This window comes from Pipistrellus hanaki, assembly GCF_964339955.1.
Source record: "Pipistrellus hanaki genome assembly, chromosome: 16".
NCBI lineage: Eukaryota > Metazoa > Chordata > Mammalia > Chiroptera > Vespertilionidae > Pipistrellus > Pipistrellus hanaki.
This window is the reverse complement of record NC_140518.1, coordinates 47,894,470-47,963,177: the sequence shown is the minus strand read 5'-3', so window position 1 is coordinate 47,963,177 and position 68,708 is coordinate 47,894,470. Positions and strand designations below refer to the sequence as shown.

At 56.6% G+C, this 68,708-nt stretch overlaps 1 protein-coding gene across 10 annotated transcripts; it reads right to left on the bottom strand.

The window, feature by feature from the left end:
* Positions 1–25,495: 25,495 nt before the first annotated feature.
* Positions 25,496–61,716, bottom strand: KCNJ12 (potassium inwardly rectifying channel subfamily J member 12). 10 transcript variants are annotated; one of them, XM_084861553.1, is made up of 4 exons: positions 61,296–61,435; positions 33,685–33,804; positions 29,115–29,189; positions 25,496–28,400 (listed from the first exon to the last, which is right to left on the bottom strand). In XM_084861553.1, exon 4 carries the CDS (start codon positions 28,339–28,341, stop codon positions 27,058–27,060), a length of 1,284 nt encoding a protein of 427 aa, XP_084717679.1. In that variant the 5' UTR covers positions 28,342–28,400; positions 29,115–29,189; positions 33,685–33,804; positions 61,296–61,435; the 3' UTR covers positions 25,496–27,057. The 10 variants fall into 10 exon arrangements, with proteins under 10 accessions (XP_084717679.1, XP_084717677.1, XP_084717675.1 ...); XM_084861551.1 differs by lacking the exons at positions 29,115–29,189; positions 61,296–61,435 and adding an exon at positions 61,619–61,716; XM_084861549.1 differs by lacking the exon at positions 29,115–29,189.
* Between the last annotated feature and the right edge of the window lie 6,992 nt (positions 61,717–68,708).

The window sequence follows — 68,708 nt, the reverse complement described above, 5'->3', positions numbered from 1 at the left end:
ACTATCTCTCTCCTAAGTTCTTTGGATGATCAGTCTTGCTCGGGGGCAGAAAATAGTGGAAGGAAGTGAAGACTATTGCCATCAGAATCAACAGGATTGCAGACTGGTTCTAAAACACACATCCAAGACTGATTACAGGGTACTCCTCCCTCTAACTTTGAGGTCCTGCCAGTTGAAGAACCATTGAGGTGAACACCCTAAATGGGCCAAGGGAATTCAGTAAACTGTTAGATGATTTTTTTGGGTCAATGACTTCAGCCAGAGGACACAGCTATGGAGGTTTCAAGAATGTCTGTACACAAATATATCACAAGCCACAGCCCTTTGATCATTTCTGGATAATGTTCAGAAGAGGCCTTCCCTAAAGCACTATACTCATATGGCTCTTCCCCAGTTGTGCTCTCACTAAAGAAATTCCCACAACCAGTCTACACGAAGGGCATTTCTCCAGTATGAATTCTCACTAAGGTTACAGATTTGTCTAAAAGATTTCCCACTTTTGTTACACTCATAATTCACTTCTCTAGAGCAGACACTCTGATTTTAAACACTTTCTGTTTGTGCCTGGCACCATTTTCACATTTCCCACTCTGGTGCAAACAATTTCAACCAATAAATTCCTGGGAAATCTCACTGCCATTGTGTGGATCCTCATTGTTAAAAGTTGCCTGGCACTGAACATGATATGAGGTGCCTCGGAAAACTTTTCCCACCTCCCTATCAGTTGAAGACACTCAAGATAAATATGAGATAATCTTGTACTCAAATGAAGCCCTGTCCACATCTTTCCCCCCAGGGTTCCTCTTTACTAGCATCCCACTATTGCTGGTGAGGATTTACACTCAAAGAGATGTCTCTCACACATGCATCACTGAAGAAGTCTTTCTGCAAAATGAATAACTTAGTCAGATGGAGAATATCTTTTAACACTGAGAAACATAAATTCACAGAAGGGACTGCTGTATTGGTGGAGGTGTCTTAGAAGCCCTGACCTGTGACTCTTCTTCTATAGATACACTCTAATCAACAGATTCCACCATATCTTCAATTTTATTATAACAATATAATAACAAAGAATAGAAAGGAAATGAATGTTGACTGTGGTGTGAAGGAAGTTCTAGTACAAAAGTGTATTCCACATATCCATTGGTTCCACTCAGTTGTCCAAAAATAAGAGATCTGCAGGAAATAGTAATAAGAGGTTGCTCTCAAATCTGGGCATCTTAAGATAACAAACTGGAAAAGACATCACCAGAAAGATGACCCAGACATGGCAAGTACCACATGGAAGAAAATCAGGGTGTAAATCTCATTCTTCTGCTAACTGTGTCCAGCAGTGTTTTTCTGTTGGTAAAACCAGCAAGCTGTTCAGAAGGTTGGTTATGTCTTATTCTTTGTAAAAATAATAAAAGAGTCTCTGGTATTTGAGGACTATTTACATGTGTATGTGCACCTCATAACAATGTTGTAGAATATTGCAGAGAGAGCAGTGCAGAGGGACAGGTGATAAAAAGGCTCCAAAGGAGAAGGTAGCCAACAGGCAGGTTAAATGACAAATCAGCAAAGAATCAAGTATGGGAAAAAAGATGTACAAATGAGCTGTGGCCAGGGGATCCTGCAGCTAAACACTGTTGGTCACATGCAGACTCAACACAGCACTTATGTCATAACTTCCCCCTTTGCCACTAAGAAGTGCCAAGCCTTAACTGAGATCATCTTGCATGTTCGTCATGTGGGGGGGGGGCGGGGGGGACAACCAGTATTAGCCGAAACCGGTTTGGCTCCGTGGATAGAGCGTCAGCCTGCGGACTGAAAGGTCCCAGGTTCGATTCTGGTGGCATGTACCTTGGTTGCGGGCACATCCCCAGTAGGGGGTGTGCAAGAGGCAGCTGATTGATGTTTCTCTCTCATGGATTCTAGCTTTCTATCTTTCTCTCTCTCTTCCTCCCTATAAAAACTCAATAAAAATATATATTTTTTAAAAATGAATAAAAACAACCAGGATTATCTTTGTATCATGTATTGTACAAGTATATAAAACCTGAATCTCTAGAATATTAATGAAGAACAACGGAGGTGAGCAACAAGCACTGGCTCAGATCAACATGGCTTGCAATGGTATTCAATGAAAGAATATTACAAATAATAATTGAAGGAGGATCTTACAAGAACAGCCTATGGTTTATATAAGTAAAGACCATTAGCTGGCACAGAAAGTCACAAGAAAACTTCAGGTAGAGGAATGGGGCAGAAGTGGAAGGCATGGATGAGAACATAATAAACCTCCTAGGAAATGGAAGAGCAAGGTACCTATGGCAACCTAGCTTGTCCAATAGGACTGACAAGGCCTGGGGTATCCCAACCCAGCTCCTCAGAGGACTGTTAGAAGCTTCTCCCACTTATAGCTCCCTTTTTTGTAATTTACCCCAGGAGTCCCAGGGAAGCCTGACAGTGGAGGGCAAGGAAATTAATTTCCTCCCCGATACTGAAGCCACCATCTCTGTACTCCTCCCAAGCACTGGTAAATCATCTTCAGAGGCTGTAGTTGTTATAAGCATGTCTGGGAATCCAAGAAAGAGATCTTAGGTTATAGCTGGGGTAAACTGTTCCTTTCCCATGCCTTCCTGATCCTGCAAAAAAAACCTCATGTACTCTCAACTCTGAGGATCTAGAAGGACTCAATATTCTAATAAGTCATCTGTTATAGAAGCCCCATGTTTATTGAAACCTTGTCATAGTCCTTACTATACCCCCATCTTAGGGGTACAAGAGCCTAATAGAGGGGGAGGACTAGTTCAGGAATTAGAACTAGTAAATAAGGCAGTGATTCCAAGCAGCCAATTGTCCCTAACCCTTATGATTTACTTGCCCAAATTCTGGAAAACACAAAGTGGTTTATAGTACTATAATAAATACCAAGGATGCCTTTTCTACATATACTCCTATCTCCTAAATCACAGTCCCCTTTTGCCTTTCAAAGATCCCCATAATCAAATCCATCAGCTAACATGGACAATACTGCCCCAGAGCTATAGAAACAACCCTCATTTATTTGGGCAGGCCTTTAAACAAGGCAAAAAGTTCTATAACAGGCACCGTCTTTAAGTCTCCCAACAGGGCGGCAACATTGACTCCTAGATCGGTCTGTCTCCAGTGAGCCTTGAATGCCAGCACAGGAGGAGGACGTGTTACAGAATTTACCAGGTGACCAAAACCCACATAGGAGCACCTGGAGGTCCAGGATAACCCCGTTTATTTTCAGATGTTTCACATGTACTAGTACAGTGACTCGGGGTCAGTTCTCCAAACCCTGAGCAAGCCAATATGGAGGAAGCTTTCTCTTTATACCCTTCGGTTTCCTTATTTTCTCTGTTTCCTAAATACCAGGCTTTTGTAGTGGGCTTCCATAGCCCCTCCTGAGTCAGTTAGAAGGGGAAGTTAGAGTGTATCCAAATGCCTGGTCTGGGTAGTGTCAGTGACCTCCCCTGTAGCTAAGCTGTTACATTCTTTGTTTGTGACCCTTTTGTAAATTGGGAGTAATTAGGAAGACAGGTCTTGCCAGACCAGATTGTGGAGAAAGGGGCAGTGATTTAATTATATTCTATCAAGAATGTACATTAGGTTACTGGCACAGATTCATATAGCTAACCCCCCCCCCCCCCCCAAATGTCTTATTTTCCCCATCAGACAAAGCTGCATTGCCATCAACTAGATCACCAAATATCTACTCATTCGAGCCTCTGAAGGATCTGAAACTTTTCCTTCAAATGGATCCTGGGATGTCAATAGTGACAGATAAGTAACAGACTCTGGTATTTCTAGATAAACAATGTTTTCATTTTTTAAATAATTCTTTTTGTCTTTTTATAAGTGTCATCTAAACCCTAGACTGGTACCTGTAGGAGAACTCTGACCTTGCTGTGACCCCATGAGATGCTCCCACTTATAGCTAGCTCTCTTTTTGTATCTCTATGAAGTATAGTGATCCCTCTTTTGGGGGGGAAAAAAAAAACCCTGCTGTTTAAAGCGGCTCTTTGAACTACTCTATTATTCTTAGTCTCATATTCTGTAGGTCAACTCTGTTATTTTTAAAATGTAAAATAACTGTTTTTGCTTGAATAGAAAAGATAAATTTCATTGTCTGACCTTGCAAGCTGGACATCTAACTGGTTTGCTGATATTGATGCCAGGTGCCTGTATAGATATGATATGATCCTCAAGGTCACAGTTGTCTGTATAGATATTATAAGATACTCAAGGTTACAAGTTGTCTGTATAGATAAGACAGGTGTTTGCTAGATATTATATGTACTCAAGGTTACAAGCTATCTACAAAAATAACTTACACAAAGAACTAGAACAATATAAAAAGTAAATTCTCTCTCATATGTTTGTTCAGAATTTGATAGAGGTAATCTTATCTGAACCTGCACACAATAAAGATGACTCCTAACTAATTGGCTCATTAAAGTGTCTTGTGCAGCTTGCTGATTCAAGATACAACACCCGATGTAGCAAATGTCCAGCCACACTGGCTCCCCAAATCCCTAACTAAGTATATTATAAGCAGCCCAATTCAGGGTTGAATAATCTCTTTCAGAGTGAAATGTGTTAAATCTTAGTTTATAGGACAATTTATACTGCCACTACCACCAACCAGGCCAGAATCACTTCTCAAGCCACTACAGATTTTCATTCACAAAGAAGCCCATGATTAAGCAAGGCAAAGCCTGTGCCATGTATAACAGTTCTTGCTGCAAACAGCTTAGCTAAAAAATGCCTCATAGCTTCTAGACCCAGAAGTCTGGGCACTAATTAAAGATATATTAGCTAACTCCCTTTCGCAGACTTTGTTTTATACTGTTTTTAAAAATTAATTATCTTAAATCATGGCCTGTTTAATCTTTGGTATGTTTCATGTCCTTCCATTCAGAAGTCCTTAAACTATTCCTGATCCTTTGCATGGAACACCAAATGACACCCACTACATCCATCTTCCTTGGACACTTATAACACCCATTTCCAATAGGAACCTGACTGCTGCCTCAAACTATGATCCTTGTGCCAGCAGGAAGCAGCCAGAAAGATGTGGCGCCCCCATCCCCAATGGCAGTTGGAGTTTATTAATCAGAGGGAAGACTGAAACAGGAATTTTAGGGCAACATTGGCAGGTTTAAGGAATTTATAGAATTGGGGTACTTGTTAAAAAAAAAAAAAAAACACACACAACCAGGGCTACAAATAGGGAGAAGGTACATTTCCATAACACAAGGAAGCCAGGTGCATATACATTTCCATAAGACAATGAAGCAGCAACGGGTATATTTTCATAAGAAATAGCCAAAAAAAAAAAAAAAAAAAGCCTATATTTACAAAATAAAGAAGTAAGGAAGCCCAGAAGGAATAAGAGCACAATGAGAGAGGAGAGCACAATAAGACCTCCCTCAGGAGTCATTATAGCAATCAATTCTAAAGGGAATATTGACCAATCAGAGGGGATATCAGCTTCAGGCTGTCCTCCTGGCTTCCCTCTCCGATGACATAACCAGGTCCAGCTGGTCACTGGAACCCACAGCCCCTGGCCCACATGACCACATCCGGGTATTCACAAGGCCCTGATTCGTCTGACCAACTTCCAGCAGTCATCTGACCCCTCCCCCTGATGATGTAACCAGGTCCAGCTGGACAGAGAACAGACAGCGGGGCGTGCAGCTTCATTCCCATGGTGGTGATGAAGCCCCCAGGCCCCGCAGGCAGAGAGAGGACAGCGGGCCATGGCAGCTTCATTGCAGCGGCAGCGGCAAATCAGACAGGCACTGCAGAGAGGAGGAAGCCATGGGGAGTGGGCCTCAGTAAGACCTCCCCGATGGCTCCTGGGGAGGGTGCAGGTTGGCCTGAGGAACCCCCCTCACATGCACAAATTTCATGCACCAGTCCTCTAGTAAAATAATAAAACCATTGGTCAGTCACATGTCAAAACTATTCATCCAAAAATCAAGCAATGTTCTTTTCTTTTTCTCTCTTAACAATTCTTTTAGTGAGATTCAACATCTGTGTGGCATTTGTTCATATACTCCTTTGCTTATTGACTTGGCAAATAGGTATTAATCACTTATTACTGTGCCACACATTGTGTTAGGTGCTGGAGATGTCCTGGTGAATTAGGCGTGGTTTCTATCCACAGTCAAGATTGGTGGGTAATTGAAATGTGGACACACTATTACCAAAGAGTGTGACTGATGACAGGACAGGACACTATAGTACTATGATTTTGTTGATTCTTCTTAAAAGTTTCTTCAGCTCAATAGATTTCAGGCTGTGGCTGTTAAAACATTGCTGTTTAATTTCTAAATCAAGCATGTCAAATTTGCGGCCCACAATGAATATTTTTGTGGTCCAGACAATATAATAGTATGCAAGAAATATTTTAATAAAAATTTCATAATTTAATTTTTACAATATTCTATTATACATAATTAATAACAAACTACAACGTTTGCCAATGACTGATTACTACAATCGTGTTGCATTCATTTCCCTTAGGAGCTTATGCTCAGGCGCACGATTTCTCTCCACTAATACCAGCAGCGGATATTTTAGCAGCCGATGGCCACATCAGTAATCTTGGATTGACTTGTTTGGTGTGCGCAACAGGAAATATTTTGCTTTGAGAGAACAAGAAAAATAGATTTATTTGTGTTACACTTATTAACTTGTGCAATTATTCAGTGACTAGTAAGTTAATGTTCAAGAAGAGTATTAATTCTTATTAAAATGTTCTGTTATTTTATGTTGGTGATGACTCATTTATTTCAGCCCTTTGTATTCAGCGTGTCTCTATCAGAATAAACCTATCTTTCTATGGAAATCAAATTTTTGTTTGTTTTCGGCCCACATACACTTACACCTTGTTTACTTGGCCCCTGGTAGCCTTTGAGTGTGACATGCTTGTTCTAAATAGTTCGCTTTTGCTGGGCCTGCTCGGCCTGACCCCCTCTCCCTGTGCCATTGGCCTTGCACCGTATCAGAGGAGGACCCCTTTGTTATGCTGTGTTCTGGCGCTGCTGACCCACAAAAGAGAACACATGAGAAACACCATGCATTGCCTTTCCTTTAGGGCACATGTGTCAAACACAAGGCCCGCGGGCCAAATCCAGCCCGCCAGGCCTTGCAATGTGGCCCGCACCGCGCTGTCATCACTGCACTCCGCTGTCATTTTTTGACATTGTCAGTTTATGACTGTTCAGTAAACCATTCGGCCGGCGATTTAGGCTGGATTTTAGATTTTGGCCCCTTCTCTGATTGAGTTCGACACCCCTACTTTAGGGCTTCAAGCTGATGCTTAAGTGCACGTTTTAAAAGAAAGAGTATCTTCAGAGAGCAACATAAAGACCATTCTTGTTTTAAAATATATTTATATTGACTTAAGAGAGGAAGGAAGAGGGAGAGAGATAGAAACATTAACAATGAGAGAGAGTCACTGATGGCTGCTTTCTGCACATCCCCTCCTGGGGACCGAACCCACCGGGGTGTGTGCCCTTCCTTGACTGGAATCCAACACGGGACCCTTCAGTCTGCAGGACACTTTATCCACGGAGCCAAACCAGCTAGGGCTGAAGATGCTTCTTAACAACACAGAAGTAGCTCAATTATACAGTCTGCTTTTCCTCGCACAGCTTTAGATCTATGGCTCGGACTTGGACCTGCCTTGTTGACCTTTCTAGGCCCTATGAGCACATAATACATGTTTGCTGAATGATTCACTGAAGAAAAATGAGCATTCAAGATCATCACTATGTTCCCATTGTATGAGTTGGGTTTTTTTTCCTTTTAAATCTGGGCATTTCTATATATAAAACTTTGATATTTTTCAAAATATATTTTTATTGATTTGAGAGAGAGGAAGGGAAAGGGAGAGAGAGAAAAAGAGAGAATTATCAATGTTGAGAGAGTCCTCTGACTATAGAATTGAACTGTGACCCTCCTGGTTCATGAGTTGATGTTCAAACACCCAGAAACCCTGGCCTGGCCAAATCTTTGATATTTAAACCACTTTAGCAAACTACCAAAAAATAAAATAAAATAAAATAAAAGGACAGAAAGCAGGACAAGCATGGTGCCCAGCAGTTTTTTTGTTTTATGTTTTTTTACTCTAAAACATGTGAAAGATATTTTAAAGCATGATCTCAAGAAAATAGTCTTTCATTTCTTATTCATAAACTTCATTACTGTCTGTGTGTGGCACAGTTTAGTACAAAAACAAAACTAAATTATTAACCTATATTGTGAAATGAAACCTAAATCAATTTCCATTGCTTCAATAAGCCATTGCTACTAGAACTCCAAACAGATATTAACAAAACATTACCGAAAATTTATTTCCTTTTAGATGGCAGATAATAATTGAAAATGACTGGACAATGATTTTCTAGCAAAAGAAGCGCCCCCCCACCCCCCAAAAAAAACAAAACAAAAAAACAACCGATCGCCGGAGGAATAAGCTGCGAAAGTGACAGCAAGGACCCCTCCAGGAGGCTGAGCTGACCCTGAGCACCGCCTCCGGTGCGCCTGAGGCTCTCCTCCGACCCCAGGTCTTTCAGCAGAATCTGCACCTCGGGGAGGAGGGGTGCAGCCCCACCCCCAGTCAGTCACCCCACTGGCCCCTCCTCCCCGTCCGTCTCCCTCCCTCCTCCCTCCTCCCTCCTCCCTCCCTCTCTCCCTCCCAGCGCCGGCGCCTGTCCGCCCAGCAGCGGGGCCCGCACCTCTGGGCGCCGCAGCAGCCGTGGCTGCGGACGGGCGGTGAGCGCTCGCCGCTGCTGTCCGCCCCCCACGCGGGCACGTCCCCCCTCCGCCCTTTCGGGAAGGCAGCCCGCAAGGTGAGCCCGCATCGCCCTTCCCACCGGCCCGGCGGGAGGAGGATCGGAGCATCCCATCCAGCCAATAGAAGGTAGCTCCGAGGAGCTGTGCCAATGAGAGACTGTTCTAGGTAGAAGGAGGCGGGAACAAGGAAGTCACATGGCAAAACATGGACTGGCTGTGACCAGGACGCTTTCCTGGGGGATGGCCTCACATGCTGGCCCGGCAGCAACTGCTTTAGCAAAAAGTTCTTTCTCCCTTGTAGCAGAATAACTTTTCTCCCTAGCTGGAAAAGGAGACAGGTTAAATGAGTAGAAACTGCTTTCTAAGGGGGGGTGGGGGGCGGCGGGGGTGGTTCAGAGTTCCTGTTCTTTGGCACTTTTCTAGATTTTCTCTCCCTTTCCCTGGCTGCTGTTGTAAAGCTAATCCCTTTTTCTTTGTAAGAATAAAAAAAGTATATGCGAAAAATAAATGTGAAGCAGAGCTCCTTCCCTGGCTTTCGGGTGAGTTTGTTGAGTTTTGTGTGACTGCACCCCTTATTATGGTCTCAGGGACAACCTGCCTCGGGTCGGCTTGGCCTGGGGGTTCACCTCTGCCAGTGCCCGGCTGGGGACTTCGGGTTGTAAGGTCACATCCTGAGATGGGTTTGCCCCCTGACCGGGCGTGGTGTTTCGTGTCCCTTTGCTCTCCCAGCCTGTGACACCATGTTCTTGTATGGACCCTGGGTACTCTAGGCCAGTGGTCGGCAAACTCATTAGTCAACAGAGGCAAATATCAATAGTACAACCATTGAAATTTCTTTAGCGAGCCACATTTTTTAAACTTAAACTTCTTCTAACACCACTTCTTCAAAACAGACTTGCCTAGACTGTGGTATTTTGTAGAAGAGCCACACTCAAGGGGCCAAAGAGCCGCATGTGGCTCGTGAGCCATGGTTTGCCGACCACGGTCTAGGACAGTGTTTCCCAAACTTCTCTCATGATGAGAATCACCTGGTGGAGTTGTTAAAACACAGATTCCTGAATCCCAACTAAGAAGTGCTAAACTAGAATTTTTGGGAACATATAGGTAAAATTGTATACTTAACTAGTGCTCTAAGACAGATGTTATATACAGAGCACTAAGTTAGGTATGCAATTTTACCTATATGTTCTCAAAAATTCTAGTTTAGCACTTCTTAGTTGGGATTCAGGAATCTGTGTTTTAACAACTCCACCAGGTGATTCTCATCATGAGAGAAGTTTGGGAAACACTGGTACTAGGAGATATGTCTCCTGCTTAGAGAAGTGGCACCCCAAAGGAACCCTTGGCTCAACTGAACAGGCAGATGTTGTGGGGACCCCCTTCCCCGCACTGGTGCTCAGGCTGGGGAGCCCAGTGTGCTGAGGTCACCTCTCTCCAAAGAGCATCTTCTCAGTCAAGATATTCCGCTCAGCTCTCACCCGTCCCAGATCTGCCCCCACCAGCGCCCGGAGCCTCCACCCTTAGCCCAGGGTCTGCCCGCGGCTCCTCCGAGGGCCTGGAGCGGCTGCTCGGCAGGAGCCGGGCGTGCCCCGTGGGTGTGGAGGAGCGGCGTGGGCTCAGCCTCAGGAAGCCCCGGGCACGCTCACACGAGGGCAGCTGCCACCGGAGCTGTGCCTTGTGCTGGCAGCGGGAGCTCCTCCAGCCCCTCCAGGCCTCATGCTCCCTCCGCGCAGCGGCTGGTGCCGAACAGATGCTGGGACATCGGTGTGTCACCTGCTCCTGGGGTGCCCGCAGGTGCCCGCCCCCAGGAGCCCGCCCCCAGGAGCCTGCCCCCAGGTGCCCGCCCCCAGGTGCCCGGCCCCAGATGCCCGCCCCCAGGAGCCCGCCCCCAGGTGCCCGCCCCCAGGTGCCCGCCCCCAGGTGCCCGCCCCCAGGTGCCCGCCCCCCAGGCGCCCGCCTCCAGGAGCCCGCCCCCAGGTGCCCGCCCCAGATGCTTGCTGGCCACTGCGTGTCACATGACCGGAGCTGCAGAACTCTGGGCTGTCTGGACTCTCTCTGGCCTCAGAGCTCACGAGGACTCACTTCCACTCCCGCCATTAGAAAACGGGGCCCGCTCAGCACAAAGGGAGAGGCCAGATGGGACAGGTCTCGCCCTCCAGCGTCTGTCAGACCTCGGCAGTGGCAGTGGGGCGCTGGCCCTGCAGTCCTCCTGGGACTGGCATTGCTGCTGGTCGTTCCCAGGGGCACCTAGGGAAGTGGTTCTCAATCTTCCTAAAGTTCCTCATGTTGTGGTGACCCCAACCATAAGTTACTTTCCTTGCTACTTTATAACTGTAAGTTTGCTACTGTTATGAATTGTAATATCTGATATGCAGATGTCATAGGCGATCCCTGTGAAAGGGTGGTTTGACCCCCAAAGGGGTCTGACCCACAGGTTGAGAACCACTGCTCTAGGGGTTCTCACCTCTCTCTGTGGGTCAGAACCCATGGGGGCATGTTGCCAGTTGTCAAGAATATCTGCCCCATCATACATGCAGGCCCCGGGTAAGTAACTGCAGAGTGGGTCCTCGGGTGCCTGGGCCCCAGGAGTGGGTGCTGGGCCAGCCATCGCCTGTCACCTGGAACACGGGCCTCTGGACCGAGTGGAAGTTTGAGAGGGAATCAGCACAGCTAAGAGCCAGTGTCTGTAAATCCTGCAAGGTGGGGGCACCGCTCATCCATTCTGCATTCCAAGTGTTTACACAGCATTTTTACATGTATACCAGTTCTTTAAATATAAATTATTACTATTTCAAACATTAGCCTACTTATCATTGTGATTTCTGAGTTTTTATTACTTTCATACTGTTATACCAGCTCTATGAAAATGAATTTTTAAGTGTTTAACCAAATTTTTTTCAAAAACACCAACTCACTGAGACTGAATTGCACAAGTAACCATTATCCTACTCAGTATGCAGCTCTTTGAACACTCTTTCCCAGAGATTAAACACTGCCTGAAGCCCTTATCCCCCTGAGCAATTCTGGCTATCCAGGTGAATGCATTGGAGGGTCCCAAGAGTTCGAAAACACCTCAACTTCCTGTCATCCATGCTCTAGAAGGCAGCCAGAAGGTACCTGTCCTGAGAAAAGGCATTCCCCATGAATTAATCAAATAGCTGGCCCTCAGGGCGTGCGGAACTGTAAGTGAGCAGGGAGGTGGCAGGCCTTTGCGCCCAGTAGGGAAAGGGTTTTCAGGGCCCCAACGCTGTTTTTTCCTAGATTTCAAAGCCCTAAGGCACGGCAATGCCCCTCCCCCTTGATTATGTCAGCACTTCCGGCCTGTCCCTGGGGCCCCAAGCCCTTATCCATCTGAGAATTTCTGGCTGTCTACGTGGCCCCTCCCCGTTGATGATGTCAGCCCTTCTGTGCAGTCAACAGGCCACGTACCCACATCACTTCATGCTGTCCACCAGGGAATACCTAGATGACACCAGCACTCTGCCTCGTCAGCTGGTCCTGAGCCCTTGTTCACCAGGCATTTCAGCTGTTCACCTGGGCCAGCCACAGCCTTGGTCACTCCAGCACTTCCAGCTGTCCACGTGTCCCCTCTCCATTGATGATAGCACCACTTTAACCTGGTCATCAGTCCCAACCCTTATTCACGTGACAATTTTTGGCTGTTCCTCAGGCCCTTGTTCACCTCACCAATGAGCCACACTGGCCCGCTACTTAGCTCATAAGAAGAGAGGTGACTTCCCAATCTCTGGAAGTTGGCTTAAGGGCCTAACACCCACAGCTCCAGGTCACCTTCTGCTCACAGACGGCCTCTTCGCCCTTGGTAGGGTGGCAGGCAGGGGCCGCCAGCACTCCTTTAAGACTAGGCTGGGCGTCCATGAGCCCAGGAACACACGCCTTCCCCGCCCCCCATGGTCTCCAACATGCAGGCATCTCCTCTGGAGTGACATGCAACTCTGACAGCCGTGCCTTAGGGCTTTGAAATCTAGGAAAAAACAGCGTTGGGGCCCTGAAAACCCTTTCCCTACTGGGCGCAAAGGCCTGCCACCTCCCTGCTCACTTACAGTTCCGCACGCCCTGAGGGCCAGCTATTTGATTAATTCATGGGGAATGCCTTTTCTCAGGACAGGTACCTTCTGGCTGCCTTCTAGAGCATGGATGACAGGAAGTTGAGGTGTTTTCGAACTCTTGGGACCCTCCAATGCATTCACCTGGCTCTACCAGGATTTACAGTTGACCACTTCCAGCTGTTGACCTGGCTGGCAGCAAGACCTTGTCCACCTCAGAATTTCCAGCTGTTCCCTGGGCCAAGCCCAGCCATTCTGCCTGGTCAGCACTTCTAGCTGTCCATGTGGGCCCTCCCCCTTGATGACATCAGCACTTCCGGCCTGCCCCAAATCCTTATCCACCTGAGCACTTCTGGCTGTCCACGTGGCCCATCCCCCTTGGAGAGGTCAGCACCTCTGGCCAGTACCAGGACCCCAAGGCCTTATCCACCTGAACACTCCTGGCTGTCCAAGAGGCCCATCCCCCTTGGAGAGGTCAGCACCTCCAGTCAGCACCAGGGCCCCAAGGCCTTATCCACCTGAACACTCCTGGCTGTCCACGAGGCCCATCCCTCTTGATGATGTCAGCACTTGTGGCAGGTACCAGGGGCCCAGGCTCTTATCCACCTCAGCTCTTCTGGCAGTGAAATATAAATGAAACCAGTATCCAACTTGCCTCATTGTGAATTCCTGGAGTTTGATTCACTTTTTTCCAGGATTTGAAGCTCATTCATTATGAATTCCAAGTGTTTAAACAGTGTTTTTACATATATACCAGCACTATAATAAGAATTATTACCATTTGAAAGACTATCCTACCTTTTACAGCGCTTTGAATACAAACTCTCAGTATTTCAACATTCAGTAGAGATGTTAAGGTTCTAAAATGTATTTCAAGTGTTTTAGATACTCTCTTACACATTCCCCTGGTCTGTTATTTGGAGCTCTGGGAGTTTTAACATTTTAATACAGGTATCATACCAGCTTTTCAAAGGTACATTATTACTACTTTGAACACAAGCCTAACTATCATTTTGAATTCTTGGTGTTTTAAATACTTTCATATTGTTATATAGCTCTATGAAAATGAATTTTTAAGTCTTTCACCAACTTTCTTCCAAAACGCCAACTCCTTTTGACAGAAATAATAAATGTAAATAGTATCACACTCACTTCTCAGCTCTTAGAACACGATTTCCCAGTGACATAATTGTGTCATTCAGACATTAAATCCACTTGAACATGTATTCCTAGTGTATGAAGCACATTCCTAAATATTTCCCTAGTCTGTCCTTGTGAATCCTCAGTGTTACACTCACTTTTGTCCAGTGATTGAAGCTCATTCATTGTGAATTCAAAATGTTAATACACAATAACCCTAACCTGAGCCCTTTCCCTAGCCCTAAACCTAGCCTAAACCCTAACCCTAACCTGACCATGACCCTAACCCTAAGCCTAATCCTAACCCTAACCCTAGCCCTCAACCTAACCCTAACCCTAACCCTAGTCCTAACCTTGATGAAACCAACACTCCCAGCATGTCCCCTGGCCCAAACCATTACCACCTGAGCACTTGAGCCTGTACACGTGGCCCCTCCCACCTGATGACATCACACTTCCGGTTTAAATGCTTAACCAAACTTCTTTCAAAAATGCCAACTCATTGGCACTGAAATATAAATGTAACCAGTATTCAACTTGCCTCTCTGATCTTTGAACATGATTTCCCTGTCACTAAACAATGTGTTACAGATATTAAGGCTCTTTGTTGATGTATTCCTAGTGTTTCAAGCTCATTCTTAGACATTACCTTAGGTTATCATTGTGAATTTCCCGAGTTTGATTCACTTTTTTTGCCAGTGCTTCTAGCTCATTCATTGTGAATTCCAAGTGTTTAAACAGTGTTTTTATATATATACCACACTAAAATAGGAATTATTACCATTTGAAAGACTATTCTACCTTTTACAGCGCTTTGAATACAAACTCTCAGTATTTCAACATTCAGTAGAGATGTTAAGGTTCTAAAATGTATTTCAAGTGTTTTAGATACTCTCTTACACATTCCCCTGGTCTGTTATTTGGAGCTCTGAGAGTTTTAACATTTTAATACAGGTATCATACCAGCTTTTCAAAGGTACATTATTACTACTTTGAACACAAGCCTAACTATCATTTTGAATTCTTGGTATTTTAAATACTTTCATACTGTTATATAGCTCTATGAAAATGAATTTTTAAGTCTTTCACCAACTTTCTTCCAAAACGCCAACTCCTTTTGATAGAAATAATAAATGTAAATAGTATCACACTCACCTCTCAGCTCTTTGAACACGATTTTTCACTGACAAAATTATGTTGTTCAGACATTAAATCCACTTGAACATGTATTCCTAGTGTATGAAGCACATTCCTAAATATTTCCCTAGTCTATCCTTGTGAATTCTCATTGTTATACACACTTTTGTCCAGTGATTGAAGCACATTCATTGATAATTCCAAATGTTAATACACCATAACCCTACCGTGAATGTACCTAGGTTGCAGGCTCCTCCCTGGATGGTACCCAGGTCAGGGCTCATGCAGGAGGCAACCAATCAAAGTGTCCCTCTCACACTGATGTTTCTCTCCATCTCTCTTCCACACTCTCTAAAAATCAATGGGAACATATCCTCAGGTGAGGTTAAAAAAAAAAAGAAAGAAATGTCATATCCTATGAAGACACATCTTGAAAATGCCTAAAGAAAGTTGTCATTTTTTCTTGGTGAAGGGACTGGAGTTAGTGTTGATGAAAACACCTTGGCGGCTGTGGTGGCTGGCTGTGGCTGCAGCAGCTGAGTGATGGGGCTGGCGCCTTCCCCTGATCAGCCTGGTCACCTCCCACAGAGGGAGGCCAGACTGAGGCTTAGTCCCTCTCCCCTTAATCTGTCAGGAGGACATCCCCTGAGGGATCCCAGTCTGTGAGAGGGGGAAGACTTGACTGAGAGAACCCCCCCACCCAGTGCATAAATTTTGTGCACCAGGTCCTAGTTATTTTATAGACTACAGTTAGCTAATGAAACTTCTCCTACTCACCATGTAGTGAATGTGCCTATATGCCACCCTAATAAAGAGCATTTATATTTCACAGAAGACATCAACATTGCGTGAAGTAGGTTCACCTATGTATTAATTCAAACTCTGAAACATACTCTCCATATGTAATCACTCTGTTTGTAAACACTGCTAGCAAATGTGTTGGATCACTGTGCTACCTAAATGAAACTCCTGCTGACTACGTAAGAAATGTAGGCCCCCTAAGCCCCCACAGTAAATGGTGTTAGAATATTTCAAAGAAGCTACCAGCAATCCACACACTAGGGTGACCTGTATATTCCTTGAAAGAGTGAAACATTCCATCCCCAAAAGTTATTGCTGCATTATAAGCCTGACACACCGTATGAACAAACATTGGCAAAGCGACTAGAAAATCTCTTCAGAACAGCCCACCCACTTGTGTTCAACGAGCTGAACCTGTGTACAGCCTGTAGTGGAATGCTTAACACTCAGACTTCATTCCGTCCAAGCAGCATTTGGGCCACTATGTTTAGTGCTGCCTGTCATTCTACTTACAGCCTCTACTACCTTAGTAATCAATTTTCCATCCTGCTTCTCAAGTAAATGGTGCTATACATCTCAGAAGATATCAGCATTAAACAAACTAGGCTCATCTTTGTATTCCTTCAGAATATGCAGCATATTCCCCATCGGCCATGCAGGATTTCATCTATGACATAAGACATAATCCATATGATTATCAATGCTACGAGCAAACTCTGGAACAGTCTAATGCTCATATTTTCAGGAGTTGCGCATGGTGGAAAAACTGTGATAAAGTATTTGAAAACCCTTAGAATTTTAATTAATTCCTCCCCAGTTGGATTTCAGCAAACTGCTCTTACCACAGGTTATCATTACTAAGTGATACATGTACTAATTGTGTCATGAATGTTCCAACATGCTCCCCAAGAGAATGGCATTGTAGTATAATAGTATCACATGTAGGTTAACACTGGTCCACACTCTGGTTTCACCTGTGTATTCCTTCTAAGTGTGAACCACATCGACCACTAGATAAAGCATCTATTTCTCTATGAAAACATATAATCAACATCGTATTTGTGGACATTACTGGCGCGCTGCGTCTAGAGTTGTCCATTATTAGTATTTCAATGAGCTGTGCATTGTGTAAACGCTCTAAGGAGAGGTTTGCTTCCTCAGATTTAAGTCATACAAAGCTGGATTTTGACTAACCATGTTCAGCATGAGGTATCATTCCTAAAGGAAAAGGAAAACCTGCCTCTTACATAATACATTTTCCAACATGTTCCTCAAGGAACTGGAATTACATAGCAATATTCCAAAGAGGTTATCAACATGCCACACACTTGACTTACATGTGTATTCCTTCAAAGAATGAAACATATTCCCAAATCAGTTACATATCTTGGGCTATGACATCATGTCTAAACATTCACTAGCGCCACCTACAGGGAGTGTTTCAGTGACCTGTGTGCATTCTGGAAGACTTTAGCAAATGTTTGAAAACTCTCAGTATTAAATCATAGCAAGTAGGATTTTGTTCAACTCTTTTCCACACAGACCACCTTTACTAAATGTAACTGCTGCTAATTGTGCATGGATGCTCGAACATGTTCCCCCGTAGGTGGCATTATAACACTGGACAGGAGACATCAATGAATTTCCCTGTGTATTCCTTCAAAGAATGAAACCTGGTCTCAAAATTTAATGCATACTAGTTTTTGTCTTAAGATATAATCCATATATTTATAAATCATACTAGCAACCTGTTTACTTTTAATGTTTCAATTATCTGTGCACTGTGTGAAACTGCAGCAAAGAGTGTGATCACTCTTACAGTGAGTGGATTCACACTGGGCAGGATTTTGGCAAACTGTTTCTACCACAGACTATTACTGCTAAATGTAACTCCTACTAATTGTGCACCATGTGGAGCTCCTGAGACAGCAAACGTGGGCTCTTCCTAATAGCATTTACACCTTAGGTTCCATGTTCTGCCACAGACTCAGCTGGGAAAAGTCTCACCCTTTCAACACTACCCCAGGGACCCCCATGTGCTTCCACTGGGCATCTTCTGTGAGATCGTGTAACCCCTCCTGTGTTATCCGAATGATATTTCACTTTGCATGTTATACAGTATGAATGATGAGCTCACAGTCCAAGACAGCTTTATACGTCTTGTTCTTCAACGTGGTGTTAGTGTTGTAGAGAAAATAATTACATTTAATTTAACAAAATCCGGAACAATACCAGGCAGATTCCACAGTGGCTCCAAGCAGGCCACTCCCACCTCTCCCAGCAAAGGAGTCAAGAGCTAAAAATGCCCAGAACCCTCAATGGCACCTGCCACACTTCTATGTAAAGTTCAGGCTTGTAGATTATTCATCCATGATGCTCAAATGTAAAAGACCAAGTAGAAGGCTAAGATCTGGAGAATCCTCATTTGCTCTTCTCTGTGGAACACAGCTTTTCTTCAAGTGGGGCCAGGCCAATCCCTTCACTCTCCTTTGCTTCCAGGGTCAGAGGTGCTTTACAACATTAGGTCTGATGATGCCAATGTCTGCAGGCAGGAGCTCCCTCACACGTTCAGCCGTTGTTGTTAGGACATTAATCTACCAGAAATGCTTCCTCTGTGGCAGAGTTCCGGTAGGAAGGGCTCACTGCCCCCAGGGTCTCCACGTTCCTCAGATCGCTCCCCTATCCATCAGGCCTTCTATCCTCTGCTGCATGACTTTTAGGATCAAGGCCAGCTCCTAGAGGGGCAGGTCCACATGCACCTCAGGGCTCTGGACCTCAGAGGGTTTTTTATTTGCAGAGGATTCATCATTTCCTTAGTGAGCATTCCGTTGAGGAATTATAATCCATGGTTAAACACCACAACGACAGTGTGCCCATGCCCACCTGGCACTCACTGGGAAAGTGCTCGCACACTCTCTGCAGGTTGGACACAAAGCCCCTGATTGAAACACTGACCCTTGGCTTCTCTAAACAGACCTTCAGCAATGTTACAAATGTGCTTCTTATGCCCTAGTTCATAGACTGATCCAGGCACACGGTCAGGAATACGTGTCACTGCGTGAAGATGAATAGGTCACCTGTTGCGTGTGCTGCCATTTGTGTTTGCCTGTGAAATGTTATAATATAATGTCTTTTACTGGGAGAGCTTGGAGCATTCATTTGATAGGCAGTTGGAGTTTCATTTATGAAATGGATTGCCAAACTCAGCTTTGGTACATATTCATTCTAAGAGTTTTCAAACTCTTCATTACAGGTTTCACACAATGCACAGCTCATGGAAACCATAGAAGTCCACTGTGTGGAACAAAGTCTGCTCTGAGCATTGGCACATGTATTGATGTTGTACATTAGGCCACAGCTTCATACATACAAAGGGGGACAAGGTCTGCAGAGGAGGGCAGTTAGGGGTGACCAGGCTTGCATGGGAGGGCAGTTGAGAGGGACCAGGCCTGCAAGGGAGGGCAGTTAGGGGCAATCAGGCTGGCAGGGGAGGAGTTAGGCATCAATCAGGCTGGAAGGGGAGTGGTTAGGGGGTGATCAGGCTGGCAGGCAGAACTGGTTAGGGGCAATCAGGAAGGCAGACAGGTGAGCAATTTGGAGCCAGCAATCCTGGATTGTAAGAGAGATGTCTGATTGCTCATTTAGGCCTGCTCCCCTAAACGGGCAGGCGGACATCCCTCAAGGGATCCCAGATTGGAGAGGGTGCACTGGGCCTCTAGTTTATAATAAAAGGGTAATATGCAAATCAACTGCACAGTGGAACCACTGGTTGCTGTGATGCACACAGACCACCAGGAGGCATATGTCCAATGCAGGAGCTTCCCTCTGGTGGTCAGGGCGCTCCCACAGGGTGGGTGCTGCTCAGCCAGAAGCCAGGCTCATGGCTAGTGAGCACAGTGGCAGTGGTGGGAGCCCCTCCTACTTCCACAGCAGTACCAAGGATGTCCCACTGATGACTTATGCAGGAAGTGGGCCTATGCTGTCAGTCTGACATCCCCCAAAGGCTCATGGATGACGAGAGGGTGTAGGCCTGGCTGAGGGATCCCCCCTCCATCCAGTACATGAATTTCATGCACCAGGCCTCTAGTTTCAAATATCTAATCCATATCTTTGTCTATGCCTTCATGTATAATCAATAAAGTTTAAATGCTACAAGCACACTGTCTAGAATAGTCACCCTGTAGTTTTCCAATAAGCTGTAGATTTTGAAAACCCTGTAGAAAAGTGTTTTACCCCTCTTAGAATTCATATGTACCAAATGCAATTTTGGCAAACTGTCCTTAATACAATATTAGGACTATAAGAAATTTCTTCTAATATGTAATGAATGCTCCAAAATGCTTCCCTAAGAAATGGGATGATAAGATTTCACAAATATACTAGCATTCCACACGTGAGGTTTGCCTTTGTAATTTATGCTGGCTCTCTACTGCAGGCCTGGATCCCCCCCAACTGCCCTTCCCTGAAGGCCCGGTGGCCCTCAACTTCCCTCCTCTGCCAGCCTGGTCACCTCCAACTGCCTCCAGTTGCAGGCCTGGTCTTTCCCAACTGCCTTCCCCTGCTGGCCTGATCGCTCACAAAATGCCCTCCCCTGCTGGCCATCTTGTGGTGGCCATCTTGTGTCTACATGGGGCAGCCATCTTGAGTGTTGGAGTTATGGTCAATTTGCATAGTACTCTTTTATTAGATAGGATGATGATGATTTGTTCCACTCTGAAAAAATACACAGGTCAACCTAGTGTGTGGAACACTACTGCTTTCTGTAAAATATTATAATGTCATGCCATTTGCATGAGGTCATGTTGGAACATTCAGTATATAGTGAGCAGGAACCTCATTTAGCAATGAAAACCTGTGCTGAAAACAGTTTGCCAAAATCATTGGTAAAATATTATCATATGATGCCCAATGGAAGACAACAGCATTCACACACCCATTCACCTTTGTCTTCCTCCAAGGAGTGAGACATGCTTCTGCAAGGTATTCCTCTGTGACGTGCTGTACAATCAATGCATGTGCAAACATTACTAGCCAGCTCCCCCAGGACAGTGCAGTTTTAGCGTTTCACAGGCTGAACACTGTGCAGAACCTGCGATGGAGGCGTGGTCACTCTCAGAATTCATTCATTCCATGTGGAACTTGGCAAACGGTTTTAGCAAAGACTCTATTAAAGGAAACTCCTCCTAGGAGTGGCGAGTGTGCTAACACGCTCCCTCATACATGATGGCTGTAAGCGCTGCCAACAGAGCTGTGGAGTGAGATTTGCTTGACTTTTCAATGAGCTATGGATCAGCATGAGGTCTGAGCCTCTAAGGAAAGCTCCCCTGAAGCAGGCTGCGGGACACTGGTTCCCCTGTGATCATGGGGTGCCTCTGCAGGCAGGTGACACGCTTTCCTGATGAGGGCAGTGGTCGCCAGGCGGCCCACAGGGTCCAGGTTCTCAGAGCAGCCTTTGGGTTCCCTCCACACCTCCCAGAGGAGGAGGGGAGAGGCAGGGCATTCAAGGGGGATAGAGGGGTAGAGGGGGGTTCACAGATGACAGGAAGGGGCAGGCAGGTGGCAGGCAACAGTGCAACAGCGCTTTCTGGGAAATGGCCCATAGCCGGTGGGGTGGGGGCATGGAAAAAGTCTGCAGAAGAATGTGTGATCAGCACAGGTGTGTGTGCTTGTGGAGGCTTGTGAACCCCAGGGCGACTCTTGCTACAGGCAGCCATCCCTGGGCACAGCGCCCACAGCACCCGTGTTCCCAGGTGGTCTCCTGTTAAGTGCTAGCCAAGCCCGACCCTGCTGAGCCTCCCAAACCAGAGCAGTTCTGGCACACTCAGGGTGGTGAGGCCACAGACGCCCCCGGCCTCCAGGCCACTGCCCTGGCCTCTTGCTGATCTGGCGCTCCCCCTCCCCACCCACCTCCTCTGGGACAGGGGTCTAGCTGAGCCTTTCTGAGCTTCAGAAGGGTGCCAGTGGGCACCTCCTTTGGAGCTCGGGCTCCCTAGGTGCTTGGCAGGAGGTCCCCCCACAACTGGACAGGATGGAGCCCCATGGGGATGGCGGAACGCAAATGGGGACACCTTTTGGTGGGGGTGTGGGCTCTCGTAACTGGTTGGGAGCCATCTCCCTCCAGAGCACCAAACAATGTCCCCTGTTTCGGGGTATTGGGTCCCCAGAGGCACACTGGAGATTTCCACCCGGGGAGAGACACCTCTCTAATCGAGGGGTGCCCTCCGTAAGGTGGCGACAGTTTCCCAATTGGGGGGCGTTGTTGGGGAGTGGCTCACAGGGGTGGGGGGGATCTGGGGTTCACTCCACACCTCCACAAAGAGGAGGGGAGAGGCAGGATGCTCACCAGAGTTGGTGGTAGGGGTGGGGGTGGGGGAGAACTAGAGAATGACAGGAAGGGGAGCAAAGTGGCCTGCAACAGCACAACGCCTCAGACCCAGGGTCCCAGGGTCTCCATCCTGCATGAGCCAGGCCGGCCCGGTCAGCTGGGGTCAGAGGAGCGGGTGTGTTCAGGCAGAGGGAAGAGCCTTGGTCCCGCCAGCCTCTCACAGGGTGGCGCTGGCCTGCCAGGGCCCCTGCACGCGTTCCTTCCCCCGCAGTTCGCTCTGCCTCCTTCCGCTGCACAGGAGCTGGGCCAAAAGCCACAGGCCACCCTGTCTTTGAGCCACTTTCCAGAGACTCTTCCGTTGGAGCCGTGGCACACAAAGCCCCTGCAATACCCACTTCCAGGCTCTGTGTGAAATGGGGATTCCGTTTCTCCTGAGCAGCGTGTGCATGGGCTGGCCTGACCCTATGGGGAGCATTATAACATAACAAGAAACTGCCTCACCGACTTCCACAGGGGTGTGGCCCTTGTTGGCCTCTGACCCAAGGCCACACTGCCTGCCCTTTGCTGACCCCTTTGGGACTCCGCCCCCTGCAGGCAGAGCCCTCCTAGGCAGGCACCGAGGGCGGGCTGCTGGTCCCCCACCTGCCCGCGCTGTCACGGCACACCCAGCTCCCTGCTCCAACGGGACAGTCTGTCCCTGGACATCCAGCCACGGGCCAACCTGCTCCCCCCGGGCGCCTGCTCTGGGCTCCGGGGGGGGGAGGGGGGCGGTGAATTCCAGGCAACCCTTCAAAGCTGCCCGGCAGGGCCTCTGTGCCGGGACCCTCTCTTTCAACACTGTGGCTGTGAGATTCACCCAGTGTTGCCTGCATTCTTTTTCGTGGCCACATAGTGTGTGTGTGTGCGCCCGTTGAGGTGTGCTGTGTTTGTGTGCAGGCTGTGTGTCTGTTAGTATGAGGCTGCACCCCCCCTTTCATTGTCCTAGCCCATCAGTGGGTTCAAAGAAGTTGTGGGTGTCTGTTGACATTGCCCCATCTGCGCCTCCTGCCCCTGTGATCCCTCTCTGCATGGAGCCCCTTCCCACTGAGCCGGCAGCTCTTCTCCAGAACTGTGGTCGTGAGGAGGTCACCATTGCTGTCATGATGGGGAGGGCCCTCTGGGTTGTACAGGACACAGTTAGGGCCCCGGCACTGCCCCGGGCCTCCTTGGGGAGTAAGCACCACCCCGGCCAGGAAGGGGAGGGGTGAGGGAGGGGGAGAAAGGGAGGGGAGGGGAAGAAAGGCTCTCTAACACTTGGACCCACACTGCCTGCCCAGCACTCAGCCTCCAAGAACATCACTTCTCATCCAGACTGCACATGGGGAAACTGAAGATGGAACTAGGTGCCAGGTCATTCATTTGCTCCTTCTTGTCTAGCCAGACTATTTGCCAGAGCAGCCTCCAGGGACCCATCCTGGGTACAACCCAAGGCAACACCCCAGGTCCTTTGCAAGTTCTCAGACTGTGGAGACAGTGTGAGCAAGGGCTCTCTCCCGGTGGCCTCGGCCAGGAGGCCGTGAGAGCTGGAGGCTGAGCCCACCACTGGGCCTGCACGTCTTCCTCCCGCCCGCGCGGGGCCCGCCAGCAGCCTCGACTGACCTACACGCCCACTCAGCTGCAGCAGGGCACCCAGCTTCCTCTCCTGTCACAGCGGCAAGAACCAGACTGTAGCCTTGCCCGGGCCTCCCAGGGCTGTGGGTTCAAGTGAGCCTCTGCTCTCCTGCAGGAGGCGCACATCACATCTTTGCAGAAGGAAGGAGAGATGGAAGGCCCAGGCCCGGAGAGGACAAGGCATGGCAAGGTCACCCCGCGGGGGAGGGTGGCACAGCCTGGGGGATGGTCAGGCTTCTCAAGGGCCCGCATGGGAGAGGGTCTGGGGGAGAGGAGGTGCTGCTGGAAGGGCGTGCCAGGCTCTGCCAGGAGGGGGCTTTATCCTCTGTCCCCAAGCTGCTGCCCTATTCCCTCACCTCCACCTGGACGGCTCCCAGGAGCCCCCTGCTGCAGACATGGGGCTGACGGAGGACGGAACGGTGGCGCGTGTAGGAGTCGGGCAGGTCCTTCAATACACCCTCCACAGGGCGGCACTCCCCGCGGCCAGGACCCATGCAACAGGGCTAGTCCCAAGGCCCACGCCTCCAGACACTGCTTGGCGTGAAAGTCACATGGAAGTTTACCCCTTAAAATATATTTTGAAATTTTGCTGTCTTACAAAGGGCAGACACCCTACGCAGAGGGCTCCTTCCTACCAGGCCCCACCCCCGGGGCCGCGTGCCGGCAGAAAACGGGCGGCCCGCACCGTGGGGCAGAGGGCTGCAGGCGGGGCACACACCTGGACACAAGACCCCTGACACACGCGCACACATACATACCGCCCAGCAGGCAGGCCCCAGCCCTGCTCAGAGCCTGGCACAGCTGCCTCACAAACGTACCACATACAGAGGGACAAATACATACAGAGGTCTCCCACACACAATCACTCACTGCCGTGGGCCACGGACTCACATACGTGTGTAGATATCACCTCACACCCAGGCACATGGAAGCCTTGCCCGCTTAGGACACGCCCAGGGCTGAAGTCCATGGGACTCCTGCGCCAGCAGGGCTGGCGTCTCTGGCCGGTGTCAGTCCTCAGCACTGTGCCCCGCCGTACAGCCTGGTGCCCACAGAGAAAACGCATGGCCTTCCCACGAGAGGCCCGAGGCCAGGGCCTCAGCCACCCCACCTCTGGGCCTCCTGGTCCAGGCTACTGGAAAGTTCTTGGAAATCCCACTGCCTGGGAGGGGGAAGGTAGGAGCAGTTTGGAACACACAACTGCTCAGCACAGACCACACACTAAGTACACACACATGCATGTATACACACACTTGCCACACGCCACATGCACTCACATGTATACAAGCACCTCCACTCATCTATGTGCAGAACATTCAGTGGGTTAACACGCTCTCCACACACCACGCGTGGGCACACCTCCTCGCACTCTCCCAGGAGCTGTATGAACCATGCTCTGCACACACCATAGGCCTGCCCAGCCACCCTCCGTCCTCAGCGATTGAGGAGGGAGACTATTTTGGTCTTCAGCACAGGCAATAAATAAATAAATAAATAAATAAAGGGAGGAGGGAGGAGAGGGCAAATGAGTGAAAACGCAGCCCCTGCCTTTGGCAAGAGATGACAGGCAGCGAGGGGCTGGCCCTGCAGGTCTGGGAGCTAAGCCGCCTGCATGGGCCCAGAGGGGACGACTGAGCGGAGTGCACCGGCCACCCCACACCACCAGGGCCTGGATTCCAGGGCCTCTGGCCTCAGTGCTGGATGCAGTGAGTGGAGGGCTGACCCACGCAGGCCCCGGCTTCCCCGTCCCCAGAGTCCCACTCCCTACTTGCACGGCCTTGCATGCTGCCTGAGCCCACTTGAGCCTGAGTCCCTGGTGCCTTCAGGCTGTGAGCTCTCATGGGGGTGCAGGTTGGAGCAGCCGGGACAGGCAAGCCCAAGAGCCACCGGCTCTCTAAGACCTATACTTCCTTACGGGCCTGGTCACTTGGAGGGCAGCGCGCTGAGCTGTCCCGGGAAGGGGCATGGCTCTGTCCCAGGGTCCGGCCTCACCCTCCACCCCCGCCCCTACCCAGCTGGCTTCTCCATAAGAAGCAGCCTGCACTGGGCAGCTGCTGGGCCAGGTGCCCACAGCCCCAAACCCCTTCCTGGGTGTGTGCCGCTCCTGACCCTTCAGTGCGAGGTCACATCTCTCTGAACACTGGTCCTCTCCATCAGGCCTGGCTGCCACTCATGGGCTCCACCCTGCTGCCGGGCCAGGGAGAGCACCATCAGCCTGGCCTCTGCAGACAGAGGGGCTGCGGGAACTTGGTGGTGGAGTCAGGGAGGGGGTACAGGGGAGTCCTAGACCATGAGGAACTGAGCCAGACCCACGGTGTCTCTAAGGCACAACCCCTCTGGTCCCACAGGGTGGGCTGCCAGGTGCCCTCCCCGGGAGCACCCCTCCTGCAAGTTTGCAGAGGCCCATCTCTGTGGAGGGGTGGGGGCCATGGGCCAGCACAGGAGGAGCAGCGGGGAGGAGCCCTCCGTGGCAGGCAGGGCTCACATCAGACCCTGAGGGGCACCGCTAAGGTGCAAAGTCAAACTCCAGAAACCGGCTTTCTCCTGCCCCAGCGCCCGCCTCTGCGACACCGAAGCCTCATGAGCATGGGGGCCTGGTTTTCCCTCCGCCCACGGGACCTAGCCCCGCCGTGAGCATGGGGGCCACAGCGAGGGCTGCGGGCGGAGGCGGCCTGGGCCTTCAGCCTCGGGGAAGCTTGCGGAGCCTCCGGCCACAATGGAATTCTGTGTCTTTTCTTTTGTAGCCCATGAATTTAAGAAAGGTTTAATCACATGTTAATTTTTTTTTTTTGTAGAGTCTTCCTCAAGCTGAGATTGAGAAAGTGGAGACCCATGATTCCTCCCCGAGTTAAAACTAGTGGGTGCCCTGCAGCCAGCGGCCGCACCCGGGGCTGGGCGGCCGAGGAGCCCTTTGGGCGGCTGGCAGCTCTGCCCTCAGGCAGACGCACCAGCCCCTGCGGCCGCTCCTGCCGCCCACACTCCTGCCAGCCTCCCAAGGCCACTGTGAAGCACGAAACGTCTAATGTCAGACTGAGTCGGCCACCAGGGCCCCGGCCCCTTCTGTCCTGCTCACACCAGGGCCTGTCCCCAGTGGTAGAGGCTGCCCATGGCCGCGGCCACTCAGATCTCCGACTCCCGCCGGTAGGGCCGTGGCTCCAGGGCACTGCTGCCGGCAGGGGGCCTGGCGAGGCCGCGCCTGGCCGGTAGGCCGCCGGCCGGGTCGTCCTCGTCCGTGTCCTCCTCGTCGGGGCTCACGAAGGCCAGCTCGTTCTCGTAGCAGAAGGAGCTGGTGCCGGGCAGCAGGAACTTGTTCTCCGCCAGGTCCCTGGCGCTGCAGCGGGGCGTGGTGGGCACCTCGTAGGTCTTGTGGAAGCGCGAGTAGTCGATCTTGTACTGGTTCTTCTCCTCAAAGAGGACAGGCTCGAAGCGGTGGCCCCAGAGGATCTCGCTGGCCAGGTAGGAGCTGCGGGCCTGCGTGGTCATGGCCGTGGCCTCCACCATGCCCTCCAGGATGACCACAATCTCGAAGTCGTCCGCCTCCAGGTCCTGCCGGCTAATGCCGAACAGCGGGCTGGTCTCGTCGATCTCGTGCAAGATGGTGATGGGCGACACCAGGAAGATGCGGTCCAGGCCCTTGTCGAAGCCCACGTCCATGTCCAGCTGGTCCAGCGGCAGGTACTCGCCCTCCTGCGTGACCCGGGGCTTGATGAGCTGGGCCCGCACGTGGGCCTCCACGATGTGGCTCTTGCGCAGGTTGCCCACGCGCCACATGAGGCAGAGCCGGCCGTCCCGCAGCGCCACCACCGCGTGGTGGCTGAACAGCAGCGTCTGCGCCCGCTTCTTGGGCCGGGCCATCTTGGCCATGATGGCGCCGATCATGAAGGAGTCGATGATGCAGCCCACGATGGACTGCGCCACCACCATGAAGACGGCCACGGGGCACTCCTCGGTCACGCAGCGCAGCCCGTAGCCGATGGTGGTCTGCGTCTCGATGGAGAAGAGGAAGGCGGCCATGAAGCCGTGGACTTGCAGCACGCAGGGCGGGCGGCCGCGGGCCTCCGCCGGCTCCAGGTCCCCGTGGGCCACGGCGATGACCCAGAAGATGACGCCGAAGAGCAGCCAGGAGGCGAGGAAAGCCAGCGAGAAGAGCAGCAGCATGTAGCGCCAGCGGATGTCCACGCAGGTGGTGAACATGTCAGCCAGGTAGCGCTGTGACTTCTCGTCCATGTTGGCGAACTCGATGTTGCACTGGCCGTTCTTCTTGACAAAGCGGTTCCGGCACCTGCGCCGCGTGTGCACCTTGCCGTTGCCAAAGCCATTGGTGCCCGACATGGTGACCAGGCGCAGCCCGTCCTCGGACAACGACACGGTGCTGTAGGGGGTGGCCTGGCCAGCTGCGGTCATGCCGGACGCGGGGAGGTCCTGGCTCCTTGTCCCCACGCCGGCTCCCGGAGGGGCGGCTCCTGCAACAGAGAGGACAGTGCACGTCCCACACGGGCCCGGGAGCTCTCTCCCCTTCCTCCCCCCCACCCTCGACGTGGCCGGTGGATATTTGACCCTAATTTACCCCCAACAAAGACCTGACCTTTTCCCAGGACCACCCCTGCCCCCGCCCTCCCCCGCTGTGAACAGGAGCAAGTGGGACGCCCTCAGCAGCATCCCGGCCTTCCCCCCACGCAGGGAGCCCGGCCCAGGCAGCCAGGACGCACCCAGCACACTGGGTGGCCTTGGGGTCTGCGCTCAGCACCACGGTCAGCAGACCCCGCTCCCACAGCTGCAGCATCGTCAGCCCCTGAACACTCAGGCCAGTGGCCACCCCGCCCCCAGCGCCCTGCAGGCATCTGCAGGCTGGGAGCCAGGGCACCACCTGGCCCTGTGGGCATGGAGACCATCTGGCCACTTGCACTGGGGACGCGGGTGCCCAGGACGCCATCCTCTCTCAGCAGGCTGAGCCGGAAGGAGCAGAGGAGCCAGCGGCGGGCCTGGACAGGGAGACCAGAAGCTGGGCAGGCACGGTCCTCCCACCAGCAGGACCCCCAGCATCCTCACCCCACCTGTACTATGAGTCAGAACTAGACAAGGCTGGAGCCCTGGCATACCCAGAAGACAGTGAGGCCCAGAGGGGAGGCCCCAGGACAGCGGGCTAGGAGCAGGGGCACAGGCAGCTGGACACCCACCAGAAGCTCAGAAACGGGCAGTGCCCCAGCCAGGAGGCGGCCACACGGCGCTCAGCCCCGGCCTGCTCCACGCACCTAGGAGACAGTGAGAGTGAGCCCTCAGGCTGCAGACTGCACACCCCTCCCCACCGGCTCGGTCCCCAGGTGCTGCTGATCCCCCCACGCTGGCCCGTGCAGGTGCTCAATGGTCCTCACTGGCTGCGTGAACCGCTCTCACACAGGGAGGCAGGCCACACGCTCAGCAAATGCTCCTGGCCATCCAGCCAGCAGCCCAGGAGCAGCTGCCCCCTCTGACTGGAGAGTCAGAGAGGCCGCGTGGTCTCCCCCAAGCCACCAGCCACTAAGCAGGAGAGCTGAGGGTCAAAACATTCTTGTTTAACACGGGGCCTTGGTTCTGCCGGGGCCTCGTCTCCTGCTGCCCTCCCCTGCCCCTGTGCCCCACCTGCCACCTCGCCATGGGTCTGAGGAGCTGTGGCCTGAGGCCACAATGGTTGGTGCTGCTTCTGTCTGGGCCAGGAGGCAGGGAGCCGGAGGTGGGGACCGCAGAGGAGAGGTGCCAGGGCCGGGGTACACAGATGCCCGCGGGAGGCTGCCAGCTTGCTGGGGTGTTTGTGTGGCCCGGAGACCTGGAAGGACATCCAGCGGATCGTGGCTACTCCAGCTGGGGCTCCGAGCGGCTCAAGGCCGCATGGGGCTTCTGGTCTCCCTGTCCAGGCCCGCCGCTGGCTCCTCTGCTCTGGCCAAGAACAAAGGCCAGAGCCCAGCCTGGTGCTGCCCCGGCCGCTGAGCGGTCTCCCACCCGGCCGGTGCCCAGGGAGGTGGGCACCTGGGACCCACCTCAGCCATGCCACACGGGCCTGGGAACCCCTCACCTGCTGACGTTCCTCCTAAAGCCACACAGAGAACACCCACAAGGCCCTGTTCACACCCACCCTCTTCGGAGCTGGAAATGGGACGCGGAGCCAGGCCGCTTGTCCAGGTCTCCCTGACGCTCAGGAGTGGAGACAGCATGGACGCCCGGAGTCCAGTCTGGTCCTCAGCCCTCCTGCCCTCACGTGAACACACGTGTGTGAGATGCTCGAGAGGGAGCCCCTCCCAAGCTCTCGGTAAACAGCACTCAAAGCCAGAAGAGGACCTAAGAATAGAACTCAGCGCCACAAACTTGCCAAATGGCCCCAGGGCACTCCTCACACAAACACGGCCAAGAAGGCCGGGCCGTGCTGGTCATTACAGACTCCATTCAGGAAATGTGGGACCATCCCTGGCCAGTTGAGCATCAGCCTTCTGCTGAAGCGTCTCGGGTTCGATTGCAGTCAAGAGCACATATTACAATTACAGGCTCCTTCCTGGCCCCCACTGGGCTGTGTGTGGGAGGCAACCAATCAAACATAGATGTTTCTCTCTCTGTCTCTCCCCCTCTCTGTCACTCTTAAAAAATCAATGGAAAAATTACCCTGGGTGAGGATTAACCAAAACAAAAAGAAATGTGGGAGGCTATCCTCACCCAGGGCTGTGCAGGCCTGAGTGGCACTTGCTCAATGGCGGCACCTAGTTAAACCAGATAAGAAATGAAATTAGATTTGTTTTGCTGAAAAAGGCCTTAGCAAGGAAGCTAGCCTCGAATTTTACAGATGGGGAAACGGAGGCTGAGACTAATCCCAAGTCACAAAGCAATTTACAGACTAGGATGAGATGGTAAAGCCAACAGGACCAGAGTCATTGTTGGCAGACGCTCAGGTTGGTCAATGAGGCGCTGGGCATTGCTGGGAGAAAATGGGGACGAGACACTGGGGTGTGATACCGGGACCAGAGAAGGTGGGGTGACTTCCACACCAGAGACAGCAGTGAAGCAAGCTTAGCAGCAGAGAGGGGGCAGTGGAGAACATGTACTCAGAGCCCTGAGTGGAGGCGAGGCTGTCCCAACCAGCCCCAGCAGGGTCAAGGTCAGGGTCAGCATCAGAACACGGTCTCTGAGCACCCAGCACGCTCAGCTCACTGGTCAGGCCTGGGCTGGGGTTTTAGAGAAACAGCTACCATGACCCATGGGAGGGGCCCAAGAGCTACTGGGAGGGGCCTATGGACAGAGCAAATCAGGCCACGCCCCATCCCCTGAGGCTCTGGACACCTCCCTTAGGTTAGATGGCAACTGGGAGGACACCAGGACAAGGCCTAGGCCCACACTTTCAACTGCCAAGAAAGCAGCGACTCCAAGGGCCAATGGAGGAGGCACCCAAGGGGCAGGCTCAAGGTCCCCACCCGCAGGGCCCCTTCAGAGGTGCAGGTTTAGTCATCAATGCTTACCCAGTGCACTACCCACCAGGCACTGCTCTGAGAGCTCTAATCCCTACAGCAACATCATGTCTGTCACCCCATTGAAACTCAGAAAGATTAATCCACCTGCCCAGGGTTACAGAGCCTTCGAGGGCGGTGTTCCCTTGAAATCCCATGTGGATAAGACACACAGACAGCTCAAATCTCAGCCCTGACCAGCAGGGGAGGCCCACACCAGTCCCTCTGCCCACATCCATGCAGCCCTGGCTTAGAATGTCCGGGGCTGCGGCACTCACAGCCTCAAGTCCTGCAACTGGAGGAATCCTTAGAGGCACTTAGCTCAGGGGAAGCCAGTGTGTGGCCACACACCTCTCCAGCCGGTGCCTGTGGCAGGCATCACCAATCCATCACCACCTGTTTCTCAGTGTCCTGGAGCAGCTTCAGACTTTCCTGGTTCATTCACTGAGTTTCAGACTTGGCCCAGGAGCTTTAAAAAATCCAACCTTCCATTTGAAGATGGGGAGACTGAGATTCTGGGAGGCTCCCTTTCCCAGTCACCCAGGAAGTGAGGCCAGCGGGTGCGCCACAGGCACCGGGAGCGGGGAGGTGGGGGCACTCCAGGTTGGAGAAGGGGCTGGAGGGCATTCCCATCCTCACATCTGGGAGACGATGAACCCTTGCGCAGAATCACATTTGCAGCCAAATGCTTGCCCCTCTGCTTTTGCTCACCGTGCACCCCGTGTCCTACAAATGTTCAGGTAGCACAGCGCAGGCTTCCTGTGCCTTGGGAGGCCCTAGGAGGGAAGGAGCAACGTTGTGCTCGTGTGCTGAGTGTAGAGGCCAGGGCTCCACCCGGGCCTCACCATTCCAGGACCTCTACCCAACAGCCAACCTCCCCCAGGCTTTCTGCCCAAAGCTCTCGGCAGGCAGGAACGAATGCCCGGGGCAGCCTTCCACCAACTGGCAGGGCAGCCTCCTGCCCCTTCACACACTCTGCAGGGCCTGCTCCACGTCCTCCACGGGCTCCTCAGCCAGGCTGAGCTCCCACTGCCCCAGCCGTGATTTTCGAAAAATACACCCCACAGTGGCTCCTGTCCTTCCCGGGCTCACTCCCTCACTCCCCTCTAGTGCCTCTTAGGGTCCCCAGCCACTAACCCACCGGCAGGGAGCCTGGCCCCGGGCTCTCCCCGAAGGCTTCATTCAGGCGGCATGCCCTCCCGGATGTCCCACAGCACCAATGGCCAACACGACTCCTCTCCTCTTCCAAACCTCCGCCTCCCTTTCCTCTCCCGCTTCTCTTCCCCTCCTCGCCTCCTCCTCACCTCTCCTTCACCTCTCCTCTTCCCTTCTCCAATCACCCCAGACAGAAGCCTGCCTCTTCCCTCTCCTTCAGTCCCCAGATCTACTCCCTCGCCCAGCTGGTCCTTTGTATTTTACCTCCTGAATTTCCAAAGCCCTTGCCCACGCCACCCTCCTGCCCAGGCCACTCCTGCCAGGACACAGCAACAGGCTCCTGATGGATTTCCTTGTGCCCATCCTCTGCCGCATGTGATCAAACCCCCAAACCACAGCTAGAGGGAATGTTTAAAATACTCCCATCCACCAGTTCCATGCCCCTGAGTGCTCTGGCCCTGGTTCTCCTGTTAGGGTCAGAAGGTCCCATCTCTGGCCAACCTCAGAGGCCCACAGGAGCTGATGCAGGCCCGGTACAGAGAGGGAATCCAAGAAATTCTCACTGACTAGACAAAGGAAAGAGGGTATAAGCAGCTGAATGGAGAAATAGATGAGGAGATGGATGGATCAATGAATGAGGAGACAGATGCATGTACAGACAGGTGGCCGAGCATATGGATGGATAAACCGGACTGACAGATGAGTGGATGGGCGGGTGAGTGGTAACTAGAGAGATGGAGGAGTTAGGTGGATAGAAAATTATTGGATGGATTGGGTGGATAGATGAGTGAATGGAGAAATAGGTGGAGGTGTCAATGGATGAAAGGATACATGGGTGGTCGGGCGAGTTGATGAGTGGCCGGGGGATGGTGGGGAATGAATAGCTGAGAGAAGGGTGAACACATGGATAGAAATATGGCTGGATGGTCGAAGCAGGTGGTTAGATGGCAGGTGGAGGAGAGGACATGTGGAACTAGTGGATGGGTACTGGAGGAATGAGAGGCTAAGCAGGTGCATGGAGGGATGAGGGAGATGGATAGATAAATGAGTGGGTGGGTGGGTGCACAGATGAGTGTTGGGCTGGAAGACTAGACGAACAGGTGCACATCTGTGACCTTAATCTTACCTCAAGATTCTATCTTCTAAGTAACAGTCCTGAGTGGGTGTGTGCTGTCTCCAAGGCTGCATTAGCAGCAGCTGCCATTTCCCCAGCATCAGCTAGAGATGAGTCAGAGGCTAGAAGACCCTAAAGGTAACAAAGCAAAGCCAAGTTACTGTAGATCAGTGATTCTCAACCTTCCCACCCCTTCTCAAATGCTGGACGCTTTAATGCAGTTTCTTATGTTGTGGTGACCCCCAACCATAAAATTATTTTTGCTGCTACTTCATAACTATAATTTTGCAACTGTTATGAATTGTGATGTAAATATCTGTGTTTTCCAATGGTCAAGACCCACAGGTTGAGAACCGCTAGCAGGGTCACCTAAGACCATTGGAAAACACAGATATTTACATTACAGTTCATAACAGTAGCAAAGTTACAGTGATGAAGTAGCAACAAAAATAATTTTATGGTTGGGGGTCACCACAGCATGAGGAACTGTGTTAAAGGGCCGTGGCATCAGGAAGGTTGAGAACCACTGCTGCAGATGGTGCTACTCTTATCAGAGAGGCTCAGAAGCCAGGAATTTCCGCCTGCGCCCACATTCCTGCTTGCTTTCCCCAGGGCTCCTGGGAGGAGGAGGGGGCCTCCCATGCCTCTGTGCCCCACACCTCCGCAGCAGGTCACCCTGTCCATAAAAACGTCAGAGCCAGAGAGGAGCAGAACAGAATAGTCCAAGCCAATGGCAGCAGATAACTGGTGAGTGCCTATGGCATCCACACTGTGAGAGGTGCTTTGCAGACGTCAATTCATGTCCTTCTCACAATGACCCCACAATGTTGAAACTATTGCTGTTCCCATACCTGAGAGGTATGTAATGTGGTCACACTCCTAAGGCACAGAGGAACTCAGATCCCTAGCCTGAGCTCCTAGCCACCACTAAAGGGTATTCCCAAAGCCAATCACAGGGCTAACCTATCAATGGATGGATGGAGGGATGCATGGACAGATGGATGAATAGATGGATGGATGATGAATGGGTAGATGGATGGGTGATGAGTGGATGTGTGGATTATGAATGAATGGATGATGGATCACTAAGTGTATAAATGGATAAATGAGAGGGTGGGTGGATGAATAGTTGGATGAATGGATAGATGAATGGATCAATGGATGGATGGATGATGGATAAATGGATGGATTGATGATTATAGATGGATGAATTATGGATGGCTAGGTGGGTATGTGAATAGGTAAATGAATGGGAGGATGGGTGGATGAATGGATGACTGTATGATGGATGAAGATGGATGAATAATGGATAGATGAATTATAAATGGATGGGTAGATCATGGATGGATGGGTTATGGATGGGCAGGTGGGTTTATGGATGGATAGGTGAATAGATGGGTAGATGGATGGATGGATAAATTATGGATGGGTATGTGAGTGTGTGAATGGATAAATGAGTTGGTGGGTGGGTGGATAGATAGGTAAGTTGATAATGGTGGATGAATAGGCAGATATGAATAGGTGAGTAGGTAAATATATTTTTAGGTGAATGAATGGATGGATGAATGAGGTGGTTGGGTGGGATAAATAGCTAAATGGGTAAATGGATATATGACTCTACAGATGGTTGCACACCAGTAACTTGTCAAAGATTTACCTTGAGCATGCACCCATTCTGAGTGGCTTCTGCAATCCCCAAGCCTTGGATTTCCCATCTGTCAGTCCCCTGTGTGTTGGGAAGAGACTCTGAATTCCCAGAGGCAAGCTGATTTGGGATGTCCTTCTCACCTTCCCCCACCTGCCAGCACTGAGCCCAGAGCCCCACTCTCACACCGAAGGGGGTCTGTAGTCCACGGTCACACTGGTTTCCTTGACTGGATTAAGGCAACTGCTGGTGAGTCACCCCCTCACTGTAAGCCTCTTGGAGAGGCAACAGCAATGGGTGAACAGAGAAGGGTCCGAGTTCCAGCTCTGCCCCTCACAAGCTGTGGCCTTGGGGTCACTCCACTCTCTGGGCCTGTTACTCTGCATGGAGATGGCTTGTATGGCCCCTCTTCACTCTCCAGACTTTCATCCCCTGCTTCCCCACCCTTCATCCCCGAGCAGCTGCCCTGGGCCCTGCAGTGCCTCTCAGGTCTTTCACTCTCAAAATGAAGGGGGAAATTGAGGCTCTGAGAGGCTCCATCCCTGACCACCACCCATCACTGGGACTCCCCACAGCATGGACTTGTGTCCAGGCCTCTAACCTTACACCCCTCCCCAAGTGGGCCCAACTGTGCCCACCCTGGGAGCTCAGCTCCTGGCTTCAGTTATTCCAGTCTTCGTGGCCCCGCCCTGCGGGAGAGGTATCTCCCTACCTAGCAGAGGAGACACTGAGGCTGAGAGGGTGCCACTTCCAGGTGGCCTGGATCGGGGTCGCTGAGCAGAGGAAGTGTCCCTCACAGGGCAATGGGAGAGAAAGAGGAGGGGCCAGGGACCAGAGAGTCCTTGTCCCAAATTCAAGACCTTCCCCGCCCCCATGGCTCACCGTGGGCTCTCCCTGTGCCTCAGCCTCCTTGTGTGCAGAGTGGAGAGACCCCACCCACCAGGGAGCCTGTCAAGGAGATAAACCAAGGCCTGCCCAGTGGGGGCCACACTGCGGACCCAGAGTGAGTGCCGAGCTCTGCACAGGCTTGTCTGTCCAGGTCCAGAGAAGGGAAGAGGGTGGAGGTATGGACAGCCTGCCTCTCTGCACTTCCGATTGGCTACCTACCTCTCAAACCCATTCCCGACTCATTTCCTCAAGTTTTGAGACACACAAAGCCACCTGTCAGGCCTGTTCTCACCGTGAAACAGGCGCAGGGAAGGGACTTGCCCGAGATCACAAAGCAAATGAGTGAGTGGCAGCTCGAGACGAGATGCAGCCTCTGGACACCCTGGCCGGTGGGCACCCGCCCCCTCCCCCCCCCCAAGTGTGCAAACTCAGCCCCTGGCACTTCTGGCTCATGGCCACAGTCCTGGTCAGGATGGTCTGGTGTGGGGCAGGGCAGCCGGAGCCACGATGGACCAGGCTGGCCCTTGGGGCCCCAGCAGTGAGGGCAGGGTCTGGGTGGGCCCTGGAGACCCCGTGCCTCCCTGCCAGTGCCAACCTGTCAGCAAGGCTGGGCGACACCCCCGGGGACAGGGCAAGGCACTTCCCCTTCCGGGGCCCAGCTCCTCCACCACAAGATGGGCTGAGGACCGGTCTCCTAGGGGACGCGCCCGTGCCATTCACTGAAATGGGAGGGGGATGCTCTGGCACAGCGTGGCTCTGGGACAGACAGCTGGCATCACAGCAGCACAACACCAACCTTCCTTGGAGGGCGGGGCCCAAGGGGCCAGAGAGCCCTTGTCCCAAGTCCAAGCCCTGCCACCCTCCTCCCCCTCCCCGCCCCCGGCTCCTGTAGGCCTCTCCTGTGCCCCGCCTCCTCATCTGCAGAATGAAGAGACCCCACAGATCAGGAGACTGTCAGGAGGTACACCGAGGCCCCGCCCCAGGGGGTGCCACGCAGCAGACCTAGAGTGAGTGCCAGGGCCGCCTCCTGCCCGCCGAGAGCAGTTTCCAGCTCCAACACTGGCACAGGCAGCTCCGAGCAGAAATGGCAGCAGCTGAGCCAGAGCCGTGAAGTCCACCTGTTCAGCGGCCGCTGAGCCTGGGCTGGTGCTGGCCACACAACCACAGCACCCACGACCCCTGGGCCCTGCACCGTCGGGGGTCTGGGGAGCAAGGCTGGATATATGAACCCAGTGGCTGGCTGTGCCACGTGGCCGGGAGGGTGGACATCTACCCTGCGCCCTGAGGGGAAGCCAGGTCCAGCCCCGAGGGCAGGCGGCAGGCTGGGCCAGGCCCCAGGGAATGTTTCCGGAGTATTTTTATCTTGAGAACATCCTACTCTGAGGGTGGGGCAGGGGGATACAGGGTGTCCCTGGCCCCAGGCCTCCGGGAGCAGCAGAGGACAGAGCCGCTGGATGCTCTCCACGGAGTGGCTGATGCTCTCCACATTGTCTCCCGCCTCTGGGCCTTCCTGTTCCTATTTGCCACGAAGGGAATGGCCCTTCCAAGCCCAATGTTTCAGGACCTAAAGGGACTAGGGGGCGAGATGGGGTAGAGAAACAGAAGGGGCACCCTTGCCGAGGGGTAAGAGAGGAGGAGGTGTGCTGTGTGTGCACGCGCAGGCCCTGGAGCCCAGGCTTACAGACGGGAAAGGAACTGAGGCTCCGAGAGGCCCTGGAGCGTGTTAATGAGCTTGAACTTGAAAGTCTGAAAGAGTGAGCTCTAGGGCAATAGGGCTGGAGGCCCCATCTTGTCTCCGTCTCTCCCTTGTGTGACGCTGGGCAGGTCGCAGAGCCTCTCTGAGCACCAGTGTTCTCACCTGGCACGTGTCTCAGAGGGTGCCGACCGAGTCGCAGCAATTAATACAGGAAGCTGACGGGTTGGGAACCTCCTGGCCCCACCTCCTCACATCATGTCATCTCTGAACCTGGCTTGTGCTGGGGAGAGGTCAGGCCCTGGAGGCCTCCGCTGACCCTCCCTGCAGGCAGGAAGGGCTGAGCAGATGGACAGAGGCCTCCGGAGGAGGAAGCCGGTGGCAGAGGGAGCGTGGCTCCCATTTCCCTACGGCAGCAGTTTTCAAGCTGCACCTGCTGTGCGGCTCAGACTGTCCTCAGCACCAGCATGTGCCCGGGACAGCAAAGGCCTGAGACTGAGGAACAAGAACATCCGGAACCAAAGATCCCGGGGAACAGGCTAGAAAAGTTGCCAACATAAAAATACGTACGATGCTGTTTATCAAAGCCCGCCTTCAACAAAACCAAAGGCATCGGCTTTGCTGTTTGATGTACTTAATAGACAAAGCGTTCTTACAAATCACAGAGAGAAAAGGGTGCACAGCGCTAGGGTTGGGGTTCCCACTGAGGATCATGTGACCCTCAGGCAGTGATGCCTCAGGAACATCTACACTTTAGAGCCTCGGTATAAGCCAGTCCCTCGCCGGAAATGTCTTGTTCTGCCTTCCAGAACTCCATGCATTCTTCAAGCATGAAGGATGCCTCCTCATGAAGCCTTCCAGGATTTCCTTGGTTCCCCATACCCCTTGCCCAGTCCCCACAACATGTTTTTTACGGGCCCCTAGAGTACCTGGCTTGGCTCCAGTGAGTACCTGGCACTGCATCAGAGATCATCCCGGGGTTGGGGGGTGGGGGCTAAACACCTTGGACAGAGGAGGAAATCAGGCAGAGATGGAATGGTGTGCCCAAGGCCTCCAGTCTGTGGGCCACCCCGAGGGCCTCCCCCCCGAGGTGTCCCTCCCCCATGAGGTGTCCCGCCTCTGGTCCCTCCACACTCCATCTGCCTCCTCCCTAAGGGGCCCGCCAGGCCTGCCTTGTCCCTGATAGGAAAGGCCCCCACCCTTCGGGCTGCATTCTATATAATAAAAGCCTGATATGCTAATTAGGCTAATATGCTAATTGGTCTCGGGTCAGCAATTCAACCAAAGCATAATATGCTAATGATATGCTAAGGTCACTCAACCGCTCGCTATGACGTGCACTGACCACCAAGGGGCAGACGCTCTGACCAGTAGGTTAGCTTATTGCTGGCAGCTTATCGATTGGAACTGAGTGAGACTGGCTGGAAATGCCCTGGAGCCCTCCTGCGGTCCCTTCCCAGCCCCAGTCATGCACCAGAGGGGTCCCTCATCCAGGCCTGCACATTCTCACAATCTGGGGGCCCTTGGGAGATGTCGGAGAGCCGGTCTCAGCCTGATTCTACAGGCCAGGCTGAGGGACCCCACTGGTGCACAGATTCATGCACTGGGCCTCTGGTGTCTTCATAATGGACTGGGCCCACTGGGAGGCCCGTCCAGGCCAAGGTCAGGCAGGACCAGGCCTTAGCCCCAGCCTCTGTCCCCCAGTGACCCAGAAGCTCTGCTGAGGGAACATGGGAACTGTTGGTTCAAGTTCTCTGTTCCTTTCCTCCTCATTTTGTAAATTTGGCTTCACTTGGGGGCCAGGAAATCCACTGGGAGAGCTGACAGGCCTCTGAGGGCTCTTGGCCCACCTGTGTGGGCAGGAGGCGGAGTTCTGCCATCAGGAAACCAGGGAAACAGAGTGACCTGCCGCTCCCCTAGGGCTCCCGGGAGAACGGCCGAGGCCGCCACCTGCTCAGCAGAGCCACATCACAGCCACGCACTCGGCAGATGCCACCCAGCCTCTGCCGCACGGGGACGGTGTCGAGCCCACATTCGAAGGGGCCAGATGGACAGAAAGCATGTTGAGGAGGGAATATCCCACGGGATGCTGGGGCAGGCGGGCACGGTCCCGGGGCAGGCGGGCACGGTCCCGGGGCAGGCGGGCACGGCCCCGGGGCAGGCGGGCACTGTCCCGGGGCAGGCGGGCACGGTCCCGGGGCAGGCGGGCACGGCCCCGGGGCAGGCGAGCACGGTCCTGGGCAGGAGACCTTCCTGAGGGAATGGGGGGGGGGGTGTCTCTGGAACAGCAGGGGCGAAGGCCCTGAGGCTGTGCTGCTGCTGTGACCAAGAAGCTGGAGAAGCCATGGGGGGAGCGGAGGGAGCGGGAGGGAGAGCGGGCCAGGGAGCACGACAGCCCCGAGGGCCTGGGCCGCACAGCCAGCCGGAGCCTGCGGAGCCCCGGGACGACAGGCAGAGAGACGCCGCCCCCTTCCTGCTTTGCCAGACGCCAGCCCCTGCCCAATGCCCTCTTCCTCCTCTCCCTCAGGTTCCCACGCTCCTTCAACCCCACTCCGAGCCCCGCCTGTGCTCGCCTCGGTCCGAGTCCAGGTCATCCTGGGGAGCGATCACCTGTCCCTCTTGAGTCTCCCCTGCGGGCCGGGCCCCCCCCCGCCCGGGGCAGGCCCGGTCTGCAGCCCCCAGGATCCTGCCCCTCTGACCGGAGCCCCGAGGCCGGGCTGCGGGGGCGGAGGGGCTGCGTTCGCCCAGGCCGCTCAGGCTCGGCCTGCTGGGGGCCTCGCGCTGCCTGGGCGGACTCCGGTCTGACCGGAGGCGCTCTGGGTCCTGCCCACTTGTGGCCGGGAGCCTGGACGGCCAGGGCCTCGTTCCCTTGGTCACTGCTCACGCAGGAGTGGGCGCCGCATCACCTCAGAGCCCCGGAGTCCTGGGCAGCCAGGCAGGACAGGTCGGAGGCCCCCGGCCACGCCTCGGGGTGGTAGAGTGGCATGTGCCCAGTGCCTCGGGGTTGGAAAGGCCTGTGGGGAGTGGTCAGCGTGAGGCCACTGTGGGCATCACCCTACCACCCTCACGGGACCAGCTGCGGGACAGCGCCCCTGCCTGGTGCTTCACCCGGAAGAGCCAGGAGGTGGCCCGGGGCAGCTAACCCAGCACCGCCAGGAAACTGAGGCACAGCATAGCCGAACGGCCTGTGCTGGCCCAGGCACGGTGAGGGCTGCCCACGGAGCCTGGAGGCAGAGCCTGGGGGTGGTGCAGGGCAGGGGGGGGGTCGCCAGCACAGCTCAGCAGCCCTGCGGCCGGCCGGGCCAGAGCCCAGGCTCCGAGAGCTCGGTGGGGAGCCCGGAGCCCAGCACAGCGCGCTCCCCCTGCGGCGCCCACCGCGGCCGGACAGCGGCCGGCGCTCCCACTGGGAAAGCGCAGCTCATCGCTGCGTCACACGTCTGAAATGCTGCGGGAAGTGTTCCGCGTTTCCGGTTCCCTTTGTGGGCCGAGCGGCTTCTCTCAGGCATTCGAAGAGGTCATGCCGAGCAGACAGACCGAAAGCACCCACAGCCGAGCAATCGAGGCCGGGCCTCACCCGTGCTATGGGGACCACCTGGGCCCTCACTGATGTGTTCGTTCGTTTGTTCGTTCATTCACTCATTCATTCATTCCACAGCACCACGGCCACGCCAGGCCCTGGCTGAGGCCCGGCCTGCACAGGTGGGAAGCCCCTCCCCTTTGAGCTCAGGACAGACAGGAGGGAGACGGGCGTTTCATAAGAAAATGAGAACAGAAGACGCGGCTGCAGGCGCGGTGCTGTGTGACCTTGAGCCATAGGACCTCTCTGTGCCTGCGGACCATGGGGGGGGGGGGGGGGGTCCTGCTGGCAGGAAGAGCCAGGCCTGGAACAGGAAGCGGCTCCAGCAAAGGCTGTTGGGGAGGAGCTGTGTCTGAGGGAGAGGGTGATCAGGGAACGGGAGATGAGGTCTGAGAGGGGCAGGATGGGGGCAGGCAGGGGTCTCGCCTGTGACCCTTCTAAATGTCCCACGTCAGGCCCTGGCCGGTGTGGCTCAGTGGACAGAGTGTCGGCCTGTGGACTGAAGGGTCCTGGGTTTGATTGCCAGTCAGGGCACAAGCCCGGCTTGCAGGCTCCATCCCCAGAAGGAGTGTGCAGGAGGTAGCCGATCCATGGTTCTCTCTCATCATTGATGTTTCTCTCTCCCTCTTCCTCTCCCTCTCCCTCTGAAATCAATAAAAAAATATATATATTTAAAAAAATTTAAAGTGTCCCAGGGCAAACCCAAAGAATCTTGGGAGTCTTCCCGGGGCCCAGGCAGGAGCATGAGCCCTGAGGAACTTTCTGGAGCACAGGGAGGGTAGAGAGGGCGGTGCCGGCTCTTCTCGGTGAGGTTTGGGGTGAGAGACACCCTCTGCCGGAGGGTGACCGAGTGAGGCTCGGAGCCACAGTTGCCTCGCGCTGACCCCATCCACAGGTGTGTCCCACCCTGCGGCACTGGCGCCGGCTCCGTCCCGCACTGGGCACAGGCCACTCCCGCTCCTGCACTCGTGCCTGTCCACAGAGGAAGAGGCGGGAGAGCACCTGGCCCCGGGCCACCGCCCGGCCACAGCAGGGCTGGGATGGGGATGGGAGCAGGACCGGGACCACCACGCCTGCTCGAGTGCTCCAGGCGGCTCAGGCTCGCCTCCTCCGCCTCCCCGGCCGGTCCGCTCCGCCCGCCACCGTGGCAGCTGGTGCTGTGGGGCAGGGCAGCTGGGAGCCGGCGGGGGAGGGCCTGGCGTTGGGACCTTGCTGGTCCTCGCTGTGCTGTGTGACCTTGAGCCACAGGGCCTCTCCGTGCCTGTGCCAGGAGAACAGGTCTGTCGGGGGCGCTGCTCTGGAACAAGGGGCCAGAGCAGCCGGTCTCTGACAGCAGCTGGGGTCGCTGCTGAAAGTCCGGGAAAACCTTCTCAGGCCTGAAGTATTTATTTAGCACCAACCCGCCCATGAGAGGCTGGCTCCTGTGAGGGGAGTGGAGGGGAGGGAGGAGAGGGGAGGGGAGGGGAGGGGAGGGGGACATGGGTTCCTCCTGTGCAGGGAGGGGAGGGGGGAAGGGAAGGGGAGGAGAGGGGAGGGGAGGGGAGGGGGAGGGGAGGGGAGTAGAGGGGAGGGAAGGGGAGGGGAGGGGGGACATGGGTTCCTCTGTGCAGGGAGGGGAGGGGGGAAGGGATGGAAGGAGGGGAGGGAGGGGAGGGAGGGGAGGGGGAGGGGAGAGGAGGGGAGGGGGAAGGGGGCATGGGTTCCTCCTGTGCTGGGAGGGGAGGGGGGACGGGATGGAAGGAGGGGAGGGGAGGGGAGGAGAGGGGAGGGGAGGGGAGGGGAGGGGAGGGGAGGGAGGAGAGGAGAGGGGAGGGGAGGGGAGGGGAGTAGAGGGGAGGGAAGGGGAGGGGAGGGGAGGGGAGGGGAGGGGGGACAGGGGTCCTCCTGTGCGGGGAGGTGGGGGGGCATGCGTTCCCCCGGGCCGGTCCCGCTCCGTGTGCTCACTCGCCCTCCTCCCTCGGGGCACACAGTGTGTTGCGGACCCGCCCGGATCCCCGCCGGTCAGTCGGTTGAGTCACGTCGCCTCCCGGTGCTGCTGGCAGGTAGCAGAGCGGGGGCCCAGATTCCGGCCCAGCACCCACAGAGCTCACGGGTCACCGTCCTTTAAGGAACCCGCCTCGGAGCGTGGCTCCTGCTCTGCTCAGACGCTGCGTGCATTTCACATGTGGCATGTGTGTGTGCACCTGGGCAGGTCTGCACTGTCTCAGTCCTGGTGCCGGACACTCGGCCCGGCTCTGTGAGTCTGCTTTTGCACAGATGTATGTGCACGATCAAGCCTGTGTGTATATAGCTTGGCACACACATGCGCACATGTGGTATGGCACATGCACACACGTGGTCCAGGCTCTGTGCACATGCATGTGCCATGGTCCCTCACCCAACCTGGCAGTGGAGGTGGTCTGGTTGCCTTGGCAGCAAGGCAGGAGCTGGCTAGGCTGGGTCAGCTTTGGTTCAAACCCTAGAGCCCACCGAGGCTGAGAAAGAAAAGGTGCCAGAGGGCAGGGCAGGGCAGGCTCAGCCCCTGGCTCTGCTTACGCTGCCCCCGCCTCCGCACCAGCCCCTGCCATTCTTGTTGGAGCTGAGGGCCCTGGGAGCTGGGGCGCAGGCCTGACTGGCTGAGTGTCCCAGAGTAGGATCCACCCCGGAGGACAACAAGCAGGGCTGGGGTGCCCCCCACACCTCCCAACCCATCTCCCTCACTCTGCAGGATCCCAGACTCACCAGGCCCCAGGAAAAGGCACCCGGCCACCAGGCTCCTGGTCAGCCTGAAGTCACCTTCCCTGGACAGCAGCGCACTCACCGCACATGCTGCCCCTGGCTAGTCCATTAGCCCAGATCTCGGGATGATTTATTCACGAGCTTCCATCTCCCCGCCCCACAGCCAGCTCATCAGCCTTGCTGCTCTGCCGGAGGCCAGACCAGACACGCCCCTTCGTCTCGCTGGAAAGCACTGTTAGTCTCCTCGCCCGTGCCTGCTGCCGTGGCTCCGGCTCTGCGCAGAGTCCGTGCCGAGAGCCTGGAGGCCCTCTGCCCCTCGTAGGAGGGCTTCACCTGGACCGCCTCACTGTGTCCTGAGAAAGAGCTGCTATTCCCATTTGCCAGAGGAGGGAACTGAGGCTCAGAAAGGTGCAGTGACTTCCCCAAGCCAGCAGCCGGCGAGGCCTGACGCTGCGCAGAGGCCCGGAGCCTGTGCCTTCAGCCCAGCACTGGCCTCCTGGCGGAGTCCCGAAGCAGCTCTGAGCTGGGGGCTCTGAGCTGGGGGCCGCGCCATCGATGGAACCTGCGGCTCAGAGGCGAGTGCCTGGCCCAGGGTCACACAGCCAGGAAGCGCAGCCAGACAGACGGCCTGACGGACAGTGCGCCCTCCCCAGGGCCTGGGTGACCCTCGACGTGTCCAGGGAGCAGCTCAGGCCATGAGACCCCTCTGCCCGCCCCGCCCCCGTTCCCTGCAGACACTGCATGGGGCCCTCACCCCCTTCCATGCCTTTGTGCTGAGTGGAGGCCCAGGTGCCGGCTCCACGACCCAGCTGTCTGCACAGAGACAGCGTGAAGGGCCCTCACGCCACAGGGAAGGGCCTCGCCCAGCAGGACGGGGCCTAGTCACATCGACAATGGGCTGGACTGAGTACTCTGGGGACCCCACCAGCCCCAGAGCATCCAGTCACTCCAGCTTCTTCTCAGACACAGCCGCTAGAACCCCGTCCTTGAGGTCTCAGTGTCCTTGTCTGTAGGATGGGCGCTGAACCCCTCCAAGCACAGGCTGGGCATGGGAGGACTTGGTGGCCGGACAGGGTCTGCAGGCAGCCACCACCCGCATGGCTGCTGTGGCCAGTGTCCATGGCGTTTGCAAAGCCCGAGGCAGCGCGCTTCCCGAGGACAGGCTGCATGGGCTTGGCTGCGGCTGGCTCTGCGTTCAAACTCGAGTTCTGTGGCACCTGCTTCTGCCTCAGGCGCCCAGCGGCCCTCCTGGCCAGCTCCCTGAGGTGTGGGCTGAGCTGTAGGGACATGCAAGCCCGGGTGTGCACAGCGCTGGCCTCCAGCTCAACAAGCAGAGCTGGCAGCCTTCAAACCAGCCCAGCTCGGAGCTGAGGACCCAGAGCAAGCCTGGCAGGCTTGGCAGGGACCAGAACCGGCAGAAGTGTAGCCCGTAGGGTGTCCGGGGCCGGTGCAGGGGCCCAGGACCAGGCAGGGCAGGGGGCAGCCCCCGCGCACCCTGAATCAGCAGCCCCTGCCCTCTCTCCAAGCCCATCCACACTGCCTGCCCGGGCACCAGCTGCTGCAATCAAGGTCTGCTGCTCAGGCATGGCGTGGTGCGGGCAGGTCACCGCCACTCTGAGCCTGTTTCCCACCTGTCCATGGTGCTGAGCTGTGATTCTTGTGAGGACCAGTGGCTTCATCAATTGCTTAGAACCATGCCCAGCGGAGAGAAACACCACCAGCATCATCACTGCCACTGTCATCAGCGCTGTGAGCATTTCCTTGCAGACGCTGGAGCTCAGCAGGATGTGGCCGGGGAGCCCAGCGCCACCCCAACCCACCCCCACCACCCAAACCCCCCCGCACTGTGGGCTCAGTCAGAGCCCAAGCCTGGCAGCTCCAGGGGCCCTTCTGCCCCACCTTTCCTGTGGCCCAGCAGAGCCTGTGAAGTGTTTCTGGAAGAAAATAAATTGGCATTTTCTCATGGCCCAGCGCTGGCAGCACTGCCCTCGCGTGCCCCCAGCCCTGCCCCACAAAGGGTACCCAGCTCCTGGCTGTCCTCTAGAGTGCCCTTCCGTCTGCTGGAGCCTCCCTCAGCCACCTGCAGCCTCTAGATTCCCCTCTGCCACAGCGGTGACCACCGGTGCAGCCCCCACCCCAGCCTCAGGGCATCCTGACTCCTGCCCGAGGGCCGAGCGCAGCAGGCACGCCAGGGCTCCCTGCAGGCAGAGCAGCCGTCCGTGACAGACCCGGTTCCCTGAGCAGGTCCTGCACCCGGGCTGCCCCAGGACTCCCCGGCAGGGGTTTGGGAGGGACTCGCCCATTCTGAGAATGGCGTGGAGCTCTGTGCTTGGGCTTTGGGGAAGAATGGCTGGACATATCCACCAGCCATCTGAACAGACTCCCGCTTCTCTTCCTCTGCAAGTCGCCTGCCATCGAGAGGGCTCTGTGAGCAGGTGTGAGCTCAGAAAGTTCAGAGGCCAAATATCCCAGGAGTATCGAAAACCAAATAAAACAAAGGCCCTCTGATTGGATTGGTGCCAGAAAAAGAGAGAAAAGTCCGCTATGATTTAAAAATGCAGTGTGACCAGCTGGTGTGGTTCAGTGGTTGACCGTCGACCTAGGACCAGGATGTCACGGTTCGATTCCCAGTCAGGGCGCATGCCCGGGCGGCAGGCATGATCTCCAGTGGGGGGCATGCAGGAGGCAGTTAATCAATGATTCTCTGTCATCATTGATGTTTTTCTCTCCCCCCCCCCCCCTTCCCTTCCTCTCTGAAATCAATAAAAACACATTTAAAATGAAATTAAGCCGGGACCGGTTTGGCTCAGTGGATAGAGCGTCGGCCTGCGGACTGAAAGGTCCCAGGTTCGATTCCGGTCAAGGGCATGTACCTTGGTTGCGGGCACATCCCCAGTGGGGGGTGTGCAAGAGTCAGCTGATCGATGATTCTCTCTCATCGATGTTTCTAACTCTCTATCCCTCTCTCTTCCTCTCTGTGAAAAATCAATAAAATATATATTTTTTAAAAAATATTAAAAAAATTAAATTAAATTAAATTAAAATGCAGTTTGAATCATCTTCATTGGACTTGCAAAATGAAGCAGGTGGAATCAACCACATGTCTGTGTTTTGAGTAACAGAAGCCAAAAGGTGGGCTTCCCAGCCACACGGTGTGGGAGGAAGATGGAAAGGACACGGGGAAGTGAACTGCTCTTAGTCTGAGGGAAAGTTTGTTAAACGCTTTAGAGACAGGCCCATAAGCAAGTGGAATAGAGAAACTGAGGCAAGAAAGTTAAACAAGGCCAGACAGTTCTGGCAGCTCGCAGGCAGCTCGTGAATTGCAGGACCTTTTCTTCTCCAACAAAGGATTGTCAATACCTCTCCTCCCTAACAGTGTAAATCACCCGGAACAGGGGGGAGGGATGGTGGAGAAGGAAAAGGAGAACGTTTTATCTCACCCACTAGACAAAGAAGTCAACCATCTCAGGACTTACCAGACAAGATGACATGTGTACGCACAAACATCCCAGAAAAGCCGCACCCGAGTACAAGGGGACTCTGACACTCAGTCTCTGCCCAGGGTGCGGGCAGAGGATCCTTGAGAGCTATGGGGAGGGCACAAAGCCCTTGGACCCCACAGAGCAGGTGCTCAGACAAGCCACGTGTGGCCCACCTGTGCCAAATGCCGAGCGTATTTTTAACAATGCTATGGTTGTCTGTCTGCCACCTATTTGAAATCTTTCTTACGAGACTGACGAACCAAGAGGGGACGCCTTCCTCTCCCAGGATATCCGTCAGAGTGCCCGTGTCTGCGTGCACAGGTAGTGTTGTTGGAGTAGAAATTTTTGAGCATGCTTCCTTCTGTTGACTTAGCCTTGAATCCCAGCTGCACCTCACAAAATAGCCTTGCAAGCTTTCTGCCAGCTTTCTGAAGAACAGGATGGCCCTGTAAATAAGATGGTCATCAACACCATGACCCTGACATTACTTAAGAAAAACGGTTTTGTCTTAAATTGCTTGCTCTGCAAAAACGAAATGTGGTAAATGTGCTTAAAAACGGCCTTGCACGAAGTGTCGCTGCTGCCTCTGGACTCCCTGTGTGGAGACAGGCAGGACAGTCGCCGGCCAGCTAATAAAAGCTCCCTAAATTTTAATTTGGTCTGGACTCCAATGGTCATTCACTCACGTTCGCTCCACAATAGTGTATAGTCAGGGAATCTGGCACTTGCAGTGACTACAAAGTAAACTTGAACAAGGACAATTCATTACTATTGAAACACCTATGTCTAGCTGTCCTGGGAGATGTTAAAAAGTGCCTGACCAGCTCCCTGCTCATTCATGTGGAATGGTGTGTATCTGCAGTGACGGCTGTGAAGTCCCTGACCTGGCAGGTGCCGGTGCCTTCCCTGTGTGCAGAGCCCAGGCAAGTCCAGAGACTATTAGCCCGGCTGCTCTTCCAAAGCCGTGGGGTGGCTGGGGGTTGGAGGGCAGGACAGGTTAGCGAGCTTGCTGTCTGGACCCACGGGCAGGGTGACATGCTTCTAAGCTGTGTCTCTCCTTGGGGACTGGCCCCAGGCGACCTGGGCACAGGCCTGTGGCTTTGGAAGTCTGCTGATGGCCGAGGAAAGAGCTCCAGGCGTGTGCCCTACAGTGGAAACAGCAAGTGAGCATCCAGGGCTGGGTCACAGCAGAGGCCGCAGTGGGGGTGCAGGAGCAGACGCTGCAAGGAGGTGGGAGCCGGAGGGGGGCAGGGGTGAGGAGGCGGGGGTCTGGACGTGGTAGGTGGGCTGTGCCGTGACACCAGGCACGCCTGTGAGCAGCCCCCGTGGCAACGCTGACACACACACACACACACACACACACACACACGTTCCCTCACAACCTGCGCCCTAGCCATTTCCTGTCCTCACGTTCCGTCTTGAGCCCCCAATGTTTCCACTCCGGGGACAAGGGGTGGAGGAGTGTCTGTGAAGGAGGGGGCCTATGGGTGGCAGAGACTCAGGGCACCTGCTCAGCACCAGGCTCGTCCCAGTGCCTCGGGGCAGTGGGGGGGACAAAGGAGGTACGCTGCGGTACTTCCTCCGTGTCCTGGCTTTCTGAAGGCTGAGGGGCTGACTGCCGCTGTGCGCGGGCTCGCTGGGCTGCTGTCCACCAGGGCGTCTGTCACAAGGGGCCAGTGCCGGTGGCCTGGACAGCCTGGCCTCACCTTTTTGGCCTCACCCTCCTCCTATGTGTAAGTGTACGCGTGTTCACACACATGCACACACACACATGCGTGTGCACTTGCACACTCACACACATGCACACACACTCACACACACATACACACTCACACACACGCTCACACATATTCACACATGCTCACACATGCTCACACGCTCACACACACACACACACACACACACACACAGCTTGTGCTCCAGGGGTGCCTCCTGCCTTCTCTGTGGGGCACTGTCCCAGGAGAGCAGATGGAAGGGCGGGGTCAGGACCGCCTCCTGAGCTGCCCCTCCTCCCCAGGCTGACGTGCCATGCGAGGTGCAGCTCTCTGCTCCCACGTGGAGGCGTCAGGTGCCTGAGGAACCTCGGGACACTGGCTGGCTCCTGTGCAGTGCCATCGCCTTCCGCCTTCCCCAGCCCTCGCCTCTGTTTCCACCCTGTTCCCCGGGACAGCGTTGTTTCCAAAGACCAGGTCACGCTCCAGCCGCCTCTTTGCCCCCCTTCCTGCAGAGCCACTGCCTGCCCAGACCCCGCTGTCCTCCAAAGGCCTGGAGCCACAGACCTGGAGGCTCGCTGAGTCCCGAGCAGACCCAGGGCTGGTGTCCTGGGTCACATGGGAAGAGGCTCGGGTAGGACAGCTCCTCCCTCCGCCCGGCTGGCATCGCTGCCCCAGGAGGCGGTCCCTCTGGCCACTGGCTCACTGGCCACCAGTGAGAGTTCTGAGGGCAGGGTCTCCGTCTCCTTGATTTTTCCCTGCTTCCACCCCCCTCTTAGGCTCCTGGCTCCTGTCAGAGTCGTGCTCTCTGCACACTCTTGTTCTCAGGAGCCCCAGAACCTAGGAGACCCCAAGACTCCCAGGAGTCAGGCAGCCAGAGAATCTCACTCCTCTAGCTCAAAGGCATACTCCCGGCCAAATTCAGAGGAAGCAGTTACAGAAGTGTGACCCTCGTCCCATTCCCGCACGAGTGAGGATGTAAAATCCCGGGGGGTTGGGGGGGATGGACTGTTAGATGGACAAGGGTCTCGAGGTCTGGGCCATGCTCACTAAATGCTATTCTTGCTGAATGTTAACATGCAGTAGTTTACAGTCCAGCTGTGAACAGAAGCTTGGTAGGAACCCAACCTGCTAAGAGTAGCCAACTGCAAAGAAGAAGTCAACGTGCAATTGGCCAGATAGTGCAGGTGAGGTGAGCGGGGCTGAGCTCCCTCCCACAGGCAGAGCGGGCTGACCGCCTCTGGAGCAGCTGTGAGTGCATGAAACCGCCTGGGGACAGCAGGGCTCCTTTCTCACAGCCCGTGGGAACCCCTGGCGTTTGGTAGCAATATCCCAAGTGCCCTCCCCACTCCACAAGCACAGCCTCCCCTATTATCGACATCACTCACTCGTGTTTCTCATGTGTTACACCCTAGGAACCCACATGGACACATGAGCATCACCCGAAGTCCACAGTCACCTTAGGGTTTGCTCCTGGTGCTGTGTTTTCTATGGGTCTGGACAGATGCATCCTTGTATCACCAGGACAGGATCACAGAGTAGTTTCCTAGGCCTCTGTGCTCTGCCTGCTCGTCCCGCCCCGGCAGCCACCGACCTCACCCCCCCAGCGTGGAGCCACTGACCTCACCCCCAGCGTGGCCGGCGCCACCGCGGCCTCTGGCTGGCTCGCAGGGAGCAGCCTCTCGCCGGCTGCTGCCCTCAGGGTCTGCAGCGAAGGGCCCTCCTGCCTCTTCAGGTTCGCAGAGCTGAGGAGGATGCCATTGCCTGGACACAGTAGTCACTCACTCATCTCGGTGCTTCCACGTATAAACGAAACGGCTTAAACATCCTCGGACAGGTTTTTGTGTGGGCACAGCTTTTAACTTCCTTGGGTAAACACCAAGGGGTGGACTTGCCGGATGGGAAGTGTTTAGTTTTGTAAGAAACCACCCGTTTGCACCTGGTCAGCGAAGTGTGAGAGGGTCCTGTGGGTCACGTCCCTCTGCGCTGGGCAGAGGCCATTCGGACAGTGAGCCGCGGGTCTGGTTCTGATCTGCATCGTTTCCCTGACTATGTCTTTCAAAGAGCAGACATTTTTTATTTTAAAGAAGTCTAAGGGTGGGAATAAAAGGGAGAGATCAACCACAGGACTTATGTGCATACATATGTGGTCAAGGACAGCAGGGGGTGGGGGCATGAGTGGGGAGGAGTGGGGGGTTGGAATGGGGGGTTGAGGACAAATACATGATATCTTAATCAATAAAAAAATTAAAAAAAAATAAATAATAAATATCAATCATAAAAAAAGTCCAGCTTATCAATAATTTCTTTCATGAACTGTGTCTTTGCTGTTCTATCTAAAAACTCATGACTATACTCAAGGTAATCTAGATTAACTCCATTCTCCTTTTGAGTTTTATAGTTTTGCATTTTACATTTAGGTCTGTAATCCATGGAGGTAGTTTCTGTGAAGGGTAAGAACTGTGTCTGATTCCTTTTCTGCATGTGGATGTACAGAGGTTCCAGCACCACTTGTTTCCAAGACTGCTTTGCGTCATTGACCTGCCTCTGCTCCTTTGTTGAAGATCCACTGACTGTGGTTCTGTTTCTTTGCTCTCTATTCTGTTCTATTCATTTATTTGTTCTTTCACCAATACCACGCCGTCTTGATTGCTGCCATTTTACAGTGAATCTTAAAGTCGGGTACTATCAGTATTCCAACTGGTTCACCGCCTTCAGCACTGTGGTGGCTGTTCTGGATCTCTTGCCTCTCTATTAACTTTAGAATCAGACAATATCTACAACATAACTCACTGAGATTTGGTGGACTGAATTGAATCTATAGACATCTTGACAATATTATCTCCCTATCCATGAACATGGAATATCCCTCCATTTAATTAATTCTTTGATTTTCTTTATCAGACTCTTGTGGGGTTTTCTTTTCTTTTAAATCCTCACCTGAGAATGTCTACTGATCCTAGAGAGAGAGGAAGGGAGCTTAGCTGGTGTGGTTTGGTTGGCTGAGCACTATCCCACACACTGACGGGCTGCTGGTTCAGTTCCTGGTTGGGCACATTCCCAGGCTTGATCCCAGTAGAGGACATGCAAGAGGCAGCGATCAATGTTTTGCTATAGCATGGATGTTTCTTTTTTCTCCTTCCTCTCCATTCTCCCTCTCTAAAACTCAGTTTTAAAATCCTTTAAAAAATAAAACAATGAGAGAGAGGAAGGGGGAGAGAGAGAAAGAGGGCGAGGGGAGAGAGAAGGAGAGAGAAAAACATCAATGTGAGAAAGAAACATCGATAGATTGCCTCCTGGATGCTCAACCAGAGAATCGAACCCAAGCCTTTTTGGCGTTTGGGACAACACTCCAACCAGTTGAGCCACCTCCGACTAAGACCTTCATCAAACTTTTGTAGCTGTCCTCATGTAGATCTTGTACATATTTTGTTAGATGGCTAAGTGTTTCATTTTGGAGGGGGCTAATGCAAATGGTATTTTTATCTTTAAATGCCACCTGTTCGTTGCTGGTATATAGGAAAGCAACCAACATTTTCCATTCTCCTTGTATCCTGCTACCTTGCTACAATCGCTTATTTGTCCCAGGGGTATTTTTTTTCTTTCTGTTAATTCTTTCGGATCTTCTACATAGGCAGTCATATCATCTACAAACAAAGATGGCTTACGTCTTCCCCCAGTGTGTGCACTGTTTCCCTTCCTCGTCTCATGTGTAGCTGGCACTCCCAGGCTGGCGCTGGCAGGGAGTGTGTGATGAGACAGCCTTGCCTCATTTCTGGTCTTTGTGGGCAGGCTTTGAGTTTCTCCCAGAATGTGATGTCAGCTGCAGGACGTTTGTAGATATTCTTTATCAACTTGGAAAGCCCCGCCTCCTGTTTACCGAGCGTTTGTCATGAATGGGTGTCGGTGGGTTTGGTTCTGTTCCCGGTGCCCGTGCCTGGAGCAGTGCCGCCCGTGAGCCCTCAGACCGGGGTGAGGGCCGTGCTTGGAGCAGTGCCGCCCGTGAGCCCTCAGACCGGGGTGAGGGCCGTGCTTGGAGCAGTGCCGCCCGTGAGCCCTCAGACCGGGTGAGGGCGGAGTGGCTGCGGAGCGGCCTTGCTCAGGGATGCCCCGGGCAGGCCGGAGGGCAGTGCGCAGGCAGGGCCATCCGCCCACAGGAAGGGGAGAGGCTGCAGGGGCGCCGTGCGGGACGTGGGAGCTGAGGTGGGAGCAGGAGGCCACCCTGCCGGCTGAGAGTCTGGGCCGCAGTGAAGGTGCAGCCTGGCCTGGGACAGGCTCCGGAACAGGGAGGAGGGCCGGTGCCCGGAGCTCGGGGGCAGGGCCGGGGAGAGGGGTCCGGGAGCCGGTGGGCCGGGCAGCAGAGGGCTGCAGGACGGGGGTCATCATGCCCTTCACTCTTCCCGTCTGTCCAGGAGGGCTGGCGGCCTCAGGAGGCAGGTGGCAGGGAGCCCTCTGCCCGGCTCAGGCCCGGGGCTCTGAGGGCTCTCAGTGTCTGGCAGGACACTCCGGGGGCACTGGCGCCTCAGCAGCCTCCTGAGGGGCCTTTTCTGCTCCCCCCGCTGGGCCCTGCTCTCCGGAGACTCCATTCAGGCCGCTTCGGGTCCAATGTTCAATAAGTAAGCGCATGAGCAAGCGGCAGGCAGTTCCCTTTGTCCCTCCCCAGCAGCCACCCGTCCTGGCATCACACGATATGCGCGGGCAGGTCACGGGCAGCCAGATGTGCCCGCCTCCACATTCACAGGAGCTCAGAAGTCAGCCACGGAGGGGGGGGGGGGTGTGCCTGAGAGCTCGGTTTCCCCAGTCCCAGGCCCCCCACCCCACCCCTACCCCACCCCCTGTGCACTGCCCTCTAAGTAACAGATAAAGGGGTCGTGACCCCACCCTGAGAGCTTTAGCAAGACCTTGGCCGAAATCTTTCCCCTGCAAGAGCCTCCCAGCACACAGTAGGCGCTCCACAGGACCGGTCCTGGCCTGGTCCTGCGGGAAAAGCGCCAGGGAGCTGGGACCCGCCCCACGTCCAGGCACAGGGTGAGGGCTGCAGCCAGACGCTGGGCCTCAGTTCTGCCTGGGGCAGGAGGGGGGCCCCTGGGGTGCCCGAAAGCAGCTGAGTGAGGACCAGCCAAGCCTCCAGGGCAGGACATCGCTGCCCGCCGGCCGGCCCGGGGCCTGCGGCGGGGCTGGCAGGGCTGGCGGAGGGCGGGCGGGCAGCCCAGGAGGCGGGCTGCCCCGGGACTGCGTGGTGCTCAGGCCGGGCGGGCCTGGCTGCCCCGCCCGGCAGGTGCTGCGACAGCTTGAGGCCCAGCAGGCCACGGGTGGGCACAGCGGAGCCTCCTGCGCACGAGGCTGCAGAGAGGAAGCAGCCGGCTGCCCTGGCCGAGAAGAATGAAGCTAACCCACGTGCCAACAGGGGCTGGGGAGGGGAGGCCGGAGGGAGCCGCTCAGCCTGCTCCCAGTTCCCCAGTCCCGCCAGGCCCCGAGGCGGGGGCTGTGCGCCCACAGCCCACTTCCCCCGAGAATCCAGAGAGGGCGACACGTGGAGGCAGTGCCCTCCCTGAGCTGTCCGAGCAGAGTGGGCCCTCCCCCGTCCGCACCTCCCCCTCCCCCCGTCCGCACCCCCCTCCCCCCGCCCACAACCCCCCTCCCCCCCGTCCGCACCTCCCCCTCCACCCATCCACACCTCCCCCCCCCGTCCGCACCTCTCCCCCCCTCCCCCGTCCGCACCTCCCCCTCCCCCCGTCCACACCCCCTCCCCCGTCCGCACCCCCCTCCCCCGTCCGCACCCCCCTCCCCCGTCCGCACCTCCCTCCCCCGTACACACCTCTCCCTCCCCCCATACACACCTCCCCCTCCCCCGTACACACCTCCCCCTCCCCCCGTACACACCTCTCCCTCCCCCCATACACACCTCCCCCTCCCCCGTACACACCTCCCCCTCCCCCCGTACACACCTCCCCCTCCCCCCGTACACACCTCTCCCTCCCCCGTACACACCTCCCCCTCCCCCGTACACACCTCCCCCTCCCCCCGTACACACCTCTCCCTCCCCCCATACACACCTCCCCCTCCCCCGTCCACACCCCCCTCCCCCGTCCACACTGGCCAAGTGGGAGCTGCAGTGGCCGGGGGCCCTAGGCCCTGAGGGTGGGGCTGCCCCGGGTCAGGAAGCTTGGCCGAGGTGACCCCTGCAGGGGCTGGGCCAGGCTGACTAGGGGAGACTGGAAGGACAGGCCCAGGCTGTCCCACACCTTCCCATCAGCGTTTCTGGGGATGAAGCCGGAGCTCTGGAGCCTCCAAATGCCCGGGAGGGGCTGAGGCAGTGGCAGCGAGGCAGCCCTCTCCGGGGCTAAGAGGAGCAGATTCTGCGACTCCAGCTTCCCTGGTTCTAAGAGGCTGCACTTCCCGACCCAAAGAACCCTGACCGTGCCTTTGGGTGGCCCGTGGCTGACAGTCTGACTCGGGAAGGCTGGGCCCTGGCCGGAGGGGCCGGCAGGATGGGCTGAGGTGCTGGCAGGCGCTATGCCCACCCCCGCACGTCTGCGTGAGACTCGGAGGACCCGAGGTTCTCCAGTGAGGTCCTCGGAGCAGGCGCTCTGGCTGGGCGAGGGGGGGGTTGAAGAGGAAAGCGCTTTCTACCTGCTTCGCGGGGGCTGCGGCCCTCCTGCCCAGACTCTGGTAACAGACAGGACCGCTTCCTGCCCGTGGGCCTCCCTGTTCCTCTTCCCCCTCTGCCGAGACCTCGCCCCAGCCTGGCACAGGGCAGGGCACTTGCTAAGAGGGGAGGGGAGGAGAAAGGAGGGGAGGGGAGGGGAGGGGAGGAGAAAGGAGGGGAGGGGAGGGGAGGGGAGAGGAGGGGAGGAGAAAGGAGGGGAGGGGAGGGGAGAGGAGGGGAGGAGAAAGGAGGGGAGGGGAGAGGAGGGGAAGGAAGAGGAGGGGAGGGGAGGGGAGGGGAGGAGAAAGGAGGGGAGGAGAAAGGAGGGGAGGGGAGGGGAGAGGAGGGGAGGAGAAGGGAGGGGAGGGGAGGGGAGGAGAAAGGAGGGGAGGGAGGGGAGGGGAGGGGAGGAGAAGGGAGGGGAGGGGAGGGGAGGGGAAAGAAGGAGAGAGGAGGGGAGGAGAGGGAGGGGAGGGGAAGGGGGAGGGAGGGGAGAGAAGGGAAGGGGAAGGAAGGGAGGGGAGGGGAGGGGAGGGGAGGGGAGGCCAAAAGAGGCCAGTGTGTTAGGGGCCTTCCCAGGCCCTTCCACAGGCCAACCTGCGGGCTCCCCACCGCCCATCTGAGGTCCCAGCACCTACAGGACCCCAGGAGCCCGCCAGCCTCCGCCCTCGGCAGCCAGCAGGCCCAGCACGTGCCTTGGGTCGCCACACAAATCTGGCCTGAGCTTGGCCTGAGACCAGGACCCAGGGTCAGGGTCGCGGGCGGCACAGTTCCTTTCCGCTGTAAGGGACAGAGAAGTTCAGGCTGGAGCCGCCGCTCAGGGCACAGGCTGCGCTGGGAGGAGGGACTGGCACACACTCTCCCTGCCCTCCGCTGTCCACAGCCTTGAGATCTCTCCATTGCACACACAGCACACATGCAAACACGCACACACACACACACACACACACACACACACTGCTCAGCACCTCCCCATCCTCCAGCCCGGCTCCCTAAGTAAGTCTCCCCAGGTGTGGCTGTGTCTGTCCCGCTCTGGGCCCAGGCTGCCCCCTCCCACAGTGGGGATCCCATGTCTCACCCACTCCAGGACCCCCCTCACGGGGTGAGGACCGTCAGAAGCTGCCTCCGAGGTGAGCCTGCCGGTCGAGCCCTGAGGGACCTGGCCGGCCCCCGGGGCACCCACAGTCCGCGCCGCCCTGGAGCCTGGGAGCTCCGGCAGGGCAGCGGCGGGACCAGAGGGCGCACGCGGCTCTCCCTGACGGGGCTGCTCCAGGGGAGCGTGACAGATCATGAGAGGAACACTGCACCTGGAGTGAAGGTGCCGAGACCGGACGGGGAGTGAGCCACGACACAGACACGAATGGCCGGCGTACACCGCGATGCCAGCTGGGCAAGACATGAGACACTGGCCCTGGGGCACCCCGCCCTCAGCTACCCCCCACCCCCACCCCTCCACACACACACAGGTTACTGCAGGAAGGTCCAGAGATTCACGGGCGGGAAGGGAGCCATGAGAGCTGAGCAGGGGGACCCCCTGAGCCTCCGTTGGCTCAAATCTGCAGAGAGCAGCTCCTGCCCGCACAGGGGTGTAGGGCGGGGGGCAACCTAAGCTGCACCAGGCTCAGAGCTCGAAGCAAGTAAGGTCACAGAGGCCACTTAGCACAGAGGAGGAGCCTGGACCGAATGCCAGCTCTCTTCCCTGGCAGACAGACGGCAGGCAGGGCCAGAACCACGGTCTGGACGCCAGCTCTGCCCCGACAAGCTCCATAGTTCTGGGACACTGATGGCACCGCTCTGAGGCTCAGTTTTCCCATCTGCAGAATGGGACAGTCATCCTGGCTGCTGAGCACTCAGCATGTGAGGCAGCATGCCTGTCACCGGGCACCCACTCATGGCGGCACCCTGGAGCCCTGGGCACAGCAGTCAGCACAGCGGCCAACGCCTGCTCTCGAGGGACGTGGTGTCAGAGGGACACAGGAAACTGGCAGATGCCACCCGCTCTCTCCGGGACAGAGGCTCGGGGGCAGGCCGACGCAGGTGTGGGGACACGCCGTGGAGGAAGGACGATGCAGAGACTTGCACACCATTTTTTAAGAAGAGGAGAAGAACACAGGAGCAGGATGTAGGGAAGGGAGGCCCTGGTGCCACCCAGGAGAGCCTTCTGGAGGAGGCGACATTGGGGCAATTCCTGAGCGTGGTGGGCGGCTGTGCGGAAGGCCTGGGGGAGGAGCCCAGGGCGGCGGGGAGGGGAGGGGAGGGACGGGCCTGCAGTGAGGACAGACTGTGCGTGGCCGGGACCACGTGAGCGGGAAGCCTCCTGCGGATCCAGAGGAGCCCTGGGAGGGCCCTGAGCCAGGGCTGTCCCGAGACCACAGCACCCACCGCGCATGCAGCGCACTCGGAGCTGCGTGATCTCAGGGGCCTGCCAGGAGCCCCTCTCTGGTGGCTTCATCGTTGGGCCCTGCCCCCACCCCCCAGGCCTCAGTCCTACAGCGGCCCAGGCCCAGGGAAGGGGCGGAGGGGCTTCGGCCGTCCAGGCACGGGGAGAGGGGTCCCGAAGCCCGCTCTGAGGCCTGAGAAAGGGCTCCCTCCTGTCCGCCACACAACGGACCTGCATCCAGAGCTACGGAGCAGAAAGCCAACCAGGGCCCGGGTCCCCACAGCCTGGCACCACCCTGCAGCCTCCATCGCAGCAGCCAGGCAGGGACCAGAGGGGGCGCATGGGCTGGGGCAGGGGGAGGGACAGCCTGGCCTGCGGTCTCTGGCTGCAGCATCGCTGCCTCTGGCCTCCCATGGCCAGGGGAAAGCTGGGATGGAGGACAGATCCCCAAGGCTCCCCATCCTCACGGAGCCCCCTTTCCACAGCCCCGTTTCCTCTGAGACCCCTGCCCACAGCCAGAGGGCTCACGGTCCTACTCTCCCATCCTGGGGGCGCTCAGCCGCCTCCCAGCGGGTCCTCAGGCCCACCTGGCAGACGATGAGCCCCAGAGGAGCAGTGACAGCCCGGCCGCGGGCACACGGCAGGCCTCACTCGCCTCAGAAGTCTCCTCCCGAACACCAGGTCCTGGGGCAGGGCGGCCCCTGTGTACCACCATCCCGGGTGAAGCACGGCTGTGTGCACACACCGCGCTGGGCCGCGTACCACCATCCCGGGTGAAGCATGGCTGTGTGCACACACCGCGCTGGGCCGCGTACCACCATCCTGGGTGAAGCGCCGCTGTGTGCACACACCGCGCTGGGCCCTGTACCACCATCCCGGGTGAAGCACGGGTGTGTGCACACACCGCGCTGGGCCGAGGGCCTCAGAATGCCAGCACAGCAAGGCCCTCGGGGTCCCTGGGGCCAGAGAAAGCAGCCCAGACCCTGACCAACACTTTCCGAGCACCTGCTGCATGCCAGGCCTTCCGGCGCCCCAGCCCACAGCACCTGGGAGCCAGGGTGGCGAGCAGACACCAGGCCTGTGTGGGCCCAGCCCCGGGTGAGCGGTGGCAGGAGGATAGGCCCCGCCGGGCTGGTGGCACCCGGGACCTGTGGGAAGCATTCCGCTCTGTCCCTGGCAGAGCAGCGCCCTCCCAGCGCTTCACACCCCGTCTGTACAGAGCGACCCGGCCGCGCTCTGCACCAGGGCGGGCGCGGGAAGCTGGGCTGGAGCAGGCGCCTGGGCAGGGGAGCCACAGGCCCGGACAGGAAGCCTGGCCCGGAGAAGTGGGTGGAGGCTCTGCTCACCCCCTGGCGTGCTCTCTGGGGGGGGGGGGGCTCTTCCTCCCGGACGGCACAGCTCAGGGGACGGCCCCCCGCCAGGCGCTCACGAGCAGCCGAAGCCCCACGGGCTCTGCCGGGACAGCTGGGCATGGGGCAGCGTCCGGGGCAGCCGGCACACCGGGCTCGGGCCCCTGCCCGAGAGCGGAGGAGGCTCTGCTGTCCCCTCACCTGGAGAGGGGGACGAAGAAGCACCAGGGACCCAGAGTTCACGTCTGCCAGGTCCGTGCCGACCCCCATCACTAAGAGTGCCAGGGCGGACACTTGGCGATGGGCCAGGGCCCTGCCGTCCAGCACCCGGACCCCCCTGTCCCTATGTGTGCTCAGCACATCCCGCCCGGCACCTGCTGTCCCTCAGGAGCTTCTAACACCCATGGAGTCCTTCCAAGGTGTCCCTCACGGAGCTGCCAGCCTCTGCTGAGCACTCTCCCAGGAGTCAGAATGGGGGGTATAAAGGGGGACATGGGGGGGTCTTCTACTCTAGGCCCCCCCCCCCCAGCATCCAGGGCTGGAATCCCTATCTGACCCTCTGCACCGCCTGGCACGGTCCAGGGCTGGTCCGGCCTGGCCCGGGTGAGGCTGGGGTTAGGCAGGGAGCAGCCAGGAGCCAGGCTTCCTTTGGCCCCTGGGGTGGGTAGGGCGGCCAGAGGCTGCGTCGGCAGGGGGTGCCTCTGCCTCTGGGGGGACAGAGCCTGAGGACGGGTTTCAGGGTTTGCGTGGAGGGCAGAGTCCCAGCGCCTTATCCCAGGGCTCCGGCCGAGCGCAGGGGCGGCGGAGTGGCAGTGGCCCGGACAGCAGGCTCCGGGCGGCCAGCCCTGGGACGCGGGCAGGTGGCCCTGGTGCCAAGTCCAGGCTGCTGAGAGGCAGAGGAACCTCCTAGAACGAAGACCGCCCCCACAGAAACACCTGTTTGTGACCCCCATTCCCTGCGCGGGTTTGCAGTGTTCGCCTGCCCCGGCTCCTTCCATCTGACCCCCCTCCCCCCAATCAGAGGGGCAGGAGCACTTGGCGGGGAGTCTGGGGCTCTAGGCGCCGGGGCATCCCTCCGTGGGCAAGGCCCATCAGAAGCAAGCAGCTTCAGTCCCGGCTCGCTCCCGGAGAGAACACCATTTCCAGAATTTCCACTCCGTTAGCGGGGCGGGAGGAGAAGCGACGCCCAGGACCGAGGACGCAGATCTTGGGCCCGGGGAGGGGGGGGCATCCCCAGGGCCGCTCACGGACTGCGACCCCGTCCCCCCACCCTGGTCCGGTCCCCGGGAAGGTCGGTGCCCCCCGAGCCCCTCGCGAAGTCCGCCAGGGAGGGCCCGACAGCGCCTCGAAGTTGCCGGCGCTCCCGGAGCGGAGGGAGCGGAGCGAAGTTGCGCGGCGGCGCGGCGGGAGCCATGGAGGAGCGGGCAGCCCGCGGCCACAGCCTCCAGGCTCCCAACTCTCCCTCCCCGGGCCCCGCCCGCGCCCGAGCCCCGGAGGCCTGGGGACGGGTCAGCCCGGCCGCGCACTCACCTCGGCGGGTGTCCGGGGCGCGGCGCGCTCCGCGTCCTCCCAGCTCCTCGCGGCCCCCGGCCCCGGGCGCCGCCCCGGCCGCATCGCCGCCGCCGCCCCGGGCAGCGCCCAGGGCGCTCAGGCCGCGGGGCGCGGGGCTCCAGCGCGGGGGGCTCCGGGTCAGCCGGGTCGGGGCGCGCTGCACGGGCCCGGGGCGCAGGGCGCTCGCTCCGGCCGCCCCTCCGTTCGCGGCGAAAGCGGCGGCCCCTCCTCCCCCGCCCGCCGTTACCCGGTCCGCTGCCCGCACGCTCCCCGCGCCGCCGCCCCGCCCCGCCCGGCGCTACCTGCGGGCGCGGGCCCAGCCCCTCACCCCCTCCCGAGGGAGGGGGGCGGCGGCGGGGGGCCGCGGAGGCGGCGAGAGGGATGGAGGGCGGGGAGGCGGCGGGAGGCGGCGGGAGGCGGAGGCTCCGCGCGCACCCAGCTCCGCGTCCTGCGACCACCAGAGCACAGCTCAGCCCGGGAACTCCTCCAACTCCGGGGAGCACGCTCCCAGCGCCCGGCCGCCCCGGCCCCTGGCCCAGCCAGCGCCTCCCCAGCCCGGGGAGCCCCCCCTCTGGCCCCATCAACCACATGCGCACTGGGACGCGCACGCTCACACACACACACACACACACACACACACACACACACACAGGCACGTCCTCCAGGGACAAGCACAAACAGGTGCATAGAGAGCACACACACAGTCCAGTGAATCTTGCATGAGCCAATACACAAGTTCACCCACACGTGCTAAATGCATGCCCTGACATGCATGATGGTTGCAAGTGCACAGGGACATACACACTCATACATATACATTCAGGGTAGTATGTGCACTTGTGCACCAAGATCCCGGCTTGTACACCCTCAGAATCCTTCTCCCTTGCACACCAGGCATGTACACTCCCCTCTCTAACACATCTCTCCATCACGCGCTGTTTGGCTTCTCTCAGATCCTGCTTTCCCCTCTGTGCTCCCCCTCGGTTGTCCCTTTCTGCAGACCTGCCTCCGCTGTGACCCTCTTCTCCCTTTCCCTCTGCCTCTGGGGACCCTGCCCTCCCAGCCTCCTGGGCCATTGTCTGGGCTTCTGATCTCAGCCTCCCGCAGGGCCCAGGACTTTCATCCTGGCACAGACCTGATGCCGGGCCTTGGCCTGGGGAGACCCCATGCTACCACCGTCTGACCCCTTGCTCCTCCTTGGAGCCACAGAATTGGGCCAAGGAGGTGGGTCTGTGCCCGGAGACAAGCCTGAAACGAACCCCTGGCCCTGGCCTCCAGCTGCCCCTGCACTGTGGAATGTAATTACGGTCTGAGCAGTGGGGAGGCTGGCGGATGCTGCCCGGCCAACGCCCAGCCCGGGCCCCAGGGGGCTGGGAGCCGCCACCTGGCCTAGGCCAGCCAGACAGCTCCCCAGCCTCGGGCTGGCCCGGGTGCAATCCCGCCGCCTCTGCTGATCAGCTGAGGAAGCAGGCCACGTGGCTCTCCAGGCCACGCTTTCCCGGGATCCGGTTGGAGAGAGGTTTCCCACCTCCGGGCCTGCAGTGAGGGTCCACGAGGGCTCCACCCCGGCCCCCAGCACAGCGCCAGCGGCTGAAGAGCCCTCCCCGCCCGCAGAGCTCGGAGCAGGCCTGGCTGTGACCTTGTCCCTGCAGCCTCTGCAGTCACTGCCCTTCTCCAGGCGAGGAGCGGAGGCACAGGAAGGGGGCACGTGCCTGCAGAGCTGCCGAGGGCGAGTGGGGGCTCAGCAGGAGCGCTCTGTCCCTGCCAGGATAGCTGTCCAGCCTGAAACGGGGAGAGGACACCCCAGGAGATTCCAGCCACCCCGCCGCCCTGACTGGCCAGCTGACCTGGCTTCCTCCTCCCTTCGGAGACCAACTCCCAGGGGCAGAGGCTCTCGGGAGACCTCTCCTCCTTTTCCCTCCAAACGACCGGAGGGCAGTGATTCAGTTCCCACCGCCCCTCCCATTTCCCAGAACAGGGAGGCCACAGCCTCAGCACAGAGAAGGCTCTGAGCCACCCCGGGCCTCGCAGTGCGCCCACGGGGGAGCCAGCGCAGCCCCTCAGCTGGGAGGTGGGTCTTGGCTGGAGAAGGACAGAAACACCTGGGGTACCTCGGTGTCTAGGGTTCTAGCAGCTCCTAGGACAAGGGGGGTGAGCCCAGGGCATTCTCCACTCGAAACCCACCTGCAGACAGAGCGCCCAGCCGCCGCTCAGGGAGCCAGGGGGAGGCAAGCAGTTGTCCTGGACTCCGAAGTGCTCCAGGCTGTCTCCATTCTGTCACTGTCACAGACCCCCCGAGCATCCTGCCCAGTCCCTGAGCGCAGACTGTCCTTCAAAGGCCAGCCCTTCAGGCTCCCCATCCCCGCTCCTGGCCCACCTCTGGCACCAGAATTCAGTTCTCCGCACCAGCACGTCACATAAGCAGCTGCTAAGGGCCCGGGGGCAGGGCCCTTCGCTGGGCCCCATGGGTGCCAGCCTCCCTCCAGGGAGCACGTCCATGTTCCAGAAGCAGAGACTGAGGCTCAGAGGGCAGGATGTGTGCAGGCGTCTCTCATACCGCCGCTGCTCCCTCTGGTGTTGAGGGGATGCCCCACGCAAGGCCATGTGAGGGGCCCAGACAAGCCCCTTGCTGAGGTCCGAGAAGCCAATGGCACGAAAGGGAGTCGGTGTCCCACACGCAGTAGGAGTTCTGGCAAAAAAAAAACCCTTTCCGGCGGCCGGCGCGGCTCAGAAGGTGAGTGTCAGCCTGTGAACCAGGAAGTCGTGGTTCGATTCCCGGTCAGGGCACATGCCCGGGTTGAGGCTCTATGCCTGGTGGTATGCTTCTATCTCTCTCTGCCTCTTCCTTCCTCTCTTAAATCAATAAAAATATTTTTAAAAACAAAGCATACATTGCAAACCCCTCTGATTCTGCCCAGTGCTCAGCTTCCCCTTAATCTGAAATTCTCTCTCTTCCCCTGGCCTGGCACTGAGTAGCCACTCAAGAAACCCTGGCTGCCATGGGTGCCCGCAGAGCACAGGCAGGAAGGCCATGGGGACCTCTCCTGCTGAGGAAACCGAGGCCCAGGCAGGCAAAGTGGCTCCCAAGACCACCGAGCCAGCTGGGCAGGAGCAGCCTGCTGCTGCGATTGCTGCTCTGAGCAGCAGGCTGCCCGCTGGCTTCTGTAATATTTATGTCTTAATATGACGATGCCAGCGCATTTGTTTCCGTCATAAATTACTCATGGGCTGAGACGTACGACCAGACGGTCCCTCGCTGGTGCCTGTCTGGTCCCACGGCAGCTCCACCGGCAGCCAGGCCCTCCCTGCAGCAGAGCTCGAGGGCGCCTCCCAGGAGCCCAGCCCCAGCCCGAGTCAGGAGGCCCTTGAAAATATACCATGGGCTGTGCGTGCCCACGCCCTCTCCCAGGCAGCTGTGCGAGCCAAAGGCCTTCGGGACAACCCAGGGCCTCCCCGTCCCACTCCTTCCCACACCAGCCTCTCTCTGAGGCACGTCACCTACTGTGGGCCTCTACGGGGCATGTCCACGTGTACGGACAGGGACAGGTCTGTCCGGAGTGTTCACAGCCAGGCCAGCACGTGTACGGACAGGGACAGGTCTGTCCGGAGTGTTCACAGCCAGGCCAGCACGTGTACGGACAGGGACAGGTCTGTCCGGAGTGCTTACAGCCCAGGCCAGCACGTGTACGGACAGGGTCAGATCTGTCCAGAGTGTTCACAGCCAGGCCAGCACGTGTACGGACAGGGACAGGTCTGTCCGGAGTGTTCACAGCCAGGCCAGCACGCGGGCACAAAGGGGCACATGTACGGACAGGGACAGGTCTGTCCGGAGTGTTCACAGCCAGGCCAGCATGTGTACGGACAGGGACAGATGTGTCCGGAGTGTTCACAGCCAGGCCAGCACGTGTACGGACAGGGACAGGTCTGTCCAGAGTGTTCACAGCCAGGCCAGCACGTGTACGGACAGGGACAGGTCTGTCCGGAGTGTTCACAGCCAGGCCAGCACGTGTACGGACAGGGACAGGTCTGTCCGGAGTGTTCACGGCCCAGGCCAGCACGTGGGCACAAAGGGGCATGGGATGGAGAGGCCCCGGGGCTCCAGGGCGGCTCCTGGCAGCGGCCTGGCCTTCTCCCCCAGCCAGTGTCAGGGCCTGGGCTCCCCTCCTCTCACCTCCCCACACCGGCTGGTCCAGGACCTCCTTCCTGGGTACCAAGCCCGCAGCCAGGAATCAGGGCCCGGGGAAAGGGGGGCCCCAGCCCGCTGGCGGTGGCACAGAGCAGAGCTCAGGCCCAGCCCCTCCCCTCAGGCCATGTTCCCACGAACAGCAGCAGTGCAGTGACAGCGTGCATCGGCCTGTGCCAGGCTCCGTGGACGCATCAGGAAGGATGACGGCAATCGCCCGGTGGACAGGTATGTAAGCGCCACCGGGTGAGTGACGACATGAGACCTGGACAGGCCTGAGCCCGCAGCGAGAGGGTGCTGGGAGTGCTACGGGGAAATCAGGAGAGTGATTGCCTGGCTCCCTCGCCGGCCACAGGCCCAGGCCGACCCCGGGGCATTGATTTGAGGAGCAGGGCTGTGGGCCTGGGAAACAGGACACTGAGCCCTCCCGCTCCGCTCCGCAGGAAGCAGCATTGATCAGCTCCGCTGGAGCCGCCACCTGACAATTCCGTCCTGACAGGCTCTCCCTCCCCCACAGCCTCCCTGTCCTCCCTGCTCCTGGGAGCTTCGCCGTCAGAGGTGGGCCTAGGGGCCAGGTAACCTGGCCTCTCCCGGGTGCGATGAGGGCACTGTCCTGGCTGCACCTTCACAGGCATCAGTGGTCCACGTTCTCCAGGGTTTAGCCATGCTCGCTGGGGACTCCCCACCTAGATCTACTCTATCCTACACCTGCTGCCTGGGCACAGGGCCCATTCCCAGGGTCCATGGGTAGGCAAGTGGCCCAAGCATGCCTGTGAGCTTTACTGCGATTGGTTGAGATGTGGGCATGTGATTGAAGCCAACCAATGAGGACTGGCCCTAGTCTGGCTGAATCAGCTGGAAAAGAAGGAGCTCTATCTTGCAGGGGCAGCTGGGGACCCCTTGGCTGCTACATGGGCTGAGCCCCCTAAAATAAGACCCACCCAAAAGAGCGGAATAGCTGAGAGAAGCCAGAGTCCAGACAGGCTCCTGTGGGGACTTTCAATCTAGCCCTGGATTTGTGAGTTTTGCAACCTAAACCATCCCTTTTCTAAACGGAGGTTTTTGAGAGGGTTCTGCACGCTCTCCATGTCCCTGAGAGGCTGCTGGCGGCAGTGGTGGGTGTAATATGACCAGCAAGGACTCAAAAGTGTCCTCAAGCCTCTCAACCCTCTCCCTTCTGTCTGCCGGGTGCGTGAGGTCTTCCCCTCCCTGCCATCTCCCCGCCGCCCTCCCTCTACAGGGACCGAGCTCCCGGGAGGCGGGCAAGGCTGGCTGGTCCCAGGATGACAAGAATAAAGGGCAGTAAAAGGAGGGAGGGAGGAGTCACTCCAGCCTCTCAGAGTTAAAAATAGCTTCCCTCCCAGAGGCCTCCTGCTGAAAGAATCCAGCCAGTGAGCACCACCCTCCACCTGGTGGACACTGCCTGCCTCCTCCCACCCCCATCAGAGGGCCCCAGGAGGGCCCTCACTCTGGGGATGGGGACTCTGCCCCCAATGCCTGCCCCCTGACCAGCCCCTCACCCTTCCTTCCTCACATGGAGGCAGGCTGAAGCCGGCTCAGTGTGCTCATCTCTGCAGTGGGCCTGGCTCTGACACAGGAGGTAGGCCAGAGGCCTGACAGTGGGGAGGTGATGGATCAGGACACACTGTTGCCCCTCCCCTGCCGCCCAAAAAGACTCCAGAGGCCCCTAATGCATGGCCCTGTTCAAGTGAAGAAAAACTGCCCACCTATTTGCATTAGCAAGGAAAGCCTGCGAAGTTTGGAGGTAAAACTGTTAGTGGTATGCCCTCCTGAGAGGGGGCCTTTCCTTCTTCCCTTTTGTGTGCAGCCCACACCTCACCTTCTCCCTGAGTGCTCGGGGCCCCGCTGCTGGCCTGGCCTCACCAGCCCTGGACCCTGCAGCTGCTCAGGCCTCCCGCCTGGCTGGTGGTCCGTGAGGAATGAGAAGCGTTTGAGCGGTGTGACCCATGGGCACATCCGAATGCATCGGGCTCTGAAGTCCATACAGAAAGAACTTTATGTTTTATTTTTTAATATATCTTTAGTAGAAGCTGGGTGTCCCTCGGCCCAGCCTGCACCCTCTCCAATCTGGGACACCTCAAGGGATGTCTCATTTAGGCCCAATCCCTGTGGACAGTCAGACATCCCTCTCACAATCTGAGACTGCTGGCTCCTAACCAGCCTGATCCACACCGAACTAACTGCTCTCCTGCCAGCCTGATTGCCCCAAACTACCCTCCCCTGCACGCCTGGTCACCCCTAACTATCCGCGCCTACTGGCCTGGTAGCCCCCAATTGCCTTCTCCTGCCAGCCGTCTAGTGGTGGCCATCTTTGACCACATGGGGTGGCCATCTTGTGTGAGGGTATGAGGGTCAATTTGCATACTACCTCTTTATTATTTAGGATTGATTTCAGAGAGGGAGAGAAAGGGGGGGGGGCGCATCAATGATGAGAGAGAATCATTGATTGGCTGCCTCCTGCACGCCCCCCACTGGGGATTCAGCCCACAACCTGTTCATGTGCCCTTGACCAGAATCAACCCAGGACCCTTCAGTCCGCAGGCCGAGGCTCTATCCTGTGAGCCAAACCGGCCGGGGCCACGTTGTTTTTAAATCCAGTTATTGTGTCCGCATGGGGGAGTTTGTCAGCTGTGGGTGGACAGGCTCTCTGGCTGCACAGGTCATTCCAGGAGTCACGGCCAAAGCTCCGCTCTGCAGAGACTCCCCAGCCTGGCCGCTCAGGGCCGAGCCGCTCAGGACCAGATCGGGAGGAGGCGAGTAGCTGTCTGGGCCTCGGCCCTTGCTCTCCACCTCCAAGCCTGAGCGTCAGCAGCTGAATCCGCACCCACTCTCCACCCCAGTGTCGGCACCTGGGGGATCTCACCCACCCCAGTGCCAGCACCCAGGTCGGGTCTGGGGCAGTCACTGCCTGGTGGGCGGGCAGGCGATGCAGGTGTTCTGAGGGATATGGGGAGGGCCCAGGGCAGCCCCAGTCCTCCTCAGCCTCACTGATGTTCTCCCTCCCAGGCTGGGTCCACCCTCTTCCGAGCACCAACCACCTCCTGGGATGCCTCAGCACAGCCTGCCCGGCTCACTGTTCCTCTCTAACTCCAACTTTGCTCAGGAGAGGCTCCTGAGGACTAAGGGGTATCTCTGTTCTTCCTCCTCGAGCTCCACCTAACTCAGTGCCACCTCCAGCCAGTCACTCC

Excerpts from the sequence above, each read along its gene's own strand:
- KCNJ12 (XM_084861545.1), bottom strand. The coding sequence starts at position 30,125 with ATGCTGTCTCCACTCCTGAGCGTCAGGGAGACCTGGACAAGCGGCCTG. Across the intron at positions 28,401-29,986 it reads TTTAGGAGGAACGTCAGCAG|GAGCCGCCCCTCCGGGAGCC; the intron begins GTGAGGGGTTCC and ends TCTCTGTTGCAG.